At 39.3% G+C, this 72,089-nt stretch overlaps 1 protein-coding gene across 1 annotated transcript; it reads right to left on the bottom strand.

Moving 5' to 3' along the window:
- Positions 1 to 13,759: 13,759 nt before the first annotated feature.
- On the bottom strand, positions 13,760 to 51,174 carry LOC149260614 (uncharacterized). Its single transcript, XM_089380346.1, has 3 exons — positions 50,704 to 51,174; positions 16,233 to 16,278; positions 13,760 to 14,375 (listed from the first exon to the last, which is right to left on the bottom strand). Exons 1-3 carry the CDS (start codon positions 50,893 to 50,895, stop codon positions 14,017 to 14,019), a joined length of 597 nt encoding a protein of 198 aa, XP_089236472.1. The 5' UTR covers positions 50,896 to 51,174; the 3' UTR covers positions 13,760 to 14,016.
- Positions 51,175 to 72,089: the final 20,915 nt, after the last annotated feature.

Raw genomic sequence — 72,089 nt, 5'->3', positions numbered from 1 at the left:
CAGTGGTGACTATCCGCGGGATTTGGCTCGAATGGAGGGCATATCTGCGCAATTTTTTGAGGGAATCATTGTAGGTAGGAGAAGGGTTGGCAGCAAAAACTATGCAATTTCTCTGGGGAGCTGGCAGCAGGCTGCAGGAGGCTTGCTCGGAAAAATTGCGTAATTTTTTTGGGGAACTGGTTGCGAGCTGCAGGAGTCTACTGGAAAAAATTGCGCAATTGCTAGGAGGCCGGCCTGTTGAACATCCTTGTGCAGTTTCTGATCTGAGTGAGATGTAGGGCAGCTAGATGACTGCTCATGAAAACTGTGCAGTTTTCTAGGCGAGCAACAAGTCAGCTAACTAGGTGACTAGCTGGAAAAACTGCGCAATTCTTTGAGAGAGACAGTAACCGACACAAGGTGTTTGTCCGTCATGTCTGCAGAGTTTCTTCAGTCAGCGGAGCGAGCATGCCTTGTAGCTTTTGCACAATTTTTTGGGGGAGTGAGTCCCAGCGTCACTATTCAGTCAAACTCTCTCGTTGACCAGCTGGAGGCTTGGTTTATGTGCTTGCGGGCAATGCAGATTGAAATGGCTTGTTGAATGATTTCTGCATTGTTCTGGGTGATAGTCAGTCCAATTGATTTCTGCATTGCGTAGTCCAGGCTGCCTGGGAGACAACCTCAATATCTGCACAATTTTGGGCAACAATAGATGATCACTGAGGGCCAAAACTGCGCAATGCAGCTTAGCGAAGGTCCAGTTGTTGGAGGGTGATCCGGTCGTCAAAATTGTAGAAAAATGACTAAGTGTGTGGGTGAGGGAATTTGTGCATACACGACCTTTCAAACACACACTCAACATGACTCTACGACAAGACACCTCAAACCACCAAGACAACATATACTCAGCGTCACTGATCGATGGTGCAAGCGACAAGCGCGAAACTTGTGATAGATCGTTGAATGAACGCGATGATGCTTACACGACAATGCATACACCATCGTGTGTGAGTACGATAAATGTGTACATGGAAAACACAAGTCAAACAAAACCTTCAACATCACCAAAACGAGGTCGCAAGCATGAAAGCAATCAACATGCGAAAAATAACAATGTGTCAAACAAGTGAAAAAGAAGCAAGACATGTAAAAGAAACACATGAGATTATTTTTCGTGTTTGTGCACATGCATGTTACTGAGGACAGGGTGATATTACAATGACAAGAAGTCCTGCAAAATCAACTAAGAGGTGTACTTTGAAATATGTTCCTTACCTACCATACTTACCCTCAAGACGATCATGCATCCGACGAAGTTTGCATGCGGTCCTGATCTTTTCCATTACTCGATTCCTTGGTCCTCCTCCTCAACTCCTTGGAAGCAATTTCAACATGTCACCTTTTCCTGTAGTCATTGAGAGGTAGATATGCACAATTTCAGCTGACAGCGACTGTTGCCAGAATGAGGCCCTGGGAGGCCCGTCTGTGCAATTTCTGCATGCAAGACCAACAAGACAACTTGGACAACACTACATAGTTTTGAGGCTCAAAACACTCCTGCAGGACAGGGGTCCTGGGAGGACACCTCTATGTAATTTTTTAGTGTAGTCCAGCTGGACTACTCTACGCATTTTTGAAGAGCAATGTTGGTTGCTTGAATGCTATGCGCATTTTTCAAGAGCAGTGTTGGTTGTGGTCTCTACGGGCTACGGAGTTTCAGCAGGCAAGGGAGGTTTGTGTCTCTGCGCACTATGGGGTTTCAGCAGGCAAGGGAGGAAGCTTGATGGTTGCAGAAGCAAAGCACACAGTTTAGGGAAGCTAGATGAGGCTAGGTTGCTTAGGAAAATGAATAAGTGTGAGATTAGTGAAATGTATGTAAACATTGATAGGACTTCACTGTGATTGCACATGGACACTTAGTGACACAACGTAGACCATCCAGAATACATAAGACATACTTTGCCTGATGCAACAACCTTTGTGACGTGAGTGTGTGAGGTGAGTGTGAAACATGTCTATGCGATGAAAACCACTTATACGCACACAATTCCCTTGAAGCAACACAACATTCCCTTTGCATGACAAACAACAACCCCTATGCCCAAATATGAAATATGTTGCATGAATATGAGCACACGGACAACTCTTAAGATCAAGGAGGGGAGCTTAAAATCATTAGCTTACCAACAAGCGACCAAGGATAATCGCTTGCAGTATCCGAGGTAGGCTCCAAAATTTGCATGCGAACCAAAATTTTGGAGGGTGATTGTAGCCGCTACAACACTTGGCGACACATTGGAAGAACTCCAGCGCTCTGAATGGACCTTGTTCCGTGAGAAGGGAGTCTAACCCTTCCGAAAGTATTGTTCAATTCATTGATCGTGATGGCTTCCGCACTAGCTTGTGTGAAAGATGTAGTCCCTGCCATTCTCTTGATCGGTCAGAACACATTCCAAGCCAAGTCAACTTAGTTATTTCAATGGGGGATGAGGGATGTATTGGTGCACAAGTAATATAATTGTCAGAGTTTAAGTTTCATCTCTAGTGTTTCTCCGTTGCCAGCAGGCCTGGACAGTACCCCGGCGGAATCACGCAGGAACACAAGTATCGTTCCACTGCCAGCGATCCTGGTCAGTACCCCGACAGAGTTACTTGCATCACCTCTCTACGCAGGAATCCTTTCTCTTCTTTCGCCTTATTCATGTTTTTTTTCAAGGATTGTGCATAGGCACTTATTTATTTCAGAGGCGAAAAAGGGATCTCGACTTATTGAGAGCAGAAGAGGTTGTTCCTTCAGAGAAGTATGTTATTTATACCTCTAACATACTTGTTAAGGTTTTCCCCCTCACCTTACTCTACTTGACTGAGCTGACAAGGGTAACCCAAAAGAACCAATTAGAGTAGGCAGTACTAGTTAACAGCGCAAGTGTTGTGTTTTCACCAAGACTCACTCTCAAGAGAATGTATTTTCCATCAAGGCATCATCGATTGAAGACAAGAAGTTCTTCATAAAGAGAAAGGACAACAGATAACCAAATGTCGATAGTCATACAAGACCTCTTAGATTTTCCCAGCTTGTCTCGAGAGCCAAACATGGTTTCACGAGAGGCTAACCTACAGGTACAAGCAAGCAAAGAAAGCGAAAAGAAAAAAAGCAGAAGTAAAGCGAAAGAAAAAAAGGTAAGAAAAGCAAGCAAGCAAACCAAACCAAACCGAGTAAGCAACCAAACAAACATGTGAACCAAAAAGAAAAGCAAAGAAAGCAACAAAGACTACTCCTACTCCTACTCCTATGCGAAACAGTGCATGGGCCTACTCACGTGAAGTGATATTTCCAATGAAGCCATTCGTGCATTAGTTGGCCCATGTTGGTGAAGGCATGGTTTGCAAGAAGCATAGTCAAGCGAACCAGCAAACATAAAAAATACAACAATGAAGACCAACACGCTTCGAGTTCTAAAACATCCACAGAAAAGAAAAGAGTGAATGCACAAGACAAACATTTTGCGGACTTAGCATGGTGTTGTGACACACTGCGTGCAGATGATAAACATGCACACTCTTTTTACTTTGACATACGAGTGAACATGAGAAAGACCAACAGCTTATGCTTTGCAAAAACGCTTGTTTTGTAAGATTCCTCCAAATCTTGATCGATGGGATCATGTGATTCGAGTGGAGGAAGTGAAATCTGGGTGTTTGGTTGATCTTCAATGTGAAGCAGAGAGTGATGAGGAGCCTTGGGTGTTTCAAAAAATTTATGATCGGAAGTGGAACTAACCTCAGGACAGCGAGGGCCTAACATAACCATCAGCCCAGGCTGAAGTGCCTCGACAGCTTGCGGGGTTTCCACTCTGTCAATAGGTAGATCATCAAAGACTAGTGGCTTAGACAGATTAACAGTGAGTGAATCAACATCATGATCAAATGACGAAGTACAAATATCACGACAGCCACGATCAAAAAATTCAAGATGTTCGACGGCATCCTCATGATTTGATGAATTGTGCAAAGGGGTAGATAAGAAGCAAGGATTTTCACCCTCTGTGTTTTCAGAAATGATAGATGATAGATGGGACGGATTTTCAAAGGAAGATGTGTCCTCTCCGTAATGTAATGAGACACTAACATTCGGAGTGTCCTGTAAACAATCGGAAGTAGAAACATCCATAAATGAGTTTTCACAGGGAGAATCAAAAGTGGCAGAATCACAAGGGATGTCAAGATAGAGTGGATGAGGTGTGGATGGAAGGGAGTCATCCTTCACCGCGGATTCTTCTTTAGATTCCCGCACACACTCATCATGAATGATAATGCAAGTTGTTTGCACAACACCAACTCCGTCAAAAATTTGATCCTCGTTCACAACAAGTGTGGAGTCAGGAACGGAAGAAAACAACACAGTATAGTCCGTAGGATCAGCGAAACGTGGGGACAGAGGTTAAGGTAACAATTCCACATGAAAACCAGCAAGCATGCAAGCCAAATCTGCGCAGATATCAAGAGAAGTGGGGTAGGAGAATGTGACAGTTCAACCGATGTGTGCACATGTTCTCTCATATCACCCTGTGGTGGTGGAGTTGTTTGATGAGGAGAAGGCAGAGACTCACTTGTGACAGCAACTGTGTTTGATTGTGATTGCGCAACTCCATCACCGAAGTATGTTGAGCAGAGTTCGAATGATCCTAAGAATTGTAGATTTTCATATATGTAAAGAAAATACTTAAATATTCCATCGAGAAATTCACAATCAATTTCATCTTCGGGAAATCGCCATGCGAGATTACAAAAGCGTGTGTGAAACTGTTCAACGGATTCATCAGGTGCTTTCCGTAATTTCAGAATTTCTTTGTTGAGTGCTTTACAATCAAAATGATTGAAAGCATGGTTTATCTCTGCAACCAGATGAGGGAGAAAGTGAATAGACCTTTCGGGCAACGTGGCACACCATTGCAGTTGGGTGCCCACGAAGCGTGCATGCGAATAGCGCACAGGTCATGTAATCTTCAAATATTTCATGCCTTTCACAGGAGCCTACAACACCAACCGCATGTCTAACCAAGGCTACTTGGCCTCCACCATCGTATGTTTTACATGAAACTTTATTCCAGAGCTCTTCCGAGATTTCAAAGTCGTTCCCATAAGACATACACTTCGGAAGAGAAATTTTGTGTCTAGTCATGATAAGTATCCGAAGATTAAAAATAGATTGCGAGGACTCAACTTGTCATCTGGCCCTCCTTCTAGCGCCAGAAATGTTGACGGTGTTGGACCCACCAACATTCAGGGGATCTCCCCGGCATGAAGTCCCAACTAGACCTCACACTGTTTGGTGTAGGAGTCCCATCCGGTACGATGGCCCAAGTGCCATTATCTTAAAGATATGCCTTAGCTCTTGTGTGTCAACACGTGAGAGTCATCTGCTTTGTCTTCGAACAGCGAGGTTCGTGTGCCAGGTGAATGCTAGTGTTACTTGTGTCAAGGTTCTTTCACTGCAGAGGGAGAGGGTAGAAGTGAGTCTCCAGTTGAAATGGAAGAGTCCCAACTCTGTCAGAGACACACAACACAGAAAGACATGCACAGCTTTCGACGAAGTAGTCCACATGAATGCGACATTCACAAACACACAATGAACGGATAGCACGTACAACACCCAGCAAAATAGTCCACGCGAGTGCGGCGGTCGTTATAACAAGTTTATGGGAATGGTTTTGTCTAGTGTCCAGCAAGGTAACCCACAAGGGAAAGACAACGTGAACAACTTATACAACACATTTTCATAAGCATATGTATTAGAACAACTGAAATAGTTCAACTACCTTAACACAGGTTAACGCAACATGCATTACAAGTGTTCAAAGAATAGTCTTACAAACAATTACAATACATGTGTGAAAATGTGCTGGCCTGTTAGCAGGCTTCTGAATTAAGTGAAAGTTCCAAGACAAATCGGTACACCTTACATCACTAACCCCGTAAGCGGGCGTTGGAGCCACTGCTCACTTCTCAAAGAAAAGATTACAGAGTCTCAAGGATATGTGGAAGGAGCCAAGGTGAAAAGTCCTTTGCATGTACAAATGAGGGGTATTTATAGCCAAGGGTGAAATTGACCCTCGTGACTATTCAACTTCTCTCATGACTATTTGACTTACATGACTTTTCAACCTTACATGTGGGTCCCTTGGACTTCCACGTTAAATTACATTGATTACAACAGTATGGCCCACAGTAGTGATGTGGCCGAGATGACTCATGACACGACTTGACACGACAGTGCTGGTATGTCCATGTTGCTGCTAGTGTCCACGTCAAGTTGCAGTGTTGTTGAGTGATGGATGTGCCCTTGGTGTATCATAGCTTCATCTCCGCATGGCAAGGTGTGCGAAGTCTTCGATGGTCTTGGTGTTCACTTGATGTTGCACATGCATGTTCCTCCTTCGCTTGTACTTTGACATGCTTCATGTGTTCATCCGTTTGCGAACAAATCTCCTTGCATGCATTCCTCATTCATCTGTTCATGAACAAATATCCTCGCATGCATTCCTTGTTCGTTCATTCGCGAACAAATATCCTTGCATGTGCTCTCCTTGTTCATCCCGTTCGTCGTCGCATCATGTCTCATCCATGTACATGTATCTGCAATCACTCATGACGAGACGACATCAAATCTAGAAATATCCTAGTCTACCATGATGCATTATCCTTCTCTTTCGAATGCAAGTGACCAGAGTAGAGGACAAGGCTCTTGAAACTACGCAAGGTAGATTTCAAGTCGGGATGCAAGCTTCGGGCACTGCCGCTGAAAAATTGCGCAGAGGTCGCTGGGAGACTGCAATGGACAATCCGCATCAGTGTTGACTATTCACGGGATTTGGCTCAGTTGGAGGGAAGATCTGCACAATTTTTTTAGGGAAGCAGTGTAGGCAGCAGAGGGGTTGGCAGCAAAAACTGCGTAATTTCTCTGGGGAGTTGGCAGCGGACTGCGGGAGGCTTGTTGGGAAAAATTGCGCAATTTTTTTGGGGAGTTGGCAGCAGGTTACGGGAGTCTGCTAGAGAAAAATGTGCAATTGCTGGGAGGCTGGCCTGCTGAACATCCTTGCACAGTTTCTGAGCTGAGCGGGATGCTGGGTGACTGATCATGAAAAGTGCGCAGTTTTCCGGGGGAGCAGTAGGTCGGCTGACTAGGTGACTAGCTGGAAAAATTGCACAAAATTGCTAGGAGGCTAGCTTGCCAAACATCCTTGCATGGTTTCTGAGTTGAGCGGGATGTTGGGTAGCTAGGTGACTACTCACGAAAACTGCGTAGTTTTCCGGCCGAGAAACAAGCCTACTAACTAGGTGACTAGATAGAAAAATTGTGCAGAATTGTTGGAAGGATAGCCTGTTGAACATCCTTGCATAGTTTCTAAGTTGAGCGGGATGCTGGGAAGCTGGATGACTGCTCATGAAAACTGCGCAGTTTTCCGGGCGAGCAGTAGGTCGGCTGACTGGGTGACTAGCTAGAAAAACTGCGCAGTTTTCCGGGCGAGCGGCAAGCCAACGAACTGGGTGACTAGCTGGAAAAACTGTGTAGTTTTTTTAGGGAGACAGTGACGGACACAAGGTGTCTATCCGACATGTCTGCGCAGTTTCTTCAATCAACAGAGCAAGCATTCTTTGCATCTTTTGTGCAATTTTTTGGGGGAGTGAGTCTCGGGGTCACTGCCTGGTCAAACTCTTCGGTTGACCAATTGGAGGCTTGGTTGTTGTGCTTGCGAGCAGTGCAGTTTGAAATGGCTTGCTGAGCAACTTCTGCGGTGTTTTGGGTACCAATCAGTGCGGTCAATTCTAGGATTCCACAGTGCAGGCTTCCTCGCAGACAACCTCAAGCTCTGCGCAATTCTAGGTAGCATTACATGATCACTGAGGCCTGAAACTACGCAATGCAACTCAGCAAAGGTCCGGCTTTTGAAGGGTGATCCAGTCATTAGAATTTCAACAAAATGACTAAGTGTGTGGGAAAGTGAACTTGTGCATACATAACCTTGTGAACACACACTCAACATGACTCGACGACAAGACACCTCAAACCATCAAGACAACATATACTCAGTGTGACTGATCGACGGTGTGAGCGACAAGCGCAACACTTGTGATAGATCATTGAACGACCACGATGACGCTTGCACGACAGTGCATACAACATCATGTGTGAGTGTGATAAATGTGTACATGGCGAACACAACTCAAACACAACCTTCAACATCACCAGAACGAGGTCGCAAGCATGACATAGCAATCAACATGCGGAAGACGAAAATTGGTTGAACAAGTGAAAAAGAAGCAAGACCTGTAGAAGAAACATATGAGATGAATTTTCGTGTTTGCGCACATGCATGTTACTGAGGACAGGGTGATATGATAATGACAAGAAGTCTTGCAAACTCAACTAAGAGGTGTACTTCGAAAGATGTTCCTTACTTATCATACTTACCCTCTACATGATCATGCATCCAACGGAGTTTGCATGCAGTCCTGATCTTTTCCATTACTCAATTCCTTGGTCCTTCTCCTCAACTCCTTGGAAGTGATTTCAGCATGTCACCTTTTCCTGTAGTCATTGAGAAGTAGATCTCCGCAATTTCAGCGGACAATGACTGTTGTCAGAATGCGGCCCTGGGAGGCCTGTCACAGTTTCTGTATGCAAGACTGACAAGACAACTTGGACAACACCGCACAGTTTTGAGGCTCAAAGCACTAATGCGGGACAGGGGTCTTAGGAAGACACATTTGCGCAATTTTTGAGTGCAGTGTAGCTGGGTTGCTCTATGCATTTTTGGAGGGCAGTGTTGGCGGCTTGACTGCTCTGCGCATTTTTGGAGAGCAGTGGTTGTTAGGGTCTCTGCGGGATTTCAGCAAGTAAGGGACTTTGGTGTCTCTGCGCACCGTAGGGTTTCAGCAAGCAAGGGAAGAATTTTAATGGTTGCAGAAGCAAAGCGCAAAGTTCTGGGAAGCTGGATGAGGCCAGGTTGCTTTGGAAAATGGCTAAGTGTGAAATCATTGAAACGTATGTAAACATTGATAGGACTCAACTGTGATCACACATGGACACTTAGTGACACAACGTAGACCATCCAGAATACATAAGACATACTTTGCTTGATGCAACAACCTTCGTGACGTCAGTGTGTGAGGTGAGTGCGAAACATGTCTATGTGATGAAAACCACTCATATGAACACAATTCCCTTGAAGCAAGACAACATTCCATTCGCATGATAAACAACAACCCCTATGCCCAAATATGACACATGTGATATGAAGATGAGAACACAGACAACTCTTAAGATCAAGGAGGTGAGCTTGAAATCATTAGCTTACCAACAAGCGACCAAGGATAATTGATCGCAGGATCCGAGGTAGGCTCGAAAATTTGCATGCAAGCCAAAATTTTGGAGGATAGTTGTAGCCGCTACAACACCTCTCCACCAGTTTTCAAGGTTAGAGCACTTCCGATGCTACCAAAAACTAACACAAAGGCCCACCTTGGCACATACAAGGTGTGCATAGAGAGCCAAGGGCCTCCACAGCAACAGACAACACTCCACAGATCTGCATGGATGTTCAAAAACTACTAGCGATCCACTTTTGGGATGATGGGGATATGCTTGGTATACTATGCCTAGCAGACCCCCACAGGAGCCCACACTCTTAGCAAGTGTCCCAACACTTGTACGATGTCATGGAAATATTCACTCCACCACTTGGACCATTAGAGAGGATCTACAAGCATCTCTGATTCATATTGAACCCATGGGGTCATTGATGTGCCCTCAGACCCACTGGGAGCACCATAGGTCTACTACTTGGAGAGCAAGGGGCCACCTCCTTGTCCATCATATTATGAGGAATTTATTCCTCAATATGGCACTTCAGGATAATATTGAGCCTTTGGAGGGCCCTATGACATGCACATATCATTATGTGTCCCTTGTGAGGTTTATTTTTACATTTATGAGCTAGTTTGGTGGGCTTGTCACCAATTAGGGTTATTATTTGCACATTATTTTATCATTAAGGGCCCATAGGCTACTGTGAACTCATTAGGAGGCTATATATTGATGTTAGATACATTCATTTGTATCATCACTTGACTTGGGACCTCTCTAATCATAGAGGATTTCGCACTTTTTCCTTGATGGATAGTTTTCGGGGATGGATGAATTGTGATGTATGGATTTGGGCTATTTATCTTGTCTTGGAGCTTTATTGTGCAAATGAAATGCTGGTTGGATATACTCTATAACGTTGTAAGTAAACTTTAATGTTATTATTCTTGTTGCATACTACTAAAATTAGGGCTAGTTGTTGCATTATTGAAATGTGTAATTGAGCATGTTTTAGCTAATTTAATGTATGGGCAAATGTTATATCAATGAAATGTCCTAGAGATTATTTATCTCAAGAAGCTTGCATCATTTTCTTTGAAGCATAATTGCTTGAAGGTCACTTTTCTTTTCTTTCTCTCAGCATTAGATGAAGTTGACTTTCTGACCCTCCTTGATCAAGAAACCAAGTTCTTACTAATCATTATCCTTGACTCCACATCCCCAAGTGAACTAGGCATTGATCCCTCAAAAAGGGTGATCATTTTAACCATATTTTTACTTTTTTTTCCCTTTTCCCTAGGTCTAGCCCCATTAGGTCACCTAGGGCATCAATTTCCCCGGAATTTACCCAAGGAAAAATTTTGATCTCCTATAGCCTACTGTGATGGTGGGTCCCCTCCCTCTCCTCCAAATTTGAGGCAATTCTAACAGTGGAATCTTCAGGAATCCCAAGCCCTAGCTCTAGGATTGAATTTTGCCTAGGCATCCCCAAGGCTAGACCTCAACAGGATCATTTCAACCTTTCAAAGTAAATATTCTTTTTTGATCCTTTCTCCTCACCTTGTCCAGGATAGGAACATCATTGGTTGTTGCATTCCATCCCTAAACCTGGGTTGAGTCCACTTAGCCCCGTGTGGTCCCACTTCTCAATAAAGGTTATTTGTCAACGACCATTTGGGAATCCAAGTTCCCCAAGGATTATAAGGATTGAGAACCTCGTTTATAAGCCTAACCTTTCTCGCTCAACCCTCCAATCCTCCTCCCTTACCCCTGGTGGACCAAGTCCCTCGCTTAAAGAGCAAGCAAGTTCCATTCTTCACTCCATCCTTGGGAAAGGGTTTTCAAGGTCACTTCTTACGTATCCATTGACATATACCTTACAAGTGATCCCTACACTACCGAGACTCCTCCCATCGGTGAAAGTTTGTAAAGAGTAGGGACACTTAGCTGTGGTGAGAGTGGGCTAAGCCTCCACTGTTGCCCTTAACCTAGCAGTTGCCCTTTTAGGAACCCCTTTTAGGCCCCTTGCTGGTTTGAGTGGTAACAAGGCCTAAGGAGAAGTTGTCAGACAATACCTTATTTGTAAATCCTAGGTTTTCACCCTCAAATTCCCATGACGTAGGGCATCCCAAATTGCGTACATATTCCCTTTCACATCAACGTGGGCACATGGTTAGCATAATCCATCCTGGAGCCACAGAAAGGAATAGTGGAGAGAGATAATGGTGATTGTCCTTCCACTCAAAACAAACCAACTTCGTCATTGACAAAGAAACAACTAGAGCATATCAAAGCATAAACCATGAAAGAGACTGCTTAGTTCCAAAAGGATGTGGACAGGCCCAGCTTGAGGGTAATACGAAATTGACGACACAATGGACTAGCTCAAAAGGCCAAAGCGTGAAAACATAAAAAGCACCGACAATTAGGAATAACGAAAGCATATCACCATGAAAGAGACTGCACCTTATGAAAATCAATGTTCCACGAAATGAAAGAGATATCAAACCTCTAACAACATACTTTGATGAGAATAGAAGTGTTTCATTACATCAGTTGAGGTGTTAATTTTGACTAGTGTCAGACTAAGTTTGTCCTAAAGATGTTTCCTAAGGACACAACTCAAGAAAGAAGAAAGAGATAAAAAGCCAACAACCAACCCTATTAAAAGACCAATTCCACTTGCACATGCCCAAAACATTATCAAATTTGACATTCCTTCATTTTGCAGGAAAGTACAGGCCTAGTACCACACAATGCACATGAGACTATCTCTTATTGGACCGAATTCATATTCCTTTGCCACATTTGTTGTTGCATACTTGAGGGCTGAGGAGAAGTTGTCAGTTATGACCCTGCCTATAACTCTAAGGTTTTAACCCTATGATTCTGATGATGTAGGGCATCCCAAGTTGTGTCCAGATTCCCTTCCACAACAACATGGTGCATAGCTAGTGTGATAGCTAGTGTAATCCATCCTGGAGCCGCAAAAAGGAACATAAAACAATGTTCAAATGTGTCCCAACTATGAATAGGATTTAGCACAACCAAAGGTTCAACGCTACACTCAACTTCACGATGGGCCACTTACTACTACGGATCCCACCAAAGATTTTGACAACCAAGGACAGAGGTAATAACATACCCAAAACAATCACTTAATCATGCATAAGGGGAATGTGGACAGTGGAGGCTTCCACCACCCAAAAACGCCCTTTTACAACCCTTTGCTCACGTTGACATGTTCTCCATTCACCAAATTTTCCTCTTTCGACGAGGGGTCTCTTATGGAATAGGTTGGTAGGATAATTACTCATTGATTAGCAATGACCCCCTACCAAGCTAATTGCCTTGTTTTCCATTGCATTAACCATGGAATTATTATGCCTTATGATGTGAAAATATTGAAATTTTTAACATTGATCAAGGAGAATTATGATACGAAAGAATATTGAATTAAGGAGCAAGTCCTTGGGACTAGTATCCTTTTGAAGATGGCCTAAGATAATTTGAGTCCCCACAATGAGGATCTTAGTAATGTTGTTAACTTGAGGTAAAGAAAGACCTTAAAAAATCCCATATGCTTCTGCTTTATTATTGGAGGCCTACCCAAAAGTCCAAGTGAAACTAATTTTCATTTGTCCTTTGGAGCAAAAAATAACCCCACCAACACCTGCCACCCCTAACAATGTTTTAATTTATAGCAAATGGCAAGCAACAATTCAAATGTGGTAACATGTAAAGTAACAACCTTTATTATAATCGAGTTTATTAAATGTCAATGAATAGCTTAATTTTATAAAAACTCATATTTATGTCATTAAATATAAATGAACTCTCATTTAATACACACTAATATTTAATTTTATATGAACTCATATTTATGTTATTAGATATGAATGAGCTCTCATTTAATACCAACTAATAGTTTAATTTTATATAAACTTATATTCATATTCCACTTAAGGTTATCATACTTCTCGTGCCTCCCCATTTTCAAAAGCAATTTTTATTAAACAATCAAAAGATAATCCACAATTTCATGTCATCTACAATTTCTCGTCCCATATGAATAATTTATCCTCCCAAATAAATAACTTTTCTATGCAACCTATTTTTTTTAATTATTATTTGAAGAATGTTTACCATGCCCATAATCTTTTCCCATTTAGAAAATAATTGCATGTCCAAAGATTTTAAATCCATCATATCCTTACCTATTTTTATTAGGTTCATGCACATTTCTAAATGTGAGAACCACCAATTTGCTGACAACATTACAAATGAAATTTTAGACTGATATTGCATTAAAAACAAAAGCATAAGCATTGTTCATTACAATTTATCTCATTTAATTACCATCATTACCCAAACAAAGCATTCAACACATCATCACATGTATGGAATAATAAATCATTAAAAAATATTTGTATATCTTTAGTTTCCAAAAAAAACATTCACCAAATCAGCAACCACTACGGCCGCACCAAAAGATAATAAATGTGTGATATACAAAACAGTGTACCTAGCTCATTTACAAAATGTGATTAGTGCAAAATCTACCGCCCACCTCATCATACACAATAAAAAAATGTGCCATGTCATTGCCACTATGGTGGAAAAACCTGAAGAGACCCCACATGTGGGGTAACACTTCCACTTTCTTCCCCTCAAGCGGAAGGCCTCTGCGCTCTGGCAGCAGCCGCTGCTACTGCTACTCTCCTCAAAACTGAGCGCCATTCAGGGGAGACCCCGATAAAAACTTGGAGATCCTCATCATCCAAATCAGCTACTCCAGCCTCAGATACTCCACGTAGTGCCATGTCTAAACGACTGCGAATGTCTGCAATCTGCTCACGGAGCTCAACGACCTCATCCTCTTGATCCATCCTCTGTCTCTTCTGAGCAGGTCCCGCCTTGTTATCATGGCGCCCTCGTCGTTGTTCTGCCCTCTCCTCCGCTTTAGGACACACTGCAAAACTAGGGTCATCACTCACCACAACTGCCTCTCTTCCCCGGGGTTCCATACCTGCAATCACAAAACAACCTACCTGTTAGTATGGTATCAAATCACAACACTCACATAAAAATGCAGCAAACTACTCAAGCATGCAATAAGTAAATCAAACATACCCATGAGATCCCAAGCCTTACCTAGGAGCGGCACGATCCCTGGGTCGTGCCTATAGTCCATGCCTATGTAAGGAAACTCCAAAATTATCCATAGCATCGAGCACTACCGTTGCTGCAAGCAAGGAGTGAAAGTACCTCCCAACTAGTCCACCAGCCTCACAGATGAGAAGATCCCCCCACAATCTTATTCGGGTCTCCCTCCCTCGGCACCGCCAACCCCAACGTGATCTGCAGGCACAACACCCGCTCCAAGACAAAGCAGGAAAAAGATAACCCAAAGGTAAATTCTCAGCTAAAGCTTGCTGCCAAGAGGTTGGTTAGTTACACAAGCAATCCCTCATCAAGGATGCCCAAGCAAAGTGTCTACCCTGGATGGCTTGCTCCACCACAGTCATCTGGGCACCAGTAATCCGAATGGAGCCATCGTCCTGTATACCCCACACAAATATGGCAGCCACTCAGACAGCCACATCTTCGATGTTCTCCTTCTAAATGGCACCACCTATCCATTGTCATCCCAACCATAATACCGGTAGGCTAGATCCTGCACTATCAACCCAGCAACTAAAAGAGGCACGTGGTGGCACCTCTCCTAGCGATTGTAACCCCAAAAAAGAAATAAACATCCGCCTCAGCAGTCAACTCTAGCATTTAACCCCTGGATTTATATATGGATGATTATTAGGTGCAATTGTGTTTTACTAGTGAACAGGGTGCATTTACTTGGTCTCTTCTTGGATAAATCCTTTCTTGAAAACCCTAGGAACAAATCTAGTGGAGAATCTTCCCCTAGATTTCTTGGATTTTGTAAGATATTAGGTGGATCTTCTAGGGTTCCCCTAAATTTCTTGGATTTTGTAAGATATTAGGTGGATCTTCTGAATCTTCCCCTAAATTTCTTGGATTTTGTAAGATATTAGGCGGATCTTCTAGGGTTAATAGTAGACAGCTCTAGATACAGCCCTCGATCCACTTGCCTTCCACCAAGGGAGTCCTTAGTTGACCCCATATGCCCCAAAAATAGTAGTAGGATAAGGCACTAGTCTATGCACGTTCTGTCAAACCAAACCCCAACATTTGCAAAGCCATTTTGTTGGATTTACTCTTCACATCACCTTAGAAATCATTGCCCTAATTCCATCAATCATAACCTAAGGAAGCCCCATTGAGCTAGAGGAAAGCTAGCCTAAAGCGCATAGAGGGCCCCCTCTTAGTTTCAAATGGATTGCACTCGGGCTCTTTAGACTTTATCTCAAGAAGTGCAAGTTTACGTGATAACAGTCCCAAACAAAAACTGTGCAGTAGATCTTAACTATTTGGCTCGAGTAACTTAAGGCCCACTCAACCAATTCTAATTTAGAGTAATGTCTTCTTCCCAAAGATAACGTTATGCTTGGATTCCTTCATTGCAATGCATACATTATGCCTAATCAATTAAGATACATGACGCAGTTATAATATTCTTTTAATACCTAGTATGAGCAATGCTTAGCACATTGTATATGAAAAAGTACATTTGTAAGCATTTCCTGCACATGCAAATGTTGACAAAAGCATCTATGTGCAACTAAATATCAAACAATTAGAAGACATTTTTACTACTCAATAACCTTAATGAAAAAATGGATAAGAATAAAGATCCTGAAAAGTGTTTTTATTTAGTCACGTGGGTTAACATGGATGAAGTTACCAAGGAGTAAAGTTGAATTTTCTTAGTCTGGTGTAAACGAAATAAGACAACTTAAAATCTTACCAATCAGGTTAGATCTTTGAGCAGTAGCAGCTTTGTCATTCTCAGCCTGCAAACATAAATGATGTCAACAACTTTGGCATGGAAATGAAGTCCAACTAAACCTACATCTTGCATGCAATACAAAAGATTGAAATGAGAATAAACATATATGAATAAAGAACCAAATACTTTTTGAAGCAGAGAAGACAAAAGAAAAAGTTGATAAATTGCACTGTTATGAATCCGTGACAAGCCAGTTGCCACAGAAATTAATACAAAGCGGGTCAAGAGAACTAAGAAGGGCAAATGATTAACAGAGGCAATGGAAAAAAATAATTAAATGCAAGGGCATGACCTAATATGAATTCCTGGGTTCAATACCATTTATGGGCAATAAAATGGGGCAAGAATTTTGTTTAAAATATCAAGTTAGAAATTAAACAGAATACTCGTAAATACCTAGACTGCACAACATACAAGCACAACTAAATCAGACAATTAGATTCATTGTTGGAAGAGAAATGCAATCCGTTAATATCAATAGAAGAAAGGCACAACATGTGCAAAACGGGAGAACATGTTCTGTAAATTTTCAAATTACAGAAGCCAAAATGTGAGACGCAACAATATCAAGAAAGGTTTCCTAAATACTGGTCCAAATATACTTATAGATAAAGCGGGCCCCATTAGATCTAACAATACTTGTATTGTATCGTATGCAATTGATTGTATGATGTTCACCATTTATGTTCTTTTAAGCAAATATGATTACTTCTGGTATAGGAAGCTCACAATACCTTCCATCTGACAAACTCTGGCCCAAGAATGTGATGTTTCCCACGTTTTATGTCAAAAAAATGCAATACGAATAGGTCAACTGTTACATATGAAGTTGTTACGCTGCATGGCAGGCAATTAGATGGAATGTCTGTTACTGATGATTACTTATGTTGTGACTCACATAGAGGTGTAGGAAATGCATAACAGGAACATAGATGCATAGTAGAAGAAGGGAGGATTGAGAAAAGGATGCCCCTCATGGTCGGATTTCACTCTTTGCACGCACTGAAGGGTGTATTGCATTAATACGACTTGTCTTGGTCATCCTCCATATGTGTCCATTATGTGGTGTGAATGTGTATTTGTTTGGCCTGTATATTGCCACTGTTTGTGGCCTGCTGTCATAAAGTATGAGAGTGTATATATCTGATTTTTTTTTAAATTGATCAGAACTCCTAGGTTGCAATGATTCAGGTGGAACATTCCTGGAGAAACCACCATCCTTCAAGGGTTTTATGGGTCTCTAAATTGACCTGTGACTTCAGAAAAGCCAGAAACCCACCCAATACACAAGAATAAGATGAAATATGGAGATTGAAGAACCCTAAAACATTTATGTGCTGATAAGCAATATAATTTGATATTTTCACTTAATTAGAGCTCATCAACAATGTTATTTGATATTTTCACTTAATTCAACCTATTGCAGTATTATTTTTTTTCTAAACTATCCCTCACAAATGTTTGGCAAATAAAACAAATTGACACCCACGGTGGATATAATTTTCTTTGAAGTAAGAAGCTGCAATATGGTATAGGAGAATATATCTCTGTTTTCTAACATGCTAAATTTTTGTATCATTTGGAAGAATTTCACTCTCTGTTTTTTTACATTTTAACTTTTTATAGAAAATCCATGAAATTCTGATCTGCTAATATGAGCAATCTGAAATAAAATTTCTTCTCACATAAACACAAAATTTCTCTACTAGATGCAACGGAATAGGAACAGAAATAAAAGCACAGTCACACAATTCAAAAACACAGAATTGTCTAGGGAATCCAACTGGAAAAACCCTCTACTTGTTATTCAGAATTTTATTGATAGAAAAAGCTGACCAATAGATGTCTTACAAAATAATTGTTTCAGTCTGAAAGACACAGTTGTCTTTCCTGCTTGATCTAAGCTTGAAACCCTTGCAAGACTGCTCATCTCTGCTGTCATCTACCAATCTGTGCGCAAGATTCTCTTGCACGTTCTTCCTCTCACAAGCTCCACGCACAAACGTGTGCTTCCTATTGCTTGTTCTCACCAACTCGTGCTCACCAAAACAATGATTAATCACGTGCCTTCGCTCCTTTAAAGCAATTTGAATGGCTAAGTTTAATGAATTTCTAATTAAGAAGTTTGCTTTTGTGATTGATTGAGTTAGCATGAGTTAACTACTCATGCAACTCGTCCTATCTCAAATCAAGGACTTGAGACTCAAACACACGTTCATTTCCTCAATTAACTCGCACTAGAAGACTAATAACTCGGCCTTCCACTTTAACACATCAGTTAACTGCTTCATAATTCGTCCTAATTTTTAGGGGCTGATTCCTAAATTATAGGAGCTTGTCCTAATTTGTAGGGAATCTCCTAATTTTTAGGAGCTCGAGTCCTGCACAAGAAGAAACACATTCTGGCTCCTATGATTAAGGCACAAATCAAGGAAACTTTTTCTCACTAATATTTTCAACACTTTTCCTGATCATTTAGCTCGGGAAAAAAGGCATACATCATAGGTCATATGCAGGCGAATGGATTATTGCACTTGGAGCAGGGTTAAATAATCAACAGATTCTGCATCCTGCCACCATTTGGATTGAGTTAAAGTCTCTGCCCTAACTTACAGAATGATAAATTCAAGCTTTGCGACAACTAATCTAGCAAATATAAAGAAATGTGAAGCATTACAGTTCAATATTTAACAACTTTTTGCATTATTTTGCCATACCTTGTGCCGTGGAAACTGGTTCCTCTGCTCTCTCTCAGCCAATAACCTCTGCAGACATAGTTTGAGTATTTTACCATTATCAGGTAGCAAGCCAATGCATGTTGATACCATTAACCTCTTTCAATTTTACCATCCAGTGCACTATATCTTGAAGGCTTTCAATTTCATCTGGAAACTCCCAGATCTTGAAGAATTAATCCTTAGAAGAAATAATGAAATCCTCTCTAGCTGCTAATCCTTATTCCCAGCAGTTGGTTAAATGTTGTAAATCCTTGATAATCTCAATCAGAGAAAGAAGCTCTAATACCATGCCAATATTCCAGCTTAGGTGACTGTTGTCCTAATGTTTCCTTATTAAATAACCCAAAACAGATTTATTGAACTGCAGAAAAATAATTTTCTGGACATTACATTCATAAAACACAATAGCTGGAAAAATGAACAGCAGAAGAATAAATACATGCACAGGAATTTCTCCTTTGAATCATCTTTTCATTCTTTTGATCAATGCTTCCAAGGTGACCTCTGTGTCCTGCTCATAGTTGCAGGAACCATCCCCCCACCCCAAAGGATCTGGAGGCAGAACCACATACCATACGGATCCACCACAGATCCTTTGGCAGAACCGCGAATCCGAAAATTGGATTCGCAATTCCGCCTTTTTTTGGCAATTCCTGGGAAATTGGATCCGTGGGGGCCCAATGTGCGGATCTGGCAAGGATCAGGTGCAGACCTGTGGAGGTTCAGACGTGTATCCACCACAGATTGCGAGTGCACCCGAGAGATGGTGGATGGTTCACACAGTTCCGCGGAGCTTTTATTTTTATTTTTTTTTAAATTTCAAACTTTTATGAGAAGAATCACACTTTCCGAATACTCTCAAGGTGCCCCTTGATGCTCCCTAGATGCTTCCTAGATGCTCCCTAATGGTAATGTTAAATTCTTAAATTTTTAACATTACCATGAAATGACTCAGGATGTTTGAGAGTGGTTCCAACCTCATTAGACTTCATATGGAGAAAATAGAATTTCATATCTCATTCAAGAATCAAAATTCAGCAGACTTAACAGTTTTCAAAATCAATGGGATTGTGGCGTTTCATTGGATTATATCATGTATGAAGGCATGTGATTGACATTTAATCAAGAGCACCAAGCCCTATATGTACCCCAGTATTGGTGTTGTTGATTATTGAACTCCTTTGTCGTGGCCTTAGCAATTATGTACCCTTCACTCAAGTCAAAACTATTGATCAAGCATGTTAAGCTTTCTCTACCAGATTATAAGGTTTGGATTAGGCTGTTTGATCAAAATTAGGCAATGTTGACTAATATCCCTATAGAATTGAAGTAGAGGCAAAGGCTAGACAAGAGAAGAGGAATTTAAATTCTAAATGGTTGGTGCTGAAATAATTAATCATTGATATACAATGGATGTAATATCTATCTTGATTTATGTAAAAAAATGCATGTTTTCATGTCTTCTACAACCAATTTGGTAGTTTGGGTGTTTTTTTAATATAAATGCAATAAAGTTGGCTAGAACAGTTCAACATGTTTCTTAATCCATCAGACATGGGGGAGATTGGTTTTCCCAAGACCTAGTTGGCAGCTTCGTTTGAATGAGGAATACTTTCGAGTCCGGAAAGGTGAAAAATCCTCCTTTTTCCTATTTTATCAATGGTGCATCTAAGAGGAATAGTAGGGTGGCAAGTGGGTGAGGTTAATTCATAAAACAGAAGGAACATTCATATCTTCAATGTTCATACCAATGTTTTACAACTCGGACTCGGACTCGGACTCGGCCGAGGATCGACTTCGACTCGGACTCGGACTCGGTAATGACTCGGCGGGCTCGATTTCAATGACTCGGTCGTTGTAAAAAATACATTAAATATTTATTCTTTTTATAAAAAAAACATAATTTTAAATATTTTAAACATAATTTTAAAGATTTTCATTCAAGTTTCCAAACACACAACATTATAATATACATGGAAGACAACATATGATCAAAGTAGGTTCATGAACCAATCCATTATATCAAAATGGTACCCAATGGCAATAGTAATCCTCTAGGGCTGCAATCCTCTAGGACTACAATCCTCTAGGGCTGCAACCCTCTGCTTCAAGATGGTTTTAGTGCTGCTTCAGGACTTCCAATATCTTCTTCAACAAGTCCTGAAAATAAATCCAAGTTCTGCTTCAAGCCTTCAACAAATGCCTCAAATAGTCTACAAAATGCTTCAGGGGCTAGTTCATCAAGGTCTTCTATATATCTCCAGGACTCTTCATGTCTGCACAAACAATCTTCTTTAAAGCTACTTCATCAGGGCTTCAACAATGCCGCTCCGAAGGTGTCTTCAATAGCCTGTACAACAGGTTTTCTTCAAGCTGCTTCCATAAGTCATCAAGAGGTCTTCAACAGTTCTATGGGAATATTTCAAATGTTCCAAGGAATATCTTTAACAATCTTCAACAAGTGTCTCAGATCTACTTCCAATGCTCTGTTATACCTTCAACAGGATTCAAAAGTTTTGCTCCAAAGATACAGTATACACCAGATCTGCTACTTAATCTGCTTCAATTAGAGTTGCAGGTCTTAAGTCTGCTCCAACACTGCACAAAAGCAACTCTTCAACGATGGCTTCAAGGTCTGCACAATAAGCACTTTACAAGCTGCTCAATAGCACTTCAGAAGTGTCTCCAACAATAGGTGCGATGCACAAAAGTAACTCTTCAATGATGGCTTCAAAAACTGCCCAATAGGATTTTTACAAGTTGCTCAACAGGACTTCAAGTAGTATCTCCAACAACAGGTGCGAATGTCATACGTTCCTCAAACCACAGTTCTGAATTTTAAGTCACAGAGCCGATTTGAAAGCACAGGTACGAACTCAGAGAAGATCTGTTACAGGAGGCAAGATTGCAGACCACTGTTTGGCCGAGTCAATACGGACCCGGCCGGGTTGACCGAGTCAGCTATGACTCGACCGAGTCATTGGATGACTCGGCCGAGTCATAGCTGACTCGGTCAGCCGAGTCGGGTCATGGGCCGGGTCATTGAGCTGGTTATTGAAACGGTCCGAAACGGCCGTTTCGGTTTCAACTCGGCCGTTTCGTAAAACACTGGTTCATACTCATGGAGATTATGGCGGATCTGTGTGGGTCTTTTACAGCTGGCCCAATACTTTTCATTTGCAGTGGGCATGGTGGAAATTGGCAAGTTTGGAGTTGAGATCCTCTGTAGCATTTGGGATCTACTGTTTCCATTGCCCCATTTCATTGTCGTCCTTTGTCTCATTGCAGATTCTGCGGTTTTCTGTGTGATTTTCATTTAGCTTCACTTCTTCGGGGGCAAGTTTGTTCTTCTCGTTCAGTGCCTTGGTTGTCTTCTCCAGCATTTCTCCCTGTTGTTTCCTCTGGATTTCAGGTTTGGCTTCTTGTTCAGTGCCTCTTGGTTTTCAGCCGTGCCTTGTTATGCAACCAGCTCACAAAATAAAATAAAAGATAAATCAATGACTTCAAAATCAGCCTCTTCGAGGGGGCAACCTCCTTTACATTACTCAAATGAATAATTCTTGGATGATAATGACAACACCTTCTTTCTATATATAGGAGTCTAAGGGGTCACAATATAATCAGAGTCGACATAACAATAATATTCTAAGGGCACAACAATACAATAAGGGGGTTGCACTAATAACAATAAGGGGCTACACGAGTAGTATAGGGACCTAACATGCCCCTCTCCTTCAAAAAAGTGTTGTCATCAACACTTGAGTAGTTTTGGATGCTTTTGAATAAAATTCTCATCCTCCCATGTGGAATCTTCAGCGGGTAAGTTCTTCCACTTGATGAGATACTCTGAAATTGACCGATTTCATAGTATTTCTTGTTTCTGTGACTGCTTCAGGTTCCAATATGATTTTTTTCCTTCCTCGTCAAGTTTTGGCAATATTGTTTGAACTAGGAGCTTGTCACCTATAACCTTCTTTAAGCATGACACATGAAAAACTGGGTACACTCGTGAAGATGCAGGAAGCTCCAATTTGTATGCCATAGTACCAATATTTTGTAACACCTTGTACGGACCATAATACTTTGGTGATAATTTATTATCCTTCTTAGCTTGCTTGAGAGACATTTGTTTGTATGGTTGTAGTCGTAGAAATACCCAGTCACCTACATCAAAACTTCTTTCACTGCGATGTTGATCTGCCTGTTGTTTCATTCTATTTTACGCCAAAGTGAGGTTATCCTTTAAGAGTTGGAGAACTTGTTGTTGATGCTCAATGTGATCTTCCACTGCTTGAACCTTAGAATTTTCTCTTAAATATGATGTGACTGACGGTGGATGATATCCATAAAGTGCCATAAATGGGGTCGTTTTTGCTACAGTATGGAAGGAAGTGTTATACCACCATTCAGCCAGGGGCAACCACTTGACCCATTGTGTCTATTTATCAGATACAAAGCAACGAAAATATCCTTCCAAACATTTCTTCACTATCTCAGTTTGCCCATCAAATTGGGGATGATAAGATGAGCTATGAGCTAACTGAGCACCCAAACAAGAAAATAATTTTGCCCAAAAAATTCCACTGAAAATGGGATCTTTGTCTCTTAAAATAATGGTTGGGTTTCCATGTAGCTTTTGAATTGTTTCCATAAATGCAGTAGCAACTGTACTGGCTTTAAATGGATGAGATAATGCACAAAAGTGTGCATACTTGGTAAGTCTATCAACTACCACCATGATGACACTCTATCCTTCAGACTTGGGTAAACCTAATCCATTGAAACCCCCTCCCAACGATGACTTGGAATGGATAAAGGTTGTAACGGACCCGGGGATCTTAATTGTCTCAACTTTATTTTGTTGGCAAACCAAACATTCCACCACAAACTTTTGAATATCAGATTTAAGGCCATCCCAAAAAAAAAACCTTCTTAACCCTGTGGTAAGTTTTTTAAAATCCTGAGTGCCCTCCTAAGGGAGAGGTGCGCAATTCCAGAAGAATCTTTTGTTTGAGTTTGGAATTCTTACAGGGGTACAAGCGATCTTTGTACCATAACGAATCATTTTTCCAGCTAAATGTATCAAATGTACTAGGATCTTGCTGCAACTTTTGAATGCGTTCCCACACTTCTTCGTCATTTTTCCATTCATCCCTTGCTTCGTTTATCTAATCTGGTTGGATAATAGAAATGGCACAAAAAATGCTTCCACATCCTCATCCTTTCTTCAGAGTGCATCCGCAACAACATTTTGCTTCCCTTTTTTGTAGATGATTACCAAATCATAATCCAACATCTTTGTGACCCATTTTTGTTGCTCTTCTGAAGATAATATTTGTTTTAAGAAGAATTTAAGACTATCATGATCTATTTTCACCTTGAAGTGTCTTCCCATTAGGTAAGGTCGTCATTTCTTAAGTGCATGTAGTATTGCCAATATTTCCTTCTCATAAATAGCTTTGTGTAAATATTTACTTATGATTGGACGACTTTCGAAAGCAATGGGTCTTCCTTCTTGCATTAAAATAACACCAATTCCATTTCCTGAGGCATCACATTCCACAATAAAGGTTTTTGTGAAATGCATAGCTAAGACCGATGCTTGGCACACTACCTCTTTAAGATGTTCAAAGGTTTTCGTTGCTTCTGGAGTTCAAGAAAATGCATCTTTTTTCAGTAATGTTGTTAGACGTGTTACTATTCTCTCATAATTCTTAACAAACTTGCGATAATACTCTGTCAACCCGAGAAATCCTCGCAGATTCTTTATGGATGTGGGGATTTTCCATTCCTTAATGGCTTTAATTTTGCTAGGGTCTACCTTAACACCTTCATGAGATACAATATGACCCTGATATTCCACCTCTGGTACTCCAAAGAAACATTTGGAGGCTTTTTCATATAATTGTTTCTCTTCTAATAGTTTGAGCACCCTGTCAACATGGTGAACATGATCCTTCCAAGACTTACTGTAGATTAGTATATCATCAAAAAATACTAACACAAATTTTCTAAGGGTTTGAAAACAAAGTTCATCAAACCTTGAAATGTAGAAGGTGCATTAGTAAGGCCAAAAGGCATCACCAAAAATTCATAATGACCCTCATGAGTTCTAAATCTTGTTTTCGGAATGTCTTCAGTCTTCATTCTGATTTGATGATATCCTGAACGAAGATCCAACTTGGTGAAGTAAATTGCTCCATGTAATTCATTCAATAATTCATCAATGACAGGAATAGGAAATTTATCTTAAATAGTGAGCTTGTTGAGCTCCTTATAATCCGGACACATGCGCCATGATCCATCCTTCTTATGCACCAATACTATTGGAGCAGAGAAAGAACTTGGACTACGTTGAATTATACCAACCTCTAGCATTTTTGCAACCATACGTTTAATTTCACTCTTTTGGGCATATGGATATCTATAAGGCCTGATGTTTGGAGGAACACTTCCTGGAATCAAATGAATAGCATGATCATGACACGTATAGGTGGGAGGCCTTTGGGAGTGTCAAATATCTTAAAATGGTTGTCCAAAACTTTTTGGAGATCTAGAGAAATTGATGATTTCAATGTTGAAACATCTAGTGAACATAATTGTGCAATTACGCCCCATTGTTTTTTCTTTAGAAGCTTTGTCATGCTATTAGAGCTTATTATCTTTCCTAGTTTCCCTGCGATACCCCTTAATTCAACTTCTTTTCCTTCCCAAAAAAAATTCAAAAAAAAAATCTTGAAAATTAAAAGCTATCGTACCCAAAGATTGTAGTCATTAGACTCCTAGTACAACATCAGCACCACCCATTGGAATGGAAAACATTGAACCATTCACTACATATTCTCCCATGGATAGCTTTATATTATGGCACTTTCCAGAGCAATTTATGGTTCCTCCATTTGCAACCATCACTTGACACTCTGGTGATGGATATAGGAAGCAATTCAATTCCTTGGCTATCTTACAATGAATAAAATTATGGGTACTACCCGAATCAATCAACACTATTACCTTTTTCTTCTTGATATGTCCTTCTATCTTTAGGGTTTTAAGAGTGGTAATTCCTGCCAATGCATTACAAGATATGGTCAGATTCATTTCTTCTTTCTCTAGGTTTGGTTCTTGATGTATATCCTCTTCTTTTGATGTTTCTCGTTCTTTTTCTTCCTCCACTTCACAATCTATGTATTTGCTATCACAGCTATAACAAAGCCCTTTTGCTAGTTTTTCTTCCAATTGTTGTGATGGGTTGTGGAAGGCTAGGGGTAACAACACTTCCATCTTTATAGTTGTGAGTGGTAGGCTTCCTTGTTGCCAAAATTTTGCTTTCAATTTTTCTTGCCAACCTGAATGCCTTCTCCAATGAATCAAGTTCGCAAAGGCGAACCCCATGTTGGATGTTATCCTTTAAAGTCCCTATGAACACATCAATCCTATGCTCCTTTGAAATATCTTTTACACTTATATTCAATTTTTGAAATTCCTCAATGTGCTCCACCACTGAACCATTTTGTTTGAGATTTATCAATTGGCTAAATAAGGTGTTGTTTTTCGTATCCTCATAATGTGCTATCAATTCCTGCATAAAAATTGACTAAGTGACAATTTGTTTACGAGAGCAAAGCCATCAATACCATACAAACTGATTGGGTTTCAAATATAAAGTTGCAATGCGTACCTTTTGTGTGTTTTGCACATTATGGAGATCGAAATATTGTTCCATCTGTACTATCCATGTTACAGGATCCTTGCCATCAAAATTCCTCATATCGATCTTTGGAACATGGTGATTCTTCAATCGAACGTCAGATTCTATGAAATCATGATTAACATTACTTTTGTTATCATCATGAGTTTCCTCTACTACCTTTTCACCATTAGGAAGCATTTCGTGTAACAACTTCGTCAAACCTCCTTTCAAACCTTTCCATGTCTTTTTTCCAATCTTCAATGTTTTCTTTCAGTTTTGCTTCTAAACCATCCATCTTAGCTTCCATATTAGCTTGCACGCCATCCATCTTAAGCTTCCACGCCATCCATCTTAGCTTCCATGCCTTTCTTTAAACCATCCATCTTAGTTTTTGTTACTTTTTGTGAGAGTGAAATTTGTTGCACTTGGTCTCGTAATTTTGATATATCATGTTGCATTTCTTCCTCTTCTTCATGAGTCATGGTAAAGCTTTCAAGTTGCTTACTAAGTGTTTCCATTTTCTTTCTTCGGGGCATCAATTAATAATAATTATGTTTCACTATTCCCTTTGAATTACTTCAAACTAATTTTCAAACCAAACTTATGCAAAAAAAAAAAACTACACTCATTTTTTCTCTTTGTAGGAGTTTGATATTGAATCTGTTGTATCTCTGTAATTTCGAATCTCCAAGGTCTGAAATTTTGTCGTGTAGTAGCCCTCTGAGTCCTCTTTCTAACCCCACCAGTCTGAACAATACTGGATTCTTCAAGGAAGAGTTATGTCAAATCTCCCACAATGACGTGATTATAGACTAGTTCAGTAGAGCGAACTTATACGACCTACCACATGTCACTGTTTCGACCTTCAGACCTAAAAACAATACACCGAAAACTACAATGCGTCCTCTTTTTATAACTTCTTACGAAATTTCAATCCGATGCTCGAAAAGAAAATTATGAAAATTTTCCCAAGGTCACTTGTTTGGCATGTAATTAGGGAGCCTGCAAAAACCCAACTTCCTTGGATCATATCTTTGCAAATATAGCAAGAAAAGATCTAAAATTCGGACCGGAGGTTCATCAAGATTTTGTCTCAAATGGATTTTAATTTCAGCTTCTGAAACTTCATAGAAAAAAAGTTATAGCGAAAATGCCACGATGACCTATTTGAAACAACGAAACTCTAGGATCCAAAGCTCTGATACCAAATGTTATGCAACTAGCACACAAAATAGAAGAAAAGATAGATCGACGACTTCAAAATCAGCCTTTCAAGGGGGCAACCTCCTTTACATTACACAAATGAAAAATTCTTGGATGATACAAATGACAAGACCTCATTTCTATATATAGGAGTCTAAGGGGTCACAATATAATCAGAGCCGACATAACAATAATATTCTAAGGGCACAACAATAGAATAAGGGGGTTGCACTAATAACAATAAGGGGCTATACTAGTAGTATAGGGACCTAACATGCCTTCTTTCCGTTATCACCCTAATTTCTCTTTGCAGGTTTCAGCTGTTTGTTCTTGGGTTCCTGCAGTTTTTATGTGCTCTGGTTGGCAGGTGTGCCTACACCTGTTGCAGGCCTGCCCAATTCTCTCTCCTGCCTCAGCTTCTGGCTGAGAATTCCAAAGGTCGTGGATTACGCACAGCTCTCAGAAACTCAAGAGGCTCTCATGCAGTATGCTAAGGCCATGGACACTTGGAAAGACATGATAATTTAATTGAAGAAATGCAAGGCAAATTGGGGGAACAAGGTGCACTTTCAAGCTCTCGTGTAGAGATTCCTATGGGGACCATGTAAACTCAGACAAAACATATCTTGGGCCTTGAAGCCGAGCTGGTTAAATTGCAGCAAACAGAAGTCTATTTTATCAAGCAGCAGCAGAATGGAACTGGTGTTCCTGACCCTTCCTTAGCTACAAAGCATGGACCCCCTGGAGGAAAAGTTCCAACTCAGCAAACCACTGTGAATACAATTCTAACAAAGGAAGATAGCACCTTAGGATAAGTTATTGGTGATTTTATACTCTCTTTTTTCAATTACGATATTTAAAGGCCGTAGTCTAACGAGGCAGAGGAATTGCCCGGAAAGTTACGGAAATTCGGTCATATTTAGAAAAATCCGGCAAGGATTTTTGTAAATCCAAGTTATAGTTGTTAAACTTCAAAATTTTAGGTGTCCTAGACATTTTTGATGGTGCTGAATCCATTTCTACCATCAAAAACATGATTCAAACACTGCCTCTATGAGATTTCTTGAAATTTTTTTGTCCAGATTCCAGCCACTTTTGGCTGTCCAGGCAATTCCTCCACCTCGGTAGACGACTCCTATTTAAAGTACTCAAGCTGTTAAGTATCTTCTATGGACTGTACATTGATCATTTCGTAAGGCTCATGCTCTACTGTGGGAAATTCCAGCCTTGTGTGTTTTATTGGATAGCCTCTTCCTTTTTGGTTTGTGAACGGAGGATCAGAACATTTTTTACTGTACTCTTTGCTGCAAACTTTATTTAATATAAGACAAATTAAAATCTTACCAATCATCTCAGATCTTCGAGCAGTAGCAGCTTTGTTAGTCTCAGCCTGCAAACATAAATGATGTATGCCAACAACTTTGGCATGGAAGTGAAGTCCAACTAAATCTGCATCTTGCTTGGAATTGAAACGATTGAATGAGAAGGGGAATACATGCAAATAAAGAACCAAAATGGTATTTTGAAGCAGACAGCAGAAAAAAATAAGTAATACAAAGTAATGAAAACAAAAAGCCAGCTGCCAGTGAAATTAATACAAAGCAGATCAAGAGAACTCAGAAGGGCAAATGATTAAGAGAGGCAATATAGAAAGGCAATTAACATATGAGGACATGAACTAGACTGAATGCCTGGGTTCAATTGGATTTATGGGCAAGAAAATGGGACAAGAATTTTGTATTAAATCTCAAGTCAGAAATTGAACAGAACGCTCAAAAAATCCTAGACTGCACAACATACACAAGCAAAAGTAAATCACACAAGTAGGTTCATCATTGCAAGAGAAATGGAAAGGCACAGCATGTGCAAAACAGGAAAACGCATTCTGTAAATTTTCAAAATAAACGAGACAAAATCAGAGATGCAACAATATTAAGGAAGATTTTCTAACTGATCCAAGTATACTTACAGATAAGAAGGGCACCATTACATCTAACAATACTTGAATTGTATGGTATGCAATTGTATTATGTTCACTGTTTATGTTCTTTTTTAAGAAAAAGTGATTGCTTCTTGTATGGAAAGCTTACAATAGGTCCCATGTGACAAACTAGCCCCAAAATTGAAGTGTTTCCTGTGTTTTAAGTGAAAAAATTGCAATACGATTGAATCTACTGTTACATATGAAGTCGTTATGCTGCATGACAGGAAGTTATGTTGAAAATCTGTTACTAAGGATAACTTGTGTTGTAACAAACACAGGGATATAGGAAATGCATCATAGTAATGTAGATGAATAATAACAGTGGGTAGGAATGAGACAAAGATGCTCCTCGTGGTCAGACTTCACTCTTGTAGCCTCTAAAGGGTATATTGATTCAATACAATTTGTCCTGGTCATCTACGGGATGTGGCCACTGTGATGTGAATGTGTATTTGTTTTCATTATGTGGTGTGAATGTGTATTTGTTTCGCCCGTGTATTGCCACTTTTTGTAACAACTGTCATAAGGTATGGGAGTGTGTATATCTCTTTTTTTATGGTATCAAAACTCCCAGGTTACGATGATTGAGGTGGAATATTCCTGGAGAAACCACAGAGTATGTGTCAATCTTCTTTTTGTTTTTCACTTATTGATGCTACATATTTTAATTAGCGTCCAGTAATATTCTTGTAGTTGATTGCGAGTTAGCTATAAGCTGCCCAGCCCGAGGCAGAAGACGAAAATAAATGGGAGTCCTATATGGTGTATGCACAGACATGCAAGCAGAAATTAGTGAGCGTGGAGGATGACATGCAAAAATAATAGATGAATCTTTGCAACCTGCAACACGTCTTTGGAGTTCAGCAAATCTGCAAAGAGATGATCAACCCACGAAGGGCTCATTCCACAAAGGAGAGAATTCACAAGAGTTCCAAAAAGGATGATATCTGCAGAGGAGTTCTGCAAGGATGGTATCCACAAATAGGGACCCAGAACCCATGCATTTCTGAGTTGCTCAAGTGAGATATTGCTATTCTTGTCACCTTTCACCATAGTCACATGTAATTAGAATAGAGAGGGGCTATTCAAAGTCTCATACCCCTGCATGCGACTTCAGAACATTTAGGAAGAGGCAGGGTAAATGTTACTTGTAAGCCACATAGGGACAGGCAAATTGTGATGTCCTCGCAGAATTTATAACTGGGTATATGTTCCTTGTAAGCCACATAGACGCAGGAACAAACCATGTCACGTTTTGTTGCTGCCTTGTATGTATAATTTCAAATGCAGACCGCATACAGAAAAAATAGTGCTGTATATACCCAAGATCAACTAGCAAGATTATCTGAGCAACGTTGTAGGTGGGCTCGCATGGGTTTTGACTCTTAAGGTCTTACCCAGCAATGTGGGTGGACATGCATGGCTGTTGGGTGTCTGTCTCAGTGTTGCAGGTGGATCTGCATAGCCATTGGTGTCGAGTATCTTAAGTTCGGAAAGATATCTTCACAAGGAGTTGATGTCTACTTCCAAGATAGAAACATAATTCAACATGCTGTTCGTGCTCCCAGACATGGAGACTGGATTACAAGGGCACGAATATCTGGAATTTAAAAAAAACTTAGAAGGGAGTGGTATTAATAATGCAAGAAGTCAAAGACATATAAATAGAAATATGGGAAAGTAAGTCCATGCCATAAAGTGTGTGGCATAGGCCAAACAGTAGACAAAACACTTCAGTTTCTGGGCATGATTCTGGCACAATTCTGACTGGAACCGTGCCATGGATAACAGTTCCACTGGGAACTACGATCTGCTCATCGATCCACCATGCTTCGACGGTTTTAGGGGTCTCTAAATCGACCTGAGACTTCAGAAAAAACAGAAACTGATCCATTACACAAGAATAAGAAGAAATATAGAGATTCAACAACCCCGAAACTTATATCCTTATAAACAAAATTATTTAATATTTCATTTAATTAGAGTTTATTAACAATGTTATTTGATACTCTCACTTTATTCCACCTATTGAGCAATTATTTGTTTTCTAAAATATCCCTCATGAGTCATAAGTGTCTAACAAACAGAACACATTGACACTCAGGGAGGATTTAATGCTTTGAAGTAAGAAGCTGCAATATGGTATCGGAGAGTATATCTTTGTTTTTTAAGGTGTTAAATTTTCCTTTACAGTAAATATGTGTTTTTTTGACATTTTTACTTTTCCTGATTATTTAGCTCAGGAAAAACATTATGCGCCGTAGTTCTTATGCAGGTGAATAAATTATTACACTTGGATCAGGGCTAAATAACAAACCTACCACCCTTTGGATTACCTGAAAGCGTCTGCCCTAATTTGAAAAATGGCAAATTAAAGCTTTAAGGCAACTAAACTAGCAAATATACAGAAATGCGCAGCATTACAGTTCAACATTTAACAATATTTTGCAATATTTTGCCACCTTTTGTCATGGCAACTGGTTCCTCCTCTCTCTCTCAGCCAATAATCTCGGAAGAAATCGTTTGAGTTTTGCACCGTTATGGGATAGTAAGACAATGTGTCCTGACTCCAATAACCTTTTGGTTCTTGCAATTTTGCCATCCAGAGCACTGTCCTCAAGGCCTTCAATTTCATTGCCATGAAGTGTATCCAATTTTTGATCCTCAGCCGTATTGAAAACTTGAAGAAAGGATATCCTGTCTTTCATGGCCTAAGGATAGCTCTCAATATCTGCGACAGCTTTTTAATATAATGCTCAGGATCCTCAGTCAGCCTTATGCTACTTTGGTTGTCACAAAATATCATGGTGGGATCCATAGGTCCTCCAAATAGATCTGTAAGAAGCTTCCTGAGCCAAACAACTTCTTTTCCAACCTCACAAGCTGCAACATATTCAGCTTCAGCACTACTCAAAGCAACGAAGCCTTTGTTTCGACTCATGCATGCGACCATAGCAGATCCCAAACTAAAACAACCACCGGTAGTGCTTCTTCCATCTGTCTCACTGCCACCCCAATCAGAGTCTGTAAATCCTGATAATAGAATCTCATTGCCATCATATTTTAGGTAGTGATGAATTGTTCCACATAGATATCTCAAGATATGTTTAGCAGCTACCCAATGATCATGACGTGGCTCCAACTGAAACTGACTAAGGACATTTACTGCATAACATATGTCAGGTCTAGAATTCACCAGGTACATTAGGGAGCCAACCAACTAACAATAGCTTGTGGGATAAGCAAGATTTGAAGCTGAATTCTTCAACTTCTTCAAATTTGTGATCATGGGAATAGCCATGGGCTTACTATCCATCATGCCAATTTTTTGTACGATCTTGATTGCATCTTTTCCTTGAACAAGATATATTTCACCTAGTTTCTGCCAAACTTCCAAGCCCAAATAATAATGCATAAGCCCAAGGTCCATTTCGATCTCAGCAGCCAACATCTTCTTAAACTCTTGAATTCGATGTTCTACACCTATAATAAGTCATCCACATATAATAGTATAATAACAGGTTCATTCTTGACAACCTTGATGTAGAGATTTGGATCTGCAAAGCTCTTGACAAATCCAATTCTTAACAAATAGGCATCCATTCTTGCATACCAAGCTCTAGGAGCTTGTTTCAAACCATATAATGCCTTCTTCAATCTGCAAACATGAGTTTCTCTGCTATGGATTTCAAATCCTTGAGGCTGCTCAATATATACTTCTTCATCTATAGTCCCATTCAAGAATGTTGTTTTGACATCCATTTGATGGATATTCCATCCCATAGTGGCAACTAAAGAAAACAAAGATCTAATAGTAGTGTACCTGGCAGTAGGAGCAAAAGTTTCTTCATAGTCAATCCCTTCCTTTTGAGAGAAGCCTCTAGCTACAAATCTTGCCTTGTATTTATCAATGCTCCCATCTACTGCATGTTTGATTTTATAAATCCATTTGGAAGTGACAATTGATTTGTCACTAGGTCTAGGAACAATTTCCCAAACTCCATTCTTCATAATAGATTGGTATTCTTCCTGCATTGTTTTCTTCCATTTTGCATGTTCAGCGACTTGTTCATAGGTGGAGGGTTCTACTTCAATAAGCTTTGTCATATATGTTGCATACCCAGAATATCTTTTAGGTCTTTTACTTTCTCTGAAGGTCCCTTTTGTTGCTCCATGACCTTCAGCTTCTTGTAAAGTTGCTCTTAACCATGCTGGCCTTTTTCGATTTTCTGGAATGATAGTTTGTTGAATAGGTTCACTTGGTCCTTCAACTTCTTGATTGATTGTAGGTACTTCATTGTTGTCATGATCTTCTTCAAAGAGGGGTACTTCTTCTTCATCAGAGTCAACGGGAATGTCCTTGGACTTTTTGTATGCAATGTTTTCATCGAAAATGACATCTTTGTTAACTTCAATACGACAATCTTCCTTAATATAGATTTTGTAGGCCTTAGATGACAAGCTATATCCAACAAAGATTCCTTTCATGCTAGTGGAGTCCAACTTCTTCCTCTTTTCTTTTGGAATGTGAATATAAACAGGGCATCCAAATATTCGAAGATGATCTACATTAGGCTTCTTCCTTGAAAAAGCTTCTTCTGGAGTCATATTTTCAAGAATTCTATGAGGACTTCTATTATAGATATAAACTGTTGTCATTGTTGCTTCTCCCCATAGGAATCTTGGAAGATCTTGATCATGGAGCATGGCTCTAACACATTCTTCAATTGTTCTATTCTTTCTTTCAACCACTCCATTTTGTTGAGGATTATAGGGAACTATGAGCTCCCTCTTAATAACAGCTTCCTTGCAAAAGGCTATAAGTTCCTTGTGTTGAAGTTTCTAAGTCTAACAGTTAGAACCCTCCATGTACTTTCTGATTTATTCCTTCCTACTTGTTCTGATTAATTAACAAGTTATTTACCATGTAAATACTGAAAATAAACACAAATACATGCTCAACACATTACAGATCATCAACTGAAGAAAACAGAAACAAGTACCCAAATGACACTGTTATTTTTGGACTAATGTCCCCGAAAAAACCCAATGCGGGAAAACCGGTGCAGCTATCTGAGGGTTTGATTTATTAAACAGTTTCAATATACAATCTAGGTGCCAAATCCAGCTCACCCAACAGAGAAAAATCTCGGCAGTAGGACCTCTCCTTCGAAGACAGATGCTCTGGCTAAAACCCCGGATAAACACTCCCGCAACTCCTCAACTCCAATCTGCCCCACGAAAATCCCCAGCATCAGCCTCTAGGGACTGCGTCAGCCTCTTCTGCCCTCTGCGTCAGCTTTCCCTGCAGTTCTCGGCAATTCCAGTTGTTCCCAGCAATTCCAGCTTCTGCCCTCTGCATCAGCTTTCCCGGTAGTTCTCGGCAATTCCGATTGTTCCCAGGAATTTCGGCTTCTGCCCTCTGCGTCAGCTTTCCCTATAGTTTTGGCAGTTCTGGCTTTTGCCCTCTGCGTCAGCTTTCCCAACAATTTTGGCAGTTCCGGCTTCTGCCCTATGCGTCAGCTTTCCCGGCAGTTCCGGCTTCTGCTCTCTGCGTCAGTTGTTTTGGCAGTTCCAGCTTCTGCCCTATGCGTCAGCTTTCCCGGCAGTTCCAGCTTCTGCTCTCTGCGTCAGTTGTTTTGGCAGTTCCGACATCTGCCCTATGCATCAGCTTTCCCCGTTGTTCCGGCAGTTCGGCCTTCTGCCCTCTGCGTCAGCTTTCCCGACTGCTGCGCTAATCCTCTCGGCACTATCTCTGCCTCTCTGCTTCTGTATTCACTGCCCCACAACTGCAACTCCAGATCACTCTCTCAACTTTCTCAGCAAACCCAACCCCAGAAATTCGAAATCTTGATCTCTTGGTGTGTTCTCCAATTGACCCTCAAGCCTCGTCTTATACTTTTCTCGTTGACAAATCAATGACCGAGATTAAGTCCCTAATCAATGGTTAAGATTAGATCTGGCTTGATCCATGACTTTTGGACCATTCTAACACAATTTTATATTAATTCACATTAATATTTTAATTTTCCCTAAGTTTAGACTTAGGGACTCCATTAAAAATATTTATTATTTTAATATCTCCCAAACTGTTTAGAATCTGCCCAAACCCTTTCTGGGTATTGGAGATCTCATGTGCCTTAGCCTCTCCACCAGATTTCCTGGCTAGAACACATCCAATGGTACCCCAAATCAACACTCCCTCTTAGCGAGGATTGTGCTCTAGCAATACTCCTTACTGAGTATTACTCTGATCATCCGGCATCGGTCCCTGATGCTAGGCCTGTTGCCCATCATCTGTATTGTTGCATCTCGTACTGCCACCCATGGCTCTGCCACTACCACTACTGCATCTGTACGACAGCTCCCTCTACATCCGTGTTGCTGCCCATGGCCCTGCCACTGCCATTGTTGCGTCTGCACTGCATCCCCTCTCATCATGTTGCATTATTCTACCCATAGCACCGCCACTGCTAACTGTTGCACTGCAACTCAGTTACTGAGACGTAAGTAACCAATCTCCCAACTCTAACATGTCAGGCTAGAGACACTCCCGATGCTGAAGCTCCCTCTGTCGCTGACAAGTGCTCCATCTCTGACCTCTACATTGCTACAACAACTCCCTGTATATATCACCATTGCACACCTCGATGCCATCCTGCACTGGTGCAACACTCCCATGCCTCTTGCACTGTTGCAGCCTGCTAGCCTCGCGTTGTCTTGGGAATCCTACACTGTAGCTCTCTCTGCCGCTCCATCCTCATCCGTCTCTACCGACATTCGTTAGTCCTGCTACTCCTGTTTGGGGCCCCTGTAGCTAGGTATAATCCAAGAGGTTGGGTACCTCGAGGATCCTACCCCTCATCTTCTGTAGTCCTCTTGACTACAGCTCAATGTCTCCCCACTTTCGCTCAAGTGGTGTGTGTGCACTCATGGCACAATCATCGTTTGTCTCCACTTCCTTCTCTGCCCTTGCTGGCACTGCCTTGGTCTCAGAAGCCTCTCCCTTACTCTTCTTCCTTGGACACTGGGTCGCATAATGACCCAGCTCCCCACAGTGGAAGCATTTGACCTTGGAGAGGTCCTTCTTCTTCCACTTTTCTTGCTTACCCTCAAATGCTAGGGCAGCATCCACCTCCTCCTCCTTCTTGATTCTGATCCCCTTGCTGCTGCTTCCCGTCTTGGTCACCCTCCTGATCTCTTCTTGGCAAAGAGCTACCCACATTTCCTCCCAATCTGGAAGGGTCGCCCTGCCCAATATGCTTTGGATAAACACCTCCCAGTCTTCTGAGATTACATTCAAGGTTGTTCTCACCATCAACTCTGGATCTGGTGTGGCCCCTATGGAAGTCAGCTAATCTCGGATCTCCTTCAATCGACCGAGGAAGGTGTCGATCTGTTCTCCCTTCTGCATCTGGTATGACCGCAACTGATTTTCTAGGAGCATCTTCCTCTGCACGGAAGTATGCTGATACAACTTGGTCAGGGCCTCCCACATCTCCCGTGTCGTATTCTTCTCGACAATATGTGGTACTATATGATCCTTGACCTCGTCAAGAATGATACTCTTGGCCCTCGCCATTGCTTCCTCATACCTGTCATTGTCAGCTGGGTCAACTGGGACCGCTATCGTCTTCAAGGCGAAGTGCTTGACACGATTTCTGTCAAGTACGGATAAGATTTTGGCCTTCCAGACTACGAAGTTTGAGGCTCCGTCCAGTCTATCTTGGTCTCTTACTCCGTGTAGTGCCATTCCGCTGCTCTTCTACTTCCCTCCTGGAAGTTCTCAATGTGACTCCCTCTGAGCCTCGATTTCCCTCCTAGAAATCCTTCTGCCGATGTCGAGATGCCCCCTACTCTGATCGTCTGTGCAACCGCACCACTGATCCGAATTTCTCAGCTAGAAACCCCTTGCCCTGTTAGGTACTGTTCTGACAACAGTACCCCACCAACTCCACTCTGCAATTTATCCACAGCCTCCTAAACCCCAGCAACCTAAAGGTGGGAGCTCCTAGGCTTTGCGCAGTCTCAGCACCAGCAAACTAGCTCCCTAAGCCAACTGCGTCAGCCCTCCTGGCCTCTATGTGGCTCTGTGTGAACCTATCTTTGCCTCCCTCAGCCTCTACGCAGCCTCTTCTTGGCCTGAACTTGATGACGCAGGCACTGTGTCACCCCTTCCTTGTTGTTTTGCTACTAGGAACAGCGTTTGTCACTCGGGACAGTAGTTTTCTGTTGTTGCTCTGTTCGGCTGATGTCCTCGGTTCTCCTTTGATCTGCAACCACGCTCTGAGACCATGTTGAAGTTTCTAAGTCTAACAGTTAGAAATCCTCCATGTACTTTCTGATTTGTTCCTGCCTACTTGTTCTAATTAATTAACAAGTTATTTACCATGTAAATACTGAAAATAAACACAAGTACATGCTCAACACATTACAAATCATCAACTGAAGGAAATAGAAACAAGCACACAAATGACATCGTTATTTTTGAATTAATGTCCCTGGAGAAACCCAATGCGGGAAAACACCACAGCAACTCCTCAACTCCAATCTGCCCCACGAAAAACCCCAGCGTCAGCCTCTAGGGACTGCGTCAACCTCTTCTGCCCTCTGCGTCAACTTTCCCAACAGTTCTGGTTGTTCCCAGCAGTCTCGGCTTTTACCCTTTGCATCAGCGTTCCCGACAGTTCCAACTTCTGCCCTCTGCATTAGCTTTCCCGGCAATTCTGGTTGTTCCCAGCAGTTCTGGCTTCTGCCCTCTGCATCAGCTTTCCTGGCAGTTCCAACAGTTCCGGCTTCTACCCTCTGCATCAGCTTTCCCAGTTGTTCCGGCAGTTCCAGCAGTTCCGGCTTTTGCCCTCCACGTCAGCTTTCCCAACTGTTCCGGCAGTTCCGGCTTCTACCCTCTACATCAGCTTTCCCAACGACTGCGTTGATCCTCCCGGCACTATCTCTATCTCTCTGCTTTTGTATTCGTTGCCCCTCAGCTGCTACTCCAGATCACTCTCTCAACTTTCTCAGCAAACCCAACCCCAGAAAGTCGAAATCTTGATCTCTTGGTGTGTTCTCCAAGTGACCCTCAAGCCTCCTCTTATACTTTTCTCGTTGACAAATCAACGGCCGAGATTGAGTCCCTAACCAACGGCTAAGATTAGATCTGGCTTGATCCATGACTTTTGGACAATTCTAACACAATTTTATATTAATTCACATTAATATTTTAATTTCCCTAAGTTTAGACTTAGGCACTCCATTAAAAATATTAATTATTTTAATATCTCTCAAACTATTTAGAATCTGCCCAAACCCTTTTTGGGTATTGGAGATCTCATGTGCCTTAGCCTCTCCACCAAATTTTGTGGCTAGAGCACATCTGATGCTACCCCAAATCAACACCTTAGACATGTATTCCCCATCATTATCTATTCTTAGATTTTTTATCTTCTTTTTTGTCAAGATCTCTACTTCTGCCTTGAATTCATGGAATTTTTCAAAAACTTCATCCTTAGTTTTGAGGAGATAAATCCATGTTTTCCTTAAATGATCATTAATGAAATTCACATAGTATTGATGACCTCCAAGAGATTTTTCTGCAATTGGTCCACAAACATCAGAATGAATGAGGTCTAATATTTCTTTAGACCTAGTATCATTGCTTGTAAATGGTTTCTTCAAATTATTGCCTAAAGCACATCCCTTGCATACTTATTCATGGTCTTCTTTCAAATTCACATAGTATTGATGACCTCCAAGAGATTTTTCTCCCATTGGTCCACAAACATCAGAATGAATGAAGTCTAATATTTCTTTAGACCTGATATCACTGCTTGCAAATGGTTTCTTCAAATTATTGTCTAAAGCACATCCCTTGCATACTTATTCATGGTCTTCTTACTTCATGCTTCTAGATTCTAGAAGATGTTTCTAGCCATGCAATTTTATTTTATTCCTACATGCTCCTATCCTACTCAAAACTTTGAAAGAAGACTTGAAGTAAAGAGTTTGACCTAGTCATAGTAGAGATCCAGAGGATCTTCCTTCTTTTGCTTCTTTTCTTCTTCTTTCACCTCTTGAGTTGTGAGCTTCTTTCCTCTTTCTTTTGTTGTTGTCCTTCTTAAGCTTAGGACAATTCCTTTTGTAGTGTCCATATTCTTGGCATCCAAAACATTGGATTTTGGACATGTCTTTGTTGTTTGTTCTTCGTGGACCAAATTTGCCAAATTTTCCCTTTCTCTTGGCCATGGTAGCAAATGCTTGCTCCTTTGATCCCACATCTTCCTTTGCTTTAAGTCTGGTTTCCTCTGTCCTGCATAGAGACCACATTTCATTGAGTGTGGTTGCTTCCTTCTTGGCATATATGCTTGATGTGAAGTTGCCCCAATCCTCAGGTAGAGCATTGAGTACTACAGTTGTCATCTCTCTATCAGACATGACTTCCCCAAGCTCTTGAAGTTGATCTCTCATTTCAGAGATTTTCATGAAGTAGGGAGCTATTCCTTCCTTTGTTATCTTCATCTTGTACAATTCATTCCTTAGAGATATTACTTCTCTGGTTGTGGATACCGAGAATAGCTCTACTAGCTTATCATAAATTTCTTTTGATGTTTCAAATTTGGAGACATAAGGAATGAGAGAGTCTTTGATTGATTCTATTAGAATCCTTTGTGCTCTTGTCTCATCCTTATTGTACTTAGCTAAGGCTTGAGTTTGTTCCTTAGCAGGGATAGTGATATTCCCTTTGATATGTTCTAGAAGTTCATTCTCCTTGAGAAGTAGATCAGTCCTCTTCTTCCATGCAAGAAAGTTATTGGTACCTACCAATTTGTTGCTTTCCTTGCAAAAAGACATTGATGTATATTCAAAAGGGGACATATACTTACTTGATAGATTTTTGAGATGTAATGGATTTGCTTCCTCCTTGAAGACTTGATGGCTTGCCTTCCTTGGATCTTGATGTTCTTCAAGTTGCCTTCTCCAAGTGGACTTGCTTGATGATGAAATTTGCTTGATGACTTGTAGCTTGATGTAGGTCTTGCTTCGATCTGATCTTCTTTGTAGGTGCCTTTATGTAAGGCTCTTCTTCTTGCTATGTAGACTTCCTTGATGAATGATGGATTGGAGACCTTCTTGTCCTTGAAGTGATTGAGACTTCTAGGCTTGATGCTTCAACCTTGTAGATGTCTTTCCTTGATGAGTGTTCTTGAGTTGCCCTTTCCTTGATGTGTCACCTTAGCTCTGATACCATGTTGAAGAATCTAGGGCAAATAAGTGTAGTGTGATTCTTCGTTACTTGATAACAATTTGTGGAGTCTTTTTACTTTTTCTTGTTAGCTTAATCTTCTTCTTCTTATTATTAATGCATGTGTGTGTACTTCATCAAACTGCTACCAAAACATAAGAACAAGAACACAAGATGTTGGCTCTCTACCAGGGCCAAAACCTGTCTTCTCTTGAGAGGAAAACCCTTCGATAAGTTTTCTCGTATTGAAGCTTCTTTCTTGATCAATGCAAAACCCTAGACCCTTGACTAGACGAACCTCCAAGCACAAGTCAAATCCTTCCTTTTCTTTGCACTATGTTTCCCCGACACTTTGTCTACCTCCTTCCAGCACTTCGTCCTTCTTCTGGTACTTCGTTCTTCCTTCCATTGTAAGTAGATCTTCTAGAAGAGATACTTTTCCTTAGTGATATCCTTCACCTAAGGATACTCATTCCTTCTCTTGATCATCCGAGTTCCTTCTTGGTGTATGGTGGAAGGCTTAGTGTGACAGCACTGCAGCCCTAATTCTCGCACGTGTGGGAGGTACCCTAGAGAATTAGGGTCCTTTTTCCTTCAATAGAGAGAGAGTCTACTTCGCTTGACTTGAGTGGCCTTGTAGGCCTAATTTCTAACACAAACAATGATGAACATGTCACTATGACCTTACTGCTGATATAACCGCAGACTGTCATATCTTTTCTTGCACGTGTCACTGTATTAACCCCAAAAAACAGTGCTTAAATCTTCGGTGGTTACTTCTCCTTCTTCGTTTTCCTTGGACACCTTTCTTTCGTCCTTTTACTACCCTTTTCTTGCCTCCTTACCTCACAGATTTCAGAGATGTGTATTCGTTGTCTTTAGAGGAGTGGACAACCTCTATATAGAGGATTGTCCCTCCTTTAGGCCGACTTGCTGCTTTGAGGCCAACTTGACTTTCTTTGCTGCGTTAAGTGCTTTTAATGGTGCCATTGCTTCTTTTGATGGTGTCTTGGCTAGGCGGAGACTTGACTTTGCTTGGAGGTGTCTTCTTTGACTTTTATACATAAATATAAATAATGTAACATACCCTTAAGATCTTCAACATAATTCTTTTGACTCTTTGACTCACCTATAGCACTTTGACGTGTGCTAGACCTACTTCAATGAGCAAGAAACTCATTGACATATATTATAAAAATAATATTTCTTTTCTTGAATAAATACAAATATCAATAGTACATTTATGAAGACCAAACCTAGTTACATTTCCTTCAACAGAGAATGCATGTGTCTAAGCCTTCCTATAAATTTTGAGGCCTAGAGCACATCTAATGCTACCCCAAATCAACACTCCCTCTTAGCGAGGAATGTGCTCTAGCAATATAATCACTCACATTGGGTTTTGAATATTTTTGTGCTTGACATATATTGAGATTGTTTGACGTTTAATTAACTCTAAGCACGGTTTTAATTACTTGAATTCTTGGATATTTATTGCGTATTAAAATTTTTAGAATTTTTCAAGTAATTGTTAAGTACTCTTTCATGGAATTGTGGTAAATTGCATATCTTTTGCTTCCTAAACTGAGTATTTTTTAGCATCTATATAATTGGCATTGATATGATGTCTGCCATGCTGTCCACCAACTACTGCACTGTTGTTGCAACTGTACTGTTGTTGACCCTGCCACTGTCAACACTGCATCCTTTAAAAATTTCATTAAGCCTTTTGATTCTCACGTTTGCCACATTCAAATTTTAACCTTCATTCATATACTTTATCACATTAAATTTGTCGAAGGAATAATATAAAAATTTTAAATCTAAAGTTCTTTTTCGCAATTTTTCGTGTTAAGGGTTTGGGACTTCAAAATTTTAAGGGAAATTTTGGTGGGGTTAAAAAAAATTATTTTTCTATAGTCAAGGCACATTAAATATTTTTAAATTATCTCTAAAGTTTGACTATAGGAAAACAAGAAATTTTTCTGGATTGGAGCACTTACGAAAAATCACTTTAATTCTGAAATTGCTTGAAGTGTTTAGCATTTGAATGTCATGGTTCTTCATAGTAATTAATTTTCGAAATTTAAGTGTTTAGGTCTTTTGCATGCTAAGTTTTATAATCACTCACATTGGGTTTTGAATATTTTTGTGCTTGACATCTATTGAGATTGCTTGATGTTTAATTAACTCTAAGCACGGTTTTAATTACTTGAATTATTGGATATTTATTGCGTATTAATTTTTTTAGAATTTTTCAAGTAATTGTTAAGTACTCTTTCATGGAATTGTGGTAAATTGCATATCTTTTGTTTCCTAAACTGAGTATTTTTTAGCATCTATATAATTGGCATTGATATTAAAGAATTGTGAAGAGGTTTTTGTTCTATTTGAGCTATACTTGCATTGGAAAGAATCTAGATAAACTGAAGTGATAAGCTTGTGATTTAATTTCATATTGGGCATTATACTGTGATATTTTAAGCACATTGTTGAGTTGAATGTTTTAAGAGATTTATCTTTCAGTCACTGTCTTGTGAAATGAATATTTATTTTGGCAATTAAGGCTTTAGCATATAACTCAGAAATAAATCGCAACATAAGCGCTTTCAACCCTTGAATCTAGTGTCATCTTGCTCCATCTTCTAATCATCTCGTGCATTTGCATATTAGGTTAGCCTTGCATAGTTAAAATTTACTTCCAAGCATAAGCTTGGTCGATAGAAAGATATGAACCCATCCATATTTGCTTGAGAAGCCCACTTTTAATAGTACTTAAAACGGTGACCTTGCAATCGTCAGAGCCACAGCTCTCTACAGCGTCGGAGGCACAGGGTATGTTAGATTTTCAGGAGAGGTATCGTCAATCAGACCTTAGTGTGCTTCACCTTATCTTCTCTCTACCACTTACTACAAAATCAATCTCAATATAGAAAGAATTGAAGGGTTTAAACTTAGAATAGGCATTTAACTAAAATTAACCAAGATTTGTCCATCCCACATTAGCTTTAGGATCTGCACTTCATATAAGATATTTATTCATCCAAGCAGCAATTGTTAATCAATTACTTGGTCCTAAATTTCCTAACAAGATAGTTGACTCCATAAGGGACTAGTATCAATTGTTTAAATCTAATCGAATCCTATAAGTCTTGCTACATCTAAAACAAGTACTTGGTTGCTTGACTGTGTCTCGTGAACTGGTTGGTTCCCAACTAGTTCTCCTTCATTTCATTTCTGTAGGGTCTACCCCCCTTAGTCTACTATTGGGAGACAGCTTAAACAGAGTGATTGGGGATCAGGGTGACAACCCCCAATCTGAGCCATTGTCACAGTGCCTGGACATTTTGTGCGACAACAAACCCCTTCATATTTGTATTGATGAGAAGCACCCCTAGCCCTACGAGACTTGATTTTCTAGCTTATTTTCAGAAAATACTTTGTGTAAATTGAATCAAACTAGTTCCCTTTATCTTAAGTACACACCCAAGTGATGAATGTATCAAACAGTTCCTTCATTCATTGATGGTTGAATGTCGAAAACTAGCCCTTTTTATCATATATCCTACCAAAGTTGTTGATTGTGACCAATTGGTCTTTTAATTTCATACAATACTTGTTGGCTCCATTAGTTGAAGAGATTGAGAAGCACTAGTTGCATACCATCCCATTTCCATGTTCCCCTTTTCTTCCTTGTCATTATTTCCCATATTCCTTTACCCAATTCCATTTCCATTTTCATATACCATGACAACAATTTGTTTTATTAAAGCTTACTCTTCATTTTCACCTGAGGCTCCCACTCCATAGCCTTGATAATCCTACCTTAGCGAAGGTCCCCCTTGTGTTGGAGAAGAACCAACCTAAAGTGTGGGGAAGAGCCATTAAGGTGATATTTGGCAGCTTTCCTATGTCACATGAAGCTAACATTTTGGTGCTTGGGACTCTGAACTTTTGTGGATGCTAGATTTTGTCGTAATAATGAGTTCTAGTGGTCCCAAATAAAATATAAGGTGCATTAAGCAACAAATACCACAAGAGATTAAGAGGATTTTATGGCAAGGAGGCAAGAGAAACAGTATGAGATTCCACATAATCAACTAGCCTATAGTTAGAGCACCAAAAGCTCATGGTGGTCTTGGTATTAAGGATCCAGCAGCCAGCCATGATGAATCTAGCAATGGGAGCAAAGCTTCTCTAGCACCTGATTACAGGAAATTATGATTGGTATAAGAGAGTTTTTATCAAAGGCATGACGAAAAGAAGCTTCAATTCAAACCCTACTTGAAAGGATGGTTCCCCTAGTTGAAAGTTGATTAAAGCCTCAACCCCAATTCTTTAGCCCAAATTATCTTGGGTTCCTGGAAATGTGAAAAGGGTTGAGATTTGGAGTAACAGCATTATGGGAAACAACCCATCATCTGGATGATAGAAAGGGTGGAACTTTAGTACTCGCCCACCAGGTCGCTCTGCCGTAATTCAACATCTTGTAACTTATTTTAAAGGTTTCACCTTTATAAGACTGTCCTTCTCTGATCAACAAGGATGGGGGAAAGACATTTTTTTCTGTGAGGAAAGGTTATGAGACTTAGTTGGCAGACTTAACTCTTCCTTCCTCCCAGATCCCTTATTCGGAACAAGATATGGCACTTAGGTGGCATTCTAAAAGAATTTGACTACAAAGAATTTGACAAAATAAAATATTGACTACAAAGAATTTGACAAAGCAAGGGATTCAATGCCCATCAAGATATGCTCTATGCCTGGATAACGTTAAAACTGCTCACCATTTATTCTTGCAATGTCAATTTATAACTCAAGTCTGGACATGAAGGGGTTTGCGCATTTATACTGCAAACAAGATTCTTGAAAGAGTTTATTTATCAATTGGTGCAATACGTACCATAGGTCCCTCAAAAATAAACCTGTACTGAAGAGAGTTTGGGTTGCTTTGCCAAATACATTTGTAGGAAAGTGTGGTTACCAAGAAATAGGGTGATTTTTCAACATGAATCAACCAATGCTGACCTTGTGGTTAATAGAGCTATAGCCCTCTTAGCGGAATTCATCAATTCCAAAGGTTTCTATCTCTCCTCTCGACATTTGCTAGAGCACAATGAAGAAAGCTGGCTAGAACAGTTCAACATGTTTCTGAATCCATCAGACCTGGGGGAGATTGGTTTTCCCAAGATCTAGCTGGCAGCTTCATTTGAATGAGGAATACTTTCAAGTCTGGAAAGGTGAACAATCCTCCTTTTTCCTATTTTTTCAATGGTGCATCTAAGAGGAATCATAGGGTGTCAAGTGGGTGAGGTTAATTCTTAAACCAGAAGGAACATTGGTATCTTCAATGTTCATACTCATGGAGATTATGGCAGATCTGTGTGGGACTTTTACAGCTGTCCCAATACTTTTCATTGGCAGTGGGCACAGTGGACATTGGCAAGTTTGGAGCTGAGATCCTCTCTAGCATTTGGGATCTCCTGTTCCCATTGCCCCCTTTCACTGTCGTCCTTTGTCTCATTGCAGATTATGTGGTTTTCTGAATGATTTTCACTTAGCTTCACTTCTTCGGGGGTGAGTTTGTTCTTCTCATTCAGTCCCCTGGTTGTCTTCTCCAGCATTTCTACCTGTTGTTTCCTCTGGATTTCAGGTTTGGCTTCTTGTTCAGTGCCTCTTGGTTTTCAGTCATGCCTCCTCTCCGTTATCACCCTAATTTCTCTTTGCAGGTTTTAGCTGTTTGTTCTTGGGTTCATGCAGTTTTTATGTGCTCTGGTTGGCAGGTGTGCTTACACCTGTTGCGGGCCCGCCCAGTTCTCTCTCCTGCCTCAGCTTCTGGCTGAGAATTCCAAAGGCCATGGATTACACACAGCTCTCAGAAACTCAAGAGGCTCTCATGTAGTATGCTGAGGCCATGGAAACTTGGAAAGACATGATAATTTAATTGAAGAAATGCAAGGTGCACTTTCAAGCTCTCATGTGGATTTTCTTATGGGGACCATGTAAACTCAGACAAAACATATATTGGGCCTTGAAGCCGAACTGTTTAAATTGCAGCAAGCAGTAGTCTACTTTATCAAGCAGCAGCAGAATGGAACTGGTGCTCCTGACCCTTCATTAGCTACAAAGCATGGACCCCTGGAGGAAAAGTTCCATCTCAGCAAGCCACTGTGAATACAGCTCTAGCAAAGGAAGCTAGCACGTTAGGATAAGTTATTGGTGATTTTATAATCTCTTTTTTTCAATTACGATATTTGAAGTACTTAAGCTGTTTGGTATCTTCTATGGACTGTACATTAATCATTTCGAAAGGCTCATGCTCTACTGTGGAAAATTCCAGCCTTGTATGTTTTATTGGATAGCCTCTCCTTTTTTGGTTTGTGAACAGAGGATCAGAACATTTTTTACTGTACTCTTTGTTGTCAGTTTTGCTGCAAACTTTATTTAATATAAGACAAATTAAAATCATACCAATCATCTCAGATCTTTGAGCAGTAGCAGCTTTGTTAGTCTCAGGCTCTCAGCCTGCAAACATAAATGATGTATGTCAACAACTTTGGCATGGAAGTGAAGTCCAACTAAATCTACATGTTGCTTGGAATTGAAACGATTGAGTGAGAAGGGGAATACATGCAAATAAAGAACCAAAATGGTATTTTGAAGCAGACAACGGAAAAAAATAAGTTGAGTTATTACAAAGTAATGAAAACAAAAAGCCAGTTGCAAGTGAAATTAATACAAAGCAGGTCAAGAGAACTCAGAAGGGCAAATGATTAAGAGAGGCAATGTAGAAAGGCAATTAACACGTGAGGACATGACCTAGACTGAATGCCTGGGTTCAATACGATTTATGGGCAAGAAAATGGGACAAGAATTTTGTATTAAATCTCAAGTCAAAAATTGAACAGAATGCTCACAAAATCCTAGACTGCACAACATACACAAACACAAGTAAATCAGACAAGTAGGTTCGTCATTGCAAGAGAAATGGAAAGGCACAGCATGTGCAAAACAGGAAAAGGCATTCTGTAAATTTTCAAAATAAACAAGACAAAATCATAGATGCAACAATATTAAGGAAGGTTTTCTAACTGATCCAAATATACTTACAGATAAGAAGGGCGCCATTAGATCTAACAATACTTGTATTGTATTGTATGCAATTGTATTATGTTCACTGTTTATGTTCTTTTTTAAGAAAATGTGATTGCTTCTTGTATGGAAAGCTTACAACACGTCCCATGTGACAAACTAGCCCCAAAAATGAAGTGTTTCCTGTGTTTTAAGTCAAAAAATTGCAATACGATTAAATCTACTGTTACATATGAAGTTGTTATGCTGCATGACAGGCAGTTATGTTGAAAATCTGTTACCTAGGATAACTTGTGTTGTAACAAACACAGGGATATAGGAAATGCATCATAGTAATATAGATGAATAATAACAGAGGGTAGGATTCGGAATGAGATAAGGATGCTCCTCGTGGTCAGACTTCACTCTTTGTAGCCTCTAAAGGGTGTATTGATTCAATACAATTTGTCCTGGTCATCTTCAGGATGTGTCCACTATGGTGTGAATGTGTATTTGTTTCGCCTGTGTATTTCCACTGTTCGTAACAAGTGTCATAAGGTATGGGAGACTGTATATCTGGTTTATTAATATGGTATCAAAACTCCCAGGTTACGATGATTGATATGGAACGTTCCTGGAAAAACCACGGAGTGTGTCAATCTTCTTTATGGTTTTCACTTATTGATGCTACATACTTTAATTAGCATCCAGTAATATTCTTGTAGTTGATTGCGAGTTAGCTACAAGCTGCCCAGCCGGAGGCAGAAGATGAAAATAAATGGGAGTCCTATAGGGTGTATGCAAAGACATGCAACAGAAGTTAGTGAGCGTGGAGGTAACGTGCAAAAATAATAGATGAATCTTTGCAACCTGCAACACGTCTTTGGAATCAAGCAAATCTGCAAAGAGATGATCAACCCACGAAGGGCTCATTCCACAAAGGAGAGAATTCACAAGAATTCCAGAAAGGATGATATCTGCAGAGGAGTTCTGCAAGGATGGTATCCACAAATAGAGACCCAGAACCCACACATTTCTGAGTTGCTCGAGTGAGATATTGCTATTCTTGTCACCTTTCACCGTAGTCACGAGTAATTAGAAAAGAGGGGGACTATTCAAAGTCTCATACCCCTGCATGCGGCTTCAGAAAATTTAGGAAGAGGCAGGGTAGATGTTACTTGTAAGCCACATAGAGACAGGCAAACCATGATGTCCTCGCAGAATTTCTAACTGGGTACATGTTCCTTGTAAGCCACATAGAGGCTGGGGCAAACCATGTCACGTTTTGTTGCTGCCTTGTATGTATAATTTCAAATGCAGACAGCATACAGAAAAAAATAGTGCTGTATATACCCAAGATCAACTAGCAAGATGATCTGAGCAACGTTGTAGGTGGGCTCGCATGGGTCTTGACTCTTAAGGTCCGACCCAGCAATGTGGGTGGACATGTATGGCTGTTGGGTGTCTGTCTCAGTGTTGCAGGTGGATCTGCATAGCCATTCTTGTCGAGTATCTGAACTTCGGGAAGATATCTTCACAGGGAGTAGATATCTACTTGCAAGATAGAAACATAATTTAACATGCTGTTCGTGCTCCTAGACATGGAGACGAGATTACAAGGGCATGAATATCTGGAATTTGAAAAAAGACTTAGAAGGGAGTGGTATTAATAATGCAAGACGTCAAAAACATATAAATAGAAATATGGGAAAGTAAGTCCATGCCATAAAGTGTGTGACATAGGCCAAACAGTAGACAAAACACTGCAATTTCTGGGCATGATTCCGGCACAATTTTGACTGGAACCGTGCCATGGATAACAGTTCCACTGGGAACTACGATCTGCTCATTGATCCACCATGCTTGGACGGTTGTAGGGGTCTCTAAATCGACCTGAGACTTCCGAAAAACCAGAAACCCGTCCAATACACGAGAATAAGAAGAAATATGAAGATTCAAGAACCCCGAAACTTATATGCTTATAAACAAAATTATTTAATATTTTCATTTAATTAGAGTTTATTAACAATGTTATTTGATATTCTCAGTTTATTCAACCTATTGAACTATTATTTGTTTTCTAAAATATCCATCATGAGTGTCTAACAAACAGAACACATTGACAATCAGGGAGGATTTAATGCTTTGAAGTAAGAAGCTGCAATATGGTATCGGGGAGAATATCTTGTTTTTAAAGGAGTTAAATTTTCCTTTCATTCAGAAGAATTACGGTAAATATGTGTTTTTTTAACATTTTTACTTTTCCTGATTATTTAGCTCAGGAAAAACAGTATGCGTCGTATGTCTTATGCAGGTGAATAAATTATTACACTTGGACCAGGGGTAAATAACGAATCCTACCACCCTTTGGATTGCCTGAAAGCTTCTGCCCTAATTTGCAAAATGGTAAATTAAAGCTTCGAGGCAACTAAACTAGCAAATATACAGAAATGCGCAGCATTACAGTTCAACATTTAACAACATTTTGCAATTTTTTGCCACACCTTTTGCCGCGGCAACTGGTTCCTCCTCTCTCTCTCAGCCAATAATCTCTGCAGAAATCGTTTGAGTTTTTGACCGTTATCGGATAGTTCGCCAGTGTGTCCTGACTCCAATACCATTTTGAATCTTGAGATTTTGCCATCCAGAGCACTGTCCTCAAGGCCTTCAATTTCATTGCCGTGAAGTGAATCCATTTTTTTGATCCTCAGCTTTATTGAAAACTTGAAGAAAGGAAATCCTGACTTTCACGGCCTATGGATAGCTCTCAATACCTGCGAGAGCTTTTGGAATTTGCTCACATTGAGTCTTTCGTCTGCTACCCAAGAGCTTTCAGTGCTTTCCCACCCTTTTATTCGCTTCGAATTGAAAGAAAGATACTAGCGCAGGGAAGACATATGGTTAGTCGAAGTTTTAATTGGCATGCACGAAAAGAGAGACCAATTTGGGAAACGCTACAATCGACACTGCGAATACAGTGTATGGGGTATTAATACAGTTTATGGGGTATTACTAGCAATTGTCTTAAAAGTTGCAAAGAAAAGGCCCGTGGATTATTAAATTGGAATTCATGAATTTTTCTAGAAGAGAGGTTGGTTCAAGTCTAATCAATGAGCAATTTGAGCTGCCTAAAGGCTTTCTAATTTTTTATTATGGTAAAATTATATTGATAATTCATTGGTTTTATTTTCAAAAGCTTAAAGGAATTTGAAGAGCAGGTATAGAATTGCTTTGTGGGATTTGATTCCAAAATCATTGATTTGTAAATACATACTCAATGAAATGTTAATCGGTTGAAACCCTGCACAAATGTTTGATATAAGCAAATAAGCCGAAAAAAGTTGAAAGGCTTAGACCTGCTTGGGACAAGCATAATCCTTACTCCGCTCCAAATAAGAGTTGCTATATACGGATTAGGATACTATGCAAGAAAGCATGCATTATGAACAGAAAAGGCAAAAGATAACAGTGTTTAATTGCCATATACAAGGCCTTCACAGTTTACCCCATGACAGCGTAAAAGGAACTAACAATATAAATCACGCATCCATAACAGCGAAGGTAAAAGAGCAGCAAACATGCATTTATCCAAAAAATTGCAGCAGGGAAATAGCCAAACATTATATATCTTCTTCCATTAACCATAGAATTTAATAATAGTGTGGTGACATTTAAATGGGGGTTATAGTGGTGGGTATTGCTAAATTCTGTCACCATACTATTATTAATGCATGTCACCACACTATTAGTATTGCTAATTGCAATGGGGGTTATAATTCCGAAATCACACTATTAGTATTGCGAATTGCAATGGGTTATATTTCCGAAATTATTGTATAATAGATTTAAAAAAATAATAATAATAATAATAATCAAGAATATATTATTTTTATGTTTTATTTAAAAAAATCACGAAGAAGAAGATAATAAAAAAAAAAAAAAAAAAATCCTAAATAGAATGAAATTGATATTTGATTTAAAAACTCTAAAATGTCCAAACACTCGCTATGGAGATGACTCGCTGTTAATTAAACTCACATCGTGATAGTGATTCATTTGAAATTCAAGAGAGTGTTGAGATTGGCTTGAGCGGGCAACGCCATCCTCGGCTTCTTGACGCAATTTCACCTAATTTCTTGGTTTATTTGATACTTTGTCTATTCTCTGATGGCATATTTGAAACAAGGGCGATGCCCATCTTCTTGATGCTCGTCGAGATTCTCGGTTCGAATCCAATGGAAAACTGGGGAGTGGGAGTGTGCTGGGAAGTTGTGAGTGGCGTGAAGCTAGCGTGTAGTCTAGTGAGACCTTTTTATACTTTAAAAATTTACAACAATAATAAAACTAAACTGACATATTATTTCGTTTACATTAGAAACACCTCATAAAAGAATTACATAATAAACTATGACATTAAACTCATCTCTATTCATAGTGATATTTACCAAATCAATGTAAAACCACAATTGCCACAAACTGTTTGGTTTTAGTAATGAACACTTGTGATTAATGTTTATTTAAACAATATATAAATATATTCTATTTACTTATCATAAAAGAGTTAATTACATAAATTAGTTATTTTTAAAATTATTATAAATTTACTTATCATAAAAGAGTTAATTACATAAATTAGTTATTTGTCTACACTCTTTGCCCATGAGTCACTCATAGGAAATATGGAATCTAGGCCTCAGGAAGCGTGCCAAAGAGCCCTCCTGGAAAGTGACAAAGCCGGCAGGTGGTCGCAGCGTTCCTATCTTGGAAATCCAATTTGTGGGATGGGAAGTGCAGAGCATCTTCTGAACTCGATAAAGCCAAGCGCGCACGTCATGTTTAGACCCACAAGCTTGACTTGGATGAACCAGGACAGGAATCTATCATTGTAGATTTTCCATGGCATGCTTACAATAACTTTGAATTGTGTGTGAAAACCTAACCAAAGTCGGTGACTCGTGGTTTCATGTCTCTAGGTTTAAATAAGCACGTTGTCAAACGATCATGGAATTTTAAGAATGCATTGAACCCATACAAGAAATTGTAGGGGTTGTATGAGCTGTGCACAGGCAAGCTCGTTAGCTTTTGCGTTTCTTGTGTTTAAAATCTTTGCTTTTTTCTGAGCTTTTTACTTTCAATCCTTGCTTTTATGAGTTTTTTCGTGCTTTTTTTAATTTTCTGGATAGAATCCTTTTTTGTGAGCTTTTGTGCTTTCTTGACTTTCCCTGCTTTCTTGATTTTCAGTTGTTTTCATTTCTGCCTCAGATCAACCGTTGAAAGTGTCTCCCCTGATCGAACGGATCAGGGTAAAAGTGTTGACGAAGAAGTTGATGCATAGGAAGGCCTATCGACCTAATTAAATTGGTTTTGAAGTGGCTTGGGCGAGTGTTGCAACGTGGAAGTCGCCGTGGCATTTCAAATCATGTGTGAAACATATACTTTTGGATGTTATAATTATTTCTTCATGTTTTATTACTTTGTTTGTTGTGTATAATGTATCATGATACAATGTTCTAAAATATAAATTAGAAAAAGTGATTCTACTTTACAAATTTATTTTCTTTAGGAAAGAGTAAACTAATATTGGAAAATTATAGTTAATAAAAATTATTTTGTATTTATTACGCGGGTTTAGAATAGAGTGGTATTTTGTTAAGGCGCTTTGTGGAATGAATGAATGGATGGAATTTTAACATCTACGAGACTAGATATAGTCTATGGGACCACTAGCTTACCTACTTTTTGCCTTTTGTAATTCACTCTTCTTATTATTCAAATTAATGATAAGCTAACCCAACCTTCTAGCAATGCCCTCACTGAAAAGACAATGCCAAGGAACTGTTGTTAACATACTATTGTAATTGTCTCTAATGTCTCTGAAAGCATCACATTCCAAAATGAAATGTTTTTCCAATTCCACTGCCCTAGAGGTGCAAAAAGTACACACCCGCTCTTCCCAAGCTTCTTTAGGCCTTTTCCACCGCCCTGTTTTGCACCGTAGTTGATGCGAGTTAGTTCTTAATTGAGTAGTGGTTAGAAACTCTATGGGTAAAAATCCGGCCATGCTAAGGATTGGTGTGGCTCAAGCCAAGTGTGATCCCTATGTGATTTTGACGACTTAGATGTCCTTGGGTCGCGACTACTCAAGCCACATATTAAATGTGTCAGTCATCTTAGAACTCACATCACCTAGCGAACAAAAAAGATAATCCTGTAAATATTGGATAATTTTATCAAAAAATCCTCTTAAAAAAATTAAATTCAATTTTTCAAGGGTATATATAGTTTGAGTATATTTAATAATAAACATGTTAGTCATCGTAGAACTCATATTACCTAGAGAACAAAAAAAAATGTAAATATTGGATAATTTTATTTAAAAAAAATCCTCTTAAAAAAAAAGATTCAAAGTTTAAAGGGTATATATAGTTTAAGTAGAGTATAACCCCAAGGGATAGCTCAATTGGTCAAGTTCCCATTGCTAAGTAATTTCGAATTGGGAGGTCAGGGAGTCAAATCTCCTCGACGCCCTTGGGGTTATCAACTAGATAAGTTGGCAGGTGGATTTGCCTGGATTATTAACCGTGGATGTAGTGGCCACTCTGTGACCGTGAACCACAGTTGAAAAAAATATATATATAGAAAGAAAAAAGAAAGAAAGAAATTATTTTAACGTCCACGAGGCTAAAAATAGCCTATGGGACAGATTGCTTCTTCATCTGCTTGATGTATTCGGCCCTTTTTCTATGAAGCTTCACAATAAATGCTCCCATCTTCTCGACAAACCCCTTGCTAAATAGATTATCCCAAGAGCTAACTGCCAACATATCTGCATAACTTTCCCTGTTGTCTTTGAAGGCCTTGCATTCTAAAATGAAATGTTTTTTTGTTTCCACTTTTCTGGAAGAACAAAAAATGCATACTCTTTCCTCCCACACTTGTTTTGGCCTTTTCCAGCGCCCTGTTTCACAACGGAGTTGATGAGAATTAGTCCTTAACTGAGCAATAAGAATTTTGGCTCTCCAAGAGATATTGGCCTCTATGTATGCTTTTGGTTGATGACTATGAGTGGATTAAACACTTCAATATAGTACTTTTTCTTTCTTCCTAGCTCATTATCCCAAGTACGCTTGTGGAACTTTTCCATAACAAAAGCTTTTATCTCTTCTCTGTTTATGGGACATGCGTTCAAGCAAATACCCCATTTACTAAACCATTTGTTATTTTCCTACATCCAATTTTTTAATTTTTTTTTTTTGCACAATCTATCATTAAAGACAACCTTAGGCCATCTACCCTCTTCTATTTGCTCATTTTTTTTAAATACCTTATGACTCGCACCATAGCAATTGCTTCAATAGGAGCAACCCCTGATCACTTAACAAGATAGCATAAGGAACTGCACTTTTAATCTTGAATTTGTTTGTAATCAAACACTTTTGAATTTTTTCAATTTGTCTCCGCTGCATGTCGAATGTACTGCTAACCCATAGTTCACAACCATGGAGAATCACCGGAATCACTAGAAGCCCAAAAAGAGTTTGAGTGGTTTTCCAGCCCCATAACTCTCCCTCTCTACACCTATTTTGAAAAGCATAAAATGCTTTCCAACCCCCCAAAGTTCTTTTCTTTCTATAGCCATCCCAACTTATATATATAGTTTGAGTAGATTTAATAGTTCAAAGGATGTGTTTCCTCTTAAAAGGTTATGAGTTTAAATCTAGAGGGTAGTAGAATACATGCACCTCTATAAACTTCAACACCCAAATTCTCATGTGAAGGCAAACCCCTTGTCATACAAACAAGGGGGTGTTATACACCAATTTGGTGTCTAGCTTGAACATGACCTTGAAATTATATTGTTCTTATTATTATTATCATCATCATCAAACTGAATTATTAACTATTAGAATTTTTTGGAAATTTCTAAATAGTGTAACCAAATTTATTAATTATTAAATCTTTGTATAACTTTTCAGTTAGTGTGATCTGGAATTTATAAGACGAATTTGGCTAAAACAAAGTATATTATTTTATGTTTGTGTTTTTTATCATTATTATTATTTTATGTTTGTGTGACACTTGATATATCAAAGCATGATGCGCGTTGAATGAAAATTTGAAGGGGTGCACAACGCAGTAATGCAGCAACAACACGATGTGAAACCATGACATGATGACAAGGGGAATGAAAAAATGACGAAGTATTAGATAAATAAGGATTCTACCGCACACACATGTATGTATGTCATATATATCTTTATATACATATATAATATATGTACGTACACATACATATATGGTGGAACCTTTATTTTTCCAACGCTTAGTCATTTTCTCATTCTTCTTTTCCATCACGTTGTGGTTTTACATCGTGTCGCTTCATTACTACCTTTCTCAACCATTCTAATTTTCATTCATTGCACATCGCACTCGAAAAGTTTGATAAATGAATAATTACACCAAAATTTTAGGGTAATGCTTACAATCTATTGACAAAATTGGATGTGAGAAGAGGGTGCTCAAAACAATTGACCTGAAGTGTTCCATGGCAAGCACGGACATTACAACTCTAGGCAGCGAGTTGTCACCTCAAGTGGCAAAGATGTGTTACCAATTAACACAACACAAGTATCCAAGGAATACTTGTAACAACATATCACAATGAAATTGAAATAGAGAGGGAGTATATGTATAACAATTTCACCATGGGAAGTGCATTAAATTCACATTAATTGTGTTTAACAACCTTTACGCCCAAGGATGCAACAATATTCTACATCGGTCAAGTGCTTTTGGCAAGCCAAACATCGTAAAGAGATTTGTGATAAAACTTAGTGTCGTGGATCATGGTTCATTAGTGTGATACTGATTTGCGATGAGATGAAAGGTTGCGATGCACCCTTCATCAAATTTTATGATTTTATAAATTATAACCTCCTCATGTATTGCAGTATAAGGGTAAAAATTGATCTCGGGGTCTTAATTAGATAAATACGTAGTGTATCGGATGAGAGGACCCTAAATTTGCCTCTTGGTGGGAGAATTTAGGGTTGTTGTAGCTGCTACAACAATTGGCGAACCACTAGTATCTTTGGTTTATCCTTTAGTTAAGATAGAGCTTAACATGTTTTGGGAAGTATTGACTTGACTCTATGGGTACCAATTGTGCAGTTGTTTGATTCCAACCAAAGATATTTCATTTCTTTGTTGACTAACTTGGTCTTGGGGCGTACACACACCAATTTTAACAAAGGTCACACACCAAAACTTTTGATGAGAAATGGAGATATCATGCAAGTGAGTTTAATATTCTCAAACTTAATTTGAGTCTCCAATGTTGATCCACTACCAGGGAGCATCCATAGCCTTGACAGAGTCACTCAAGGAACACATGCATTGCTTCACTACCAACAAGTGTCCATAGCCCCGATGAAGTTCCTTGCATCACCCTTTTGTGTGAGAAGCCTTTCTCATGCCTTTACTCTTTTATTGATTTTCTTTGTATGCAATTTTACATTATTGCTTCAAGGCATTTGATGCCAAGGTGGATGAAGGATATCGACTTAGATTTATAAAGTAGATGGTTGTTTCTTGTTGGTAAGAGACTTTAAGATTTGCTGAAATATGATTGCTCATAACTACACTTTTCTCCCCATATCCTCTCCAACCAATGGGTTGACATATTTGTGCATATAATCGATTTATTCAAGACCAAACTAGTTGCAGAGACTTTATTCAAATTTCAAGTTGTACAAACTTAATAAAGTTCCCCACAATACTCAATTCTTATTTTTTGTATGAATTATGCAAGTTCGTACAGGTGTTTAAGACTTGATCAATTGATGGATATTCAATGTCAACTAACCAATGAACAAGTATTATAGGCCCATTTATAGCTCCAATATACCATCAATTAATTATTTACATAGGTGAGGTGTTTATGTATGAAAAACCCAATTATTTATGCACAAGTGTTTCACATTTGAACATAAAGTAAAAGAACAATCAAGCAAAAAAGAAGGAATGTCATGAATTGAAATATGTACAAGGTAGAAGACCTCAAAGATCTATCATCCAAAGTAGGTTTTCAAATCTTTGTCAATGATATAGAGGGGCTTCATCTCCTCGTGTAAATTTTGCAAGAGATAAGTATTAAAGCCAAATTTCTCTTGGATCAAGAATGATCTGAGCTAGAGGGATTGAAACTTGGAATTATTACATTTGTCTTCATAAGGATTATCCCACTTCGATACAAGGTTGTCAATTTGGAACTCTTTGTCACTAGCAGATTTCTTATCAAGCCACCTCTTAATTCCCTCTAAGTGGGTGGAAAATTTAGAACAGGCCTTTTATCTTTCTCCTTCAAACTTAAGTATGGTATTGATTCGGCTTTGAATTGATCTCAGTTAGCAATAGAGGCTACAGGAAGATTGTAATAATAAGTGGCAACCTTATTGTCAAAAGTAAAAGGAAACAATTGACACACCACATCTTTGTGTTGAACATTTGTCAAACACAAGGCCAAATAAAAACTTTGAATATGATCTTCCGGAGTGATAGATTATCTGGGTCAAACTTTGAAAGAAGTTTTTTTCAGGATGTTGAGGCAACTCATGCAAAGTGCATGCAAGGTCCAAGGACCCTTGATTCATCCACGCAGGTTGTTGATTATCGTCCATCCTATTGTCTAGATGATCTTCTTTGTTTGAGCTATTATGCTCTCCTTCACTCTCAGATTTTTTCACCGCCTTGTGACTTTTCCTCTTCCTCGTTAGGGGGAGAAATTCAATGAGATTATTCAATAGATTCCACCACATCCACTAGAGCCAAATCAACCAAATCTTCAACAAATTCTACTAATACACCTTCCAAAGTTGTTGGTATTTTCATAACATGTCAATGAGGTAGTATACCAACAATAGGAAGTTTCATGATTAGCTTTCCATAAGCACAAGTAAAAGTTCTAAGAGATCTCAACTCTTCTTTCAATACCACATATAAAGGTTCAACTTTATTTAGATGAGGAAACTGTGAAGGGTTGGAACTTTTAATAGGCTCAGGATTAACTTGAGAGATAATGGGTTGATTACTATCTTAATCAGAAACTCGGGAATGATAATGATCCAAAAATGGATCTTGTTTAACCTCTAAATCTAAAAGACTTCACGCAAGAGGTAAAAGGTGCCAAATGGCACAAATACTTTGTAAATCAAACGTCACACACTGCTCTCAGAAATAGTCTCATTGCAAAGATCTTCTCATTCTGAATCCAACACAACTTGAATGGGTGAAAATGGACTTTAGATGAAGAAGTTGTCATGAAACGAAGCTCCCCTTGTTCTTCGAGAAAAGAGGCTAGAAACATGAGAAACACAACGAAATAAGGCATATCGAAGGTTTAAACAGTGGTTGCACAGGGGCCGTCAGATCTAGTCAATCAACAGTCCAGATCCGATCAGCAATCGCAATCGACAGTGGCAGTCGGAGGCATAAAGTGCGATGGGTCGATGCGATACCGCGATCGCTGATATCGGCAGATCACAATCGGCGAACACAATGGAGCAGGGCTTACACATATATTTAGGAGCGATGCGATGGTACGATCGCCTAAATTGGTAGATCGCAATCGGAGCATTACATTGGAGCGGGACCATGTTTTATATGTGCGATGTGATATATGACCCTGATGGGGTTTATTAATAGAAACACATATGTTTTGAAGTCCGGAAAGCACCAATTTCCTTTGTAAATTGCGTGTTTCATTTATTAAACGAAATATAAAGGAGTTAAGGCCGATGCGATATTACGAACCCAAAAGGGTTCCGAAATGCCTCTTTATAATGTTTCAAGTCCGGAGGGAGCCATTTTACGTTAATTTTCGCTGTTTCAATGTATTTTAAATACAAAAGGGAAAACCATGGAGCAGGCCAATTGCGATATGCGATAGCGATTCCCAGGCAGGCCTGATGGCGCTATAAAGCGGGGTTATGAGAATTTCAAGTCCGGGAAAAACAATGTTCTACAGATTTTTCCGTGTCATGGCAGCGTTCTATGTGTAAACACAGAGCGACCATTTTGAAGGATTCAAAGCGCCGATATACCCCCTTCCATTACCAAATAGGTGGCATTCATCCCTGAGGGCATTTAACAATGATTGCTAACGCCCAGAGACGGGATTTGAACGGACTGTGAATGGTTGACAAAGAGCCCGAAAGGGAAAACCAACAAGCAGCACGATTTGGATTTTAAGCCATGAATGTCAAAGACAAAGAGCTGTTGAGTTATTGATGGTGGCCGAGTTGTTGTTTGTTGCTGAAGCCGAGCACAAGCAGGCAGCTCTGAGACAATAGTGCAGAAGCAAAAGAGCAGCTGAGGGAGCCTTTTGGGTCACTTGAAGTTCAAGTGAAAAGTGAGAGAGTTGAAGGTTGCAGAAGGCAAAAAGAAGCCAGAGCGGAGAGCCAAAGAGCTAGAACTAGAGCCAAAGAGCCAGAGTCAGAGCCAAGAGCCAGAACCAAGAGCCAAAGAGTTAGAGCCAAGAGCCAGAACTAGAGCCAAAGAGCCAGAGTCAGAGCCAAAGAGCCAGAGCCAAAGAGTTAGAGCCAAGAGCCAGAACTAGAGCCAAAGAGCCAGAGTCAGAGCCAAAGAGCCAAAGTCAGAGCCAAAAGCCAAAACCAGAGCCAAAGAGCCAGAGTCAGAGCCAAGAGCCAGAACCAAGAGCCAAAGAGCCAGAGCTTCAAGAGCCAAGGGGATTAAATGTTGTTTGAACCCAGGTGTTTTTGTGTAAGAACAACAGGAGTTGGGCCAAGAGCTTGTAAAAAAGACTAATACCATAATCCTAGAGAGCCTAGTTGAATTAACTAGAACTCATGGAGATGTAGCCCAAGAGTTGTGGGTGAAATACTAATTAATTTGTTGTCTCATGTGTTTGTTTTACTGTTGTATTATTCACTGTCATATGCATTTATATATATGTTTAAGCACATTTAAATATCAACATACACAACAGATTTTAAAGCACATAAACAACCAACAATAAATACAAGCATATGCCTATATTTTCAAGCATTTCTTAATTCCGCATTGGTTAATCAAAAAGACTTGGGAGTATTCAAGCTTTGGAAGTGGGAGAGGTTCTTGTAAGCTAGACAAGAAGCCTAAGAGCCCCATTTTCAGATCAAGTGGTATCAAAGCTTAAGATTGGTTAACCACACCTTTAAGAAGGTTATATCAGAATGCTTGATTGACAGAGCAAAGACTGCTTGTCTGAAAGGTGTTTGAACAGCAAGAGGCTAATTATATGCTTGTTTGCAGACTGACTATTTGTTGAGTTTGCAGAGGTGAAGGGAAAGCTATTGATAGCTCAATCCAGTAAGGACAAGAAGGACCTCAAGGCAATCCAAAGCACAAGAGGTTTGTTGCAAGAGGTTGCTTAAATAAGCTCTTTATTTATCTTGTTGAAGCTTTTTGTTCGTTGGCATAATGACAAATTCTACAAATGGGTCCTCAAATTCTTCTCTCTTCACAAGACTCTTTAATGAAGATATGAAGCAAGAATTTTCCACCATGATGGATATGGTGAGAGAAATGTATGAGGATGGAAGGAAGAGCAGCATGCTTAGAAAGCAGCTGAATTCCATGAAGGAAGAGAAGCAGTTGCTTACTTACAAATTGCAGAAAATGGAGAGGCAACTTCATATTGCAAATATGAACCTGAAGAGGATGCATGAGTTAGAAACATATCTCTTTGTTTCCCAAGAAGCCTTAGTCAAGTACCAGCTTGAAGAAGAGGTAAGCCATTCAACTTTGTCTTCAAATTCCTCTGAGAATGCTTGTATTGGTTCTTTTGAGAAACATACTAAAGGCATAGGTTCCAAGCTAATTTCCAAGATGGGCTATGAAGGAAAGGGCTTGGGAAAGCATGCACAAGGTATTATTGAACCAATAATGGTTGAGGAAAGGCCTAAATATTTGGGTCTTGGCTATGGACAGTCTTATGGAGATAGTTCCAAAGCTGCCATGAAAGCCATTGAAACAGTCCCAAGAAGGAGTTTCAGTTCATGTCATCTACCTCAAAAGTGTGAAGGTTGTATTCAAGAGGAATGCAATAGCTTGAAACATCAATTGTAGGATGCAGGTGTTCAGAAGCACACACTTGAACCAGAGAGTTGGGGAGACTCTAACAGCCTTGAAGAGATTGACGGGATTCCAAACGGAGCCACTCCTTCATTTACTTCACCACCTCATGAAGGCAATAAAGGTGAAAGAGGCAGGTATAAATCTGGTTCTAATTATATTCCTTTTGATTTTGCAAAGCATGATAAATTTCCACATAAATATGGGGAAAGAGTTGCATGTTCCTTTTGTGGTTTGGATAACCATGATGTTTCTAGATGTTGGAAGAGAATGGTTGCATACAGGAAGCAGAATAAGGAAAAGAAGCAAGAAGCCAAAGGTCCATTTGACAAGGCAAATCATGCTATCAAGAGGATGCACATGTAGTGCACTTACTGCCATAAGCAAGGACATCTTTCTGCAAAGTGTTGGACACTGAATCCAACAATGCTTCCACTAAAGCTGAAGAAAGTGGAAAGAGAAGATGGCAGAATTGGAAGTGAAGATTCCATGAATGAAGTGTCTCAAATTGATTCACATGTTGATGTTGATGTGTAGGCAAGGGTAGTACCTTTGAAAGGGATTGGTAAGGAACAATTAGAGTTCTTATCCGATTAAGATTGCATGTCTATCGATGCATCTACATTACATTTCATTTCAGCTTCGAAAGTACAATGTGCTTAAGTGAAAGTTGAAAGATGAAATGCATGCATGAGCATGAGATGCATGAACACAGGGATGTTGATGATTTCTTTGTTTTTGAACATGTATGTGTAATTAACTTGCAGGGTTGGTTGCTTTGACATGCATGTGATGCCATGTTGACTTGAAAGAAGTTAACTTGGTCTCCAAATGGAGATAATGATGAAAGTTTCATCTGTTCAAAAAGAGTCCTAATGGTCTTTTTCTACATGCTTGACTTGAAGAGTCATCTGTTAAGCGAATGTTTTGTGGGCTTGTTGTCTAGTCCATCATTTGCATGCAGATGTAAGACATGGAGGTGTTCACAAGATGTGAAATCTGTTTCTTTGTTGAAGCAGGAGTTAGTCCATCCAGTTGTTGTCTGTATGCCTATTGTTGTTAACAGTTGTTGTTGGCAGCTTGTCAAACAAGTACAAATGAAAGTTTTGTGGAGCAGATGTATTTCACATTTGTTGAGCCACCTTGGATCAATGATCAATGCAAATAAGTTCAAACTACCTTCTATGACCATTTCAGTAGAAGTTCTGCAGAAAGGCAAGGAGGAAGACAGTTCTTCTCAGGAAGACCAGCCCATCCAAGAAAGGAAGTGGTCAGAAACTTTGGTTCAGAGGCACTATGCAAAGGCAAGTGTAGGGAGGCTAAAAGAAGAGGGTGGGTCACTCTCATTTACTGTTCAGATCAATATATCAATCTTTTGGAGACCAAAAGTTCTTTTAGTGGGAAGGGGTGATCCAAAAATGGATCTTGGATAAACCTCTAAGTCTAAAAGACTTCATGCAAGAGGTAAAAGGTGCCAAATGGCACAAATCCTTTGTAATCAAAGGAAAATGCAAGTTGTGGGTTGCTCTCATAAATAGTCTCATCGCAGAGATCTCATTATGAATCCAACGCAACTTGAATGGGCGAAAACGGACTTCAGATGAAGAAGTTGTCATGAAAAGAAGCTCCCCTTGTTCTTTGAGAAAAGAGGCTAGAAACATGAGAAAACAGTGAAATAAGGCATATCGGAGGCTTAAACAGTGGTTGCACAGGGGCTGTTGGATCTGGCCGATCAACGGTCCAGATTTGATTGGCAATCGCAATCGGCGGTGGCAGTCGGAGGCATAAAGTGCGATGGGCCGATGCGATACCGCGATCGCCGATATCGGCGGATCGCAATTAGCGAACACAATGGAGTAGGGCTTACACATATATACATGCGATGCGATGGTGCGATCGCCGAAATCGGCGGATCGCAATCAGAGCATTACATTGTAGTGGGACCATGTGTTATATGTGCAATGCGATATATGGGCTCAATGGGGTTTATTAATAGAAACACATATGTTTTGAAGTCCGGAAAGCGCCAATTTCCTTTGTAAATTGTGTGTTTTGTTTATTAAACGAAATATAAAGGAGTTAAGCCCGATGCAATATTATGGACCCGAAAGGGTTCCGAAATGCCTCTGTATAATATTTCAAGTCTGGAGGGAGCCATTTTACGTTAATTTTTGTTGTTTCAATGTATTTTAAATACAAAGGGAAAACCATGGAGCAGGCCAATTTCAATATGCGATAGCGATTCCCAAGCGGACCCAATGGCGCTATAAAGCGGGGTTATGAGAATTTCAAGTCTGGGAAAAACAATGTTCTATGCATTTTTCCATGTAATGGCAACGTTCTCTTTGTAAACACAGAGCAACCGTTTTGAAGGATTCAAAGCGTCGATAGACCCCCTTCCGTTACCAAATAGGTGGCATTCATCCCTGAGGGTGTTTAGAAATGATTGCTAATGCCCAGAGACGGGATTTGAATGGACTGTGAATGGTTGAAAGAGGGCCCAAAATGGAAAACCAACAGGCAGCGCGATTTGGATTTTAAGCCATGAATGTCAAAGACAAAGGGCTGTTGAGTTATTGATGGTGGCCGAGTTGTTGTTTGTTGTTGAAGCCGAGCACAATTAGGCAGTGCTGAGACGACAACGCAGAAGTAAAAGAGCAACTAAGGGAGCCTTTGGGGTCACTTGAAGTTCAAGTGAAAAGCGAGAGAGTTGAAGGTTGTAGAAGGCAGAAAGAAGCCAGAGCGGAGAGCCAAAAAGCTAGAACCAAAGCCAAAGATCTAGAGTTAGAGCCAAGAGCCAAAACCAAGAGCCAAGAGCTAGAACTAGAGCCAAAGAGCTAGAGTCAGAGCCAAAGAGCAAGAGTCAGAGCCAAGAGCCAGAACCAGAGAAAGAGCCAGAGTCAGAGCCAAGAGCCAAAACCAAGAGCCAAAGAAATGGAGCCAAGAGCCGGAGCCAGGAGCCAGAGCTTCAAGAGCCAAGGGGATTAAATGGTGTCTGAAACCACTATTTTTGTGTAAGAACAGCAAGGGTTGGGCCAAGAGCTTGTAAAAAAGACTAATACCATAATCCTAGAGATCTTAGTTGAATTAACTAGAGCTCACGGAGATGTAGCCCAAGAGTTGTGGGTGAACTCCTAATTAATTTGTTGTCTCATGTGTTTGTTTTACTGCTACATTATTCACTGCCATATGCATTTATATATATGTTCAAGCACATTTAAATATCAGCATACACAGCAGATTTTAAAGCACATAAACAACCAACAATAAACACAAGCATATGCCTATATTTTCAAGCATTTCTTAATTCACATTGGTTAATCAATAAGACTTGGGAGTGTTCAAGCTTTGGAAGTGGGAGAGGTTCTTGTAATCTAGACAAGAAGTCTAAGAGCCCCATTTTCAGATCAATAAGAATGGGGAATCTTACTAGCCATACAATGGCCCTCCTTATAGAGCAAAAAAAATTGTTAACAGGGATAAATGCACCATTTATATCCTTAAGGGGGATTTCTTCGAAATGAGGCCCCTATTAGGCTTCACATTGTTTGGGATGAAAGTCCTGTCTACTTTTTTGACTTGATTGTCATCTTATGCTTTTATGAATGTTAAGGGTTGGAACTTTTAATAAGCTCAAGGTTATCTTGAGAGATAATGAGTTGATTACTATCTTAATCAGAAACTCAGGAATGATAGGAATGAGGAATCTTAGTAGCCATACAATGGCCCTCCTTATCGTGCCAAAAAGATTGTTAACAGGGCTAAATGCACCGCTTACAGCCTTAAGGGGGATCTCTTTAGTATGAGGCCCTCATTAGGCTTCACATTGTTTGGGATGAAAGTCCCATCCGCTTTTTCTGCCCTATTGTCATCTTATGCTTTTACGAATGTTAAATCTTGGATGAATGTATATAAAAGGGAAACCTAAATTAAGTCCTTGATGGAATGTAAGTAAAATCAACTTCAATGAAAATGCTTTAAATGAATCTCTACAAGGAAAGTTGTAACAGATTTATAATAAGCATGTATCTTAAAGAAAGAGTGATAACAATATCTAATTAAGATACATGACAACTAAAAGTATACTAGCTATTAATTGTGAAACAATTTACAATCAACAACCAACATAAACATATGCAAAGATCAGCAAGAACTTCTTAGAATGATCCAGATTTATGAAGGGCGCCAAGTTGTTTGTGCCCTTCAAGAACTCCCTTACGCATTTCCTTGAGCTATATGTGAATAATAGAGGGAAATGTAGTCATGAAAATGGGGACCACATTAACTCCAAGGTTGTCCTATGTTGTGAGACTAATTATGACTAAGGATCAAGGTGTCTGCCTTGATGTGTGCCCCTCAGAAAAATCTGGTGAGTAATTAAATTTGAGGTCCAACCCTCAATACATCATGCAACTTCAAGGTGAAGGTTCCCAACGCCTTCCATCCCAAGCCACGACATGAGTGCTAATGGGTGGAATTAGGGACATTGTGCCACCCCTCCCATGAATATCTATTTTGCTCCATATATCCCCACCGCCCATATGTAAGTCATTTGGACAAACACTTGACTGATGACTACAACTACTAATATGTTACATTATTTTGTAACAATGTATTATTGCTAAATTGTACTTTTCAACATCATTTGTACTCAAATAAACAAATCAAATTTATTGCTTCATCACCTTCCACACTTAAATAACTATAGGTAACATCTAATCACAATGATAAGTCTTAAAATTATATGCATGATAAGCAACACTAAAAACATCAATATAAACCAATACCATAACCATTGACATAATCTAGGTTGGTAATCATAAGCACACCAAGAATCGTCATCACATAAAATAGTAACATGATCATCAATGTCTGATGTCATTAAACAATAAAGTGTGTGTCCAATATATGTCTATGAACTGAAAGTGGAACTAAAAATGTATTGTTTAGGTCAAACTATTGTGGGGCATTACATACACCCCCTCTCAATCTCGACTTCATCTGGAAGTCGCAATACAAGGGGAAATGATGAGACATCTCCTCTGCATCCTCCCGAGTAGTTGAATTGGGACTATAATTGTCCTTATGGACCTTCACTTGGTCCAATAGTCGTCATCTAAGTTGTAGAGTACGCTAGTCCAATATTTGAATCAGGTTGGCCATTTTCATCCATTCGTTTGTGACCTACAAACGACCCAAGTGAATAACATACAAAGGATCATAAATGTAATTACGTAAGACATAAACATGAAACACTATCTTAAATGCATGTTAATAATGCAAGTAATGCAAGTGTATATGTTATTGGTCCTTTCTTCTCTATGATTTTGAATGGTCCCACAAATAATGGAGACAAATTCGTTCCCTTTTCAAAATTTATGGAACTCTTTTGAGGTCTTACCCTTAAAAACACTTTATCTTCAATCTCATAACTCTAGTCAATTTGATGAGTGTCAGCATAACTCTTTTGTTTGTCTTGATTTTTCTTCAACCTTGCTTAATCATGGTCATCAAATCATTCATTTATTGTATTGTGTTAGGCCCTATTAGAACCTTGTCTTCGAGTCCGCCTCAACTTAAAGGTGTCTTATAAGGCCTTCCATATAAGAATGCAAAAGGTTCCATTTTAATAGAACTCTAGTAATTGTTGTTGTATACAAATTCCACTAAAGATAAACTCATCTCATCTACTTCGTTAATCCCTTTTGTACATGCACAACATATCTTCTAGGATTTTCTTAGTGATCTCCATTTGTCCATCTATCTCAGGATGATAATTTGTGCTAAATCTTATTTGGGTTTGAAGGCCTCTTGGAAACTAGTCCAAAATATTCCAGTAAACACAACTCTCCATTATGATATGTTCTTCTTTGGCACTCTATGCAATCTCATTATCTCATCATAGAAGAATTAAGCTATCTCAGGAGCCTTATATGTAGTCTTGACTGATATGAAGTGAACACTTTTGGTGAAAGTATCCACCATCACAAAAATAGAATCATGTCTCTTTGTTGTCATCGAAAGTCCCACAGTGAATTCCATTGAGATAACCTCCCAATTTGACTCCAATATTGCATGAGATTGCAATATTCCTGCTGAATTTTTATGTTGAGCCTTTACTTTCTAATGCTCTAAACACATCACAAAATTCATAATACCCTTTTTCATCCTCTTCCAAAAGAATAGTGATTTCAAGTCTACACTCATCTTCTTGACATGAGGATTTGCCATGTAAAATGATCGGTGAGCTTCACTCAGACTTAATTGACTTACTTGTTTATTGAATGGCATGTAAGTCCTTCCTTGAAATTGTAGTAGACCATCAATGTCTAAAGCATGTCCTTTGTACTTTGGAATCCTCATTTTGTTTTTCTCTAATTCTGATTTAATTTCATTGTACCAATCATCATTAATTTGCAATTCAAGTAGTCTTTTAAATAAATTCATATTTAAAGGGATAATTGAAAATATTTGTGGTCTTTGACTTAAAGCATTTGCCACAATATTTACTATTCTCTTTATATTTGGAATATCAAAATTGTATTCACTAATTAATTTCGACCACCTTCTTTGTCTTGCATTTAAATTGCCTTGTGTGAAAATATATTGTAACCCACAATGATAAAATTTTAGTTCAGATTTTCTTTTGATTGAGTTGTGTCTCCACATATTTAATGCATGTACAATAATTGCCATTTCTAGATTGTGCGTTGGATCATTCTCCTCATGCGGTTGGAGCTTCCTTGATGCATATGCTATCACCCTTTCATCTTGCATAGGTACACATCTTAAACCTTTCTTTGATGGATTTGTGCATACCAAAAAGTCTTGCCCCATCTCATATACTTTTAAGATCAATGCAGTTGTTAATAATCCCTTTAGCTTCTTAAAGGCCTCTTCACACTTCTCCCTCCAAATAAACTTCATATTTTTCTTTTGAAGCTTAGTAATAGGATTTTCTATCATTGATCATTCTTCAATGAATCTATGATAATATCCTACCATCCCCATAAAACTATGTACATCATGAACATTTCTTGGTGTTGGCCAATCCATAATGACTTCAATCTTCATAGGATCCACTACAACCTCCTCTCCGGTGATATTGTGTCCTAGATAATGAATCTTGGACTACGAAAATGAACATGTAGACAATTTCCCAAGTAATTGGAGTCCTAAATGTTCATTATGCTCGCATGAGGTCATTAAATAAATCAAAATAGCATCAATAAATACCTCCACAAACTTATCTAGATACTCTAGAAATGTTATGTTCATCAAGTTCATGAAAATACCTAGCTCATAGGTTAGTCCAAAAAGAAACACCATAAATTCGAAACTTGTCCTAGAAGTTGTCTTTAGGATATGGTCTTCTGTAATTCTCAGTTAATGATATCTAGATCTTAGATATATCTTAAAAACATAGTCACTCCCTTCATTTGGTCAAACAAATCATTCTATTTTGTGGCAATGGATATTGATTTTTGATCGTCATCTTGTTCAATTGACAATAGTCTATGCATATCCTCCAAGATTCATCCCTCTTTAAAAAAAAATCAGTGGTGATCCCCATGGTGATACATTAGGTTGTTTGAATCTCAAATCTAACATTTCCTTCAACTTAATTTGTAATTTCTTCAATTCGAGAGTTAGCATATGATATGATTTTTTTTGTGTGTGTCAGGTTTAATATTACTAGTGAAATTGATTTCCCTCTTAGGAAGTATCCTAGGTAACTCATATACTAACACATCCTTGAACTTAATAAGAATTAAATACTTATCTAGATCATATGGGTCCATTTTGACATTTAATGATGTAATTGCATATAATTGACACCCCTTTCACCTGCATCTCATAAAATGTATCGATGAGATGAACATTAAAGACACTCGGTTCTTCCCCACCAAGGATTTCCTTTGATCATCATTGTCAGTGAAATACATCACCTTATCCTGATAGTCTATGACTACCTCATGCTACTCTAACCAGTCTATTCCCGTGACAAAGTCATAGGATCATATGATCATAGCATATAAATATACCTTAGTTTTACACACACTTAGGTTAGCCACACAATCCTTTACTAACTCGCCTACATTCCATTTATCCCAAATGCCATTTCTACATGCCTAATATCATGTTGTTCTATTGCTTCATGAAAAATAAAAGATTTAGTGGCACCCAGATCTATGCATAACATCTAATAACCATCCTTATTTTTAAGGAAAACCATTGGTGCTCCCCATGATGATATACTATATGAATCCCAAATCTAATAGCCCCTTCTATTGAATATGCAAGTCCTTCACTTCCAGAGTTTATATATGACATGGAATTTTTGTGATAGCATTTGTGTTAGGTTTAAGATCAAAGGTGAAATCTATTTCCCTATTAGGAGGTATCCCAAGTAACTTTTATGGGAACGCGTCCTTGAATTCATCAAGAATTGGATACTTATCTAGATCTTATGAGTCTTCTTTGCCATCTAATGACGTAGTGGTGTATAACTAAAACCTATTCACTTGCATCTAATTAATTGCATCAATGAGATGAACATTAAGGACACTCCTCAATTCTTCCCCACCAAGGATTTCCTCTGATTATCATCATCAATTAAATGCATAACATTATCCTTGCAATTTAAAATTGCCTCATGCTACTCTAATCAATCCATTCACATGACAATGTCATAGGGTACTAGGACCATAGCATATAAAGATACAATAGTCTTAGACATGCTTAGCTCAACCGCATAATCCTTTACTAACTTGCTTGTGTTTTGTTTCACGCAAAATTCAATTTCTACATGCCAAAAATCATGTCTTTCAAATGGAACATGTGAAATAAAAGTTTTAGTGGCACCTAGATCTATTAAAATAATAAATCTTACACCATCAATTGTACCTAATGTCTTGAGAACATTGGACTAATGCTAAGCCTAGTGGTTTTTCACCACTATCTGTATCCAATGAGCTTTCCCCAAGTCTCCCACTATAGTCCATGGCTATGTCAGATTAGACTTCGTTTGTCTTTGAGGGTAATCCTTCTCATTGTGCTGACCTTCGCATGTCAAATATACCCTCTTAGGAGCTTGCCTCCCACTATTGGTTGAATTAAAGGTTGGCGAAGAATTTTGCTGGTATGAACCAGACTGTTGTGTTGTGTTGTTGGGGTGCAACTTGAAACTGCAATGTCATTCAGTTCTACTATGTTTGGCATGATCATTGTGTTGAAGATCACGACTGATGTTATGGAAGCTGATACAGTGGCCTAAGGTTCCCTATTGACTATATTTGATTGTTGTAGATTGGTCCCTTTTGATGGTTTTTGTGTTCTAAGCTATTCCCACTAGGTGATCCTAAAATTGTATGCCTTGGTGTCCTATTCTAACCACTACTCAAATTTTCCTCTTCTAATATAATGGCTCATTGAACTGCCTCATGCAAAGTATGAGGCATCAAAATTATTACCATGGATTAGATGTTGAAGTTCAACCCAAACAAACTTTTTTACTCTTAAATTTTCAGTGTTCAAGTGTGGAGCATATCTAAGCAACTCCATGAATCATGCCTCATACTTAGGTACTAATCGACCACCTTGTTTAAAAGCATTGAACTCATTCAATTGCCTTTCAATGAATTCCTTAGACAAATAGTGTTCTCTGAAATTTTCCTTTAACAATTCCCAAATTTACTTCATAAATATCCATTCTCAACTAGGGTTAGAGTGTCTTCCGCAATAGTAAAATGCTTCC

The sequence above is a fragment of the Pinus tabuliformis genome, chromosome 6 (genome assembly GCF_031772625.1).
Source record: "Pinus tabuliformis cultivar Carrire ecotype Pingquan chromosome 6, CPIR1, whole genome shotgun sequence".
Taxonomy (NCBI): Eukaryota; Viridiplantae; Streptophyta; class Pinopsida; order Pinales; family Pinaceae; genus Pinus; species Pinus tabuliformis.
This window is presented reverse-complemented; position numbering and strand designations above follow the sequence as displayed.

Bases quoted from the DNA above. Each gene is read 5' to 3' on its own strand.
- LOC149260614 (XM_089380346.1), bottom strand. From the start codon at position 50,895: ATGGATTCACTTCACGGCAATGAAATTGAAGGCCTTGAGGACAGTGCT. The intron at 16,279-50,703 runs GTGTGGCAAAAA...TTATGTTTGCAG, and splicing joins ACCAGTTGCCGCGGCAAAAG to GCTGAGAATGACAAAGCTGC. The intron at 14,376-16,232 runs GTAAGATTTTAA...TTGTGATTGCAG, and splicing joins TCAAAGATCTAACCTGATTG to GTATGGAACCCCGGGGAAGA.